Consider the following 72,089-nt stretch of genomic DNA (forward strand, 5'->3'; position numbering starts at 1 on the left):
TCTACAAATTCTTTGTAAACAACAATGATATTACACTCATTGGTGCCAAAAAGAAACAACTGCTAAGTTAAATTAGCAATTAACTTCATTACTGTCTGCTTTCAATTTCTTTAGAAATGATTAAGAAAGAGTAATGTGCAATTGATGTAGCATACAATAAATGAATGAATAGGAAAAAGATAATACTGAAAAAATAATCGGAAAAAGTCATCTGGGTATAGAATTTAATGTTAAATAACGAATGATATAAAGAAGATGTATTTAATTTATTATTTATTTATGCAAATTTTTTGGATATCAAATAAGGGGAAAGAATTCAAAAAAATGAGAAAAAAGATAAATAGAAATGGATGCCAAAGAGAGGTCCCACATCACCTTGTCTATGCCTAGCTTTATAATATATATAGATTTAAAGTTTATGAATTTCTATAATAAGAAGTTAATATACAACAAATATTTATATATATTGTTTGAACTTTTTGATACTGATACATGATCTGAGCAAAATTTACTAGGTTCATGTTAACCCATATATAACATTATAGATTCCCTCAGGTCACCATACATATGCTCGAGTTTCAAACATAATGAAAAGTTCAGAATGAAAAATTCATTGAATATATACATATTATTTATTTAGAACCTAATAAAATAACTTAAAAGGATAAAAATTCAGCAGTAACCATTGGCTTTAGATTTTGGCTCTGTCTCCAATTTAGGAGACAAGGGGTAAGGGTGTAGGGTAAGATGTTGGGGGTAAGGAAGAGACAATCTATGTGGAATACATCACTTAAGGAACTTGTTTTTCCTGCTCTCACATGAAAAAATTGAAATTATTTTTCTCCATACCAAGTGATAGAAACTTACACGCACCCTATGTGTATATACCAAACCAATGTATTTTCCATGATTAAGTAATAAATGTGGTGAAAACGTATACATTGAGTAAATATAGTTAGGTGATAAAAGAGTATGGAGAACATGTAATGTTATCATTTGTTTGATATAAACAGCTAAATATGTATGGAAAACTCCACCAACAATATGATATCACTTCCATTCGTTTGATAGTTCTGTTTTTTTTAGGTAGACTTATTTTTTGTGAGAACTCAAGCAAAGAAGTTGGAGTAAGGTGAGAGACTCAGTATATAATTGATGATTTGCCAATCAACTTCTGTTTCACTTAATTAGTCAAGTCAAGGCATTTGAATGGATAAGTGCTTGAGGGTTGACGACACGTGACATGACTCATTTAGGTTGTCATGAAACTTAATTATTTGTCAAAGCTAATTCGAAAATTTTGACTATCATTAACAAATATAAACCAATATCAATTATTTGTCCTAACTACGTACCTAATTAAAACTCTAATTCCATATTAACTAAAAATAAATAAGAAAAAGGCAAACTCTATTCAAATTATATCAATATCCCTATCAGAGTAATCGTGAGAAACATCCGGAAACAGAAAAGTCAGCCACTATATCTTCTTTTTTGTAACTTGATAAGTCATGCTACCATGTGTTTTGGTGTTTAAGATGACTTGACAAACCTACTTGAGGAACCAGTTACGATGATAGAAAGATCTGGTCTCCTGAAGTGTCATGCAATCAACTCTACAGCTGTAAAGCTGCTGCCACTATAGGAGTACAATAGAGCAGCATATAGCAGCAAAGTTGCTTTATGGGCTGTCATCTTCACTCTTTCTCTACATAATCAAACATCATGCTAAAGCGAAGATTTGATTCTTGCAAAATCCAGAAATTGTTCAGATCTAAAAAGTGCAAGTCTCTACACATCAAGGTGTGTTAAAAAACAAAGCTTCAACAAATCTAAGGACCTGTTCTTCTACAACTGAAGCTGTGTTAAGTCCTAGGAGTATTAAGTTTCTGTTCTTTTGTTCTTAAACTTGTAACCTACTCTTCTCAAAGGAAGCTGTTGTAGGTACTATGAATTCTCAGAAGTTTTGCATAGGTAGTTTACCTTCATTCTATTGAGTGGTACTAGAGTTAGTCAAGGTGTATTAGTGTGTTTGGCTGGAGGTAGTCAAACAACATTGAACTCTCAAAGGCTGCTTGTAGGAAGTGAATCTTCACAAGTGTTTGAGTGGTACACTAGGCTAGAGTTAGTCTAGGTGTATTAGGGGTTTGGCGAGAGGTAGTCAAGAGTTCCTTGCAGTAGGGGTACTGTAAGTGATACGAATCGAATTGGGGAAAGAACCCATTTCAATCCAAAACGCGAAAATTAAGGTAACGAGAAATTGGGATGAGAATAGAAGAAAAGGGATGAGAAATAGAGGATAAAAGCAAGACCCAATTAAGGTGAATTTATGGGCAACCTTGGATATATTAAATCCAACACCTCCCAATCTAATTCAATCCTAAAAGAACCTATACTATTTGAAATCAAGGCAAGAGTAATTCAAATAAATCCACAAATGAACAACTCTTCATGAAATCAATGGAATTAAAGGTTCAAAGACCAACAATGGAATCCACCATTATAATAACTAACCCTAAAGCTACTAAGCTAAACAATCTATCTCCAAAAGAGTTTTCTCAACTCATCATTCAACATAATCTAATTAAATGAAATATCTAAGTCTAGTATTTATACTTCTAGACTAAAGAAGACAAAGTTATTACAAAAATGTCATTAATGAGGCAAGGGTCTTGTTTGGCTAGTTGGATGTTAGCTTGAAACTTGAAAAGACTCTGTCTTGCACATATAGCCATCATCCAATCCTCAAAGCTTTCAATTGTGACCATTTGCATCTATGCCCCCTCTTTTGCCCGTCTAGGCACATTTGCATTTTTATCCCTTTGCACTTCTAGCCAATTTTGACTTCTAGGCCTCCTTTCTAGTAGCCCAAGCTACCTTCTACACATCGTAATCCATCTTGTGTGGCTCATAGAAGCCTCCAAAGGCCTTCCACGCCATCCTTGTCATCCACGCCGCTTGTAGAGTGTGAAGTATCATGCCTTGGCCTTGGGTGGATGTCTTGAAGTGAAGTGTGCCAAGTAGGATCATATCAGTAAGGGTGGAGAGATTATGTGAGTTAATTCCTAGATTGCAAGAATTACAATCTGAAGTTGCTCGGTTTGGTGGAGTTGAAATCCTACGTGGTAGGTCGTGGTTTTTAATCCCTTGAGCAAGGAGTTTTCCACGGTAATATCCTGTGTTATTTACTTACTGCACTGCATCAGGGAACTGGTACATAACCAGGTCCCTCATATATTGTTTGGTGGACGCACAACCTTTGTCAATTTGTATCAGAGCAGGTTCTTTTGTCAATTGGTATCAGAGCATGCTCTTTCTAACAAGTTAACACCTAGAATGGATCGTTCACATGGCTGCCCTACTAAACGAAGAAGAGAAGAGAAAAAATTTGAATGCTGAGGGAAGAAGTGAGTCAAGTGATGATGACGAACTAGAATTCATCAAGAAACTAGTAAGAATTCATCAAAATAGAGACATGGGTAATCAAAATATGATACATTGGAAGAAAAACTATCTTCTTGGTAAAGGTCTTTATGGAAGAAACATACACTTGGCTTCACCCGGAGGTTTTTTTTTTCTTTTCTTCTCCCACATTTGTTGTGGTGAAATCTGCTGAAGATCGACATTCTGATTCCCTAAGGAAGGAAGGGAATATCTTGAAAGAGATGAGGGGATGTCCTTACATTGTCCATTGTTATGGTGAAGATGAGAGTATAGAAAAGGGCAAAAAGGAATAAAATATATTATTGGAGTATACACATGGGGGAACCCTTAGAGATTTGATGTCAAAAATGGGTAACAAGATTTGTCAACAAGATGTTTCTTTCTATGTTGTCTATGGGGATGACATCCGATTTTTAAAAGTCACTATGTTACTTGGCGATCACGTATACTTGCATGTGAAATGGGAGAAACATCTATCTTCATGCATCTATTCAAAGGCGCATATAGAATATAGATCTTAGTATTGAACTCATTCATATATATATATATATATATATATATATATATATACACGAATATGTCCCGGAGAAGAATATGAATATGTCCAAATTTTGATGTCTATTCTTTACGTTCACTGTAAAGGTATCCGCTTAATTTCGGAAGAATAAGATATATAGACTTCACGTTGTTTTTTTGTAAGGGGTGTTTGGCTTATTGTTACAATTTAAGTTATATACGAATTTCAATATGGCGATAGGGTTCGTAGGCTTTACTTCCTAACCCAAACTATTATGTATTTTAAATGCATATAGTATTAAAAAAAAATTAAATACATATAATTCTCTTTAACATTCTTCCTATCAAAGCATTATTGGCGCTCCAAATTGTCCAAGATCCACCCTCCACTAGGTTTTAACCATGTGTTAAGAATACAATCCGTACGATGTTGTTGTGTAAAATTTTATTTGCTAATATGAAAATGTGAGTACTTTGATTAAAAATTCTAAAAAAAACTCTTATAAAAGTGGTTTTTTTTTTGGTTTAATAAAATTTTTTTACTCTTTAATTTTTCTACATACTACAATATTCTCTAAGCAAAAATAAATTATAAAAATCACTACTAACTAAAATTTGTTTGGGGCCTCAGATTTTTGGAGGCCTAAAGCAAAGGCTTCACTAGCCTCCTCTTGAGCCACCCCAATTGTGTCACATGGAGAGAGCGGCAGAAATGGAAACATTTTGCGTACCAAGAGGGAATCATGATTATAAGTTCTATTGGAAATGTTTTTGATCTTGTTAAAGAATGGGAAATCGAGATATGTAGAATTTGGAGGTTGAGTTCATTGACAATGATGTTGATGATCATAGAGAACAAGTCCATGAGGCACAGGCTGAACATACCAAATGACTTAAGTTTGAAGAGTCCATTCTTAGAGGGAAAAAAAAAAAAACTAACATCAGATGGCTGGACAAAGGAGATGCTAACACCAAATATTTTCATGCCATCATCATTGAGAAGAGGAGGAGACTCAACACTCAGAGAATTCAAAACTCTAGGGGGCAATGAATTAGTGGTGATGAAGAGATTTCTGAGGAACCTGTTAAACACTTTAGAATAAAAGTCATTTATTCTAGAAAGAGAATAAGCCTGATCTTCAATATATTGATTGTTTTAACTAGATCATGTTATGTTCTATTCTAGAAGAAGCTGAAATCAAGGAGATTGTCTTTGCACATAGTCCGAATAGTGCTCCTGGCTCGGAGGACTTTGGGGATCTTTTTACCACAACGTTGGGATATAATAAAAGAGGATCTCATAAAAATACGTGTTAAAATGGCTTTAGGTGTCGTGTTACTAATTTGGATGTTGTATTATTTTTCTTAAGAGTTTGCAGCATCATATATGCTAGGTGTACAGTTTGTTACAAAATTCAAGCAATAAAATGAGTTCTATGTGTTCAAGCGCCTACGGACTCTTAAGGTGCGATATTATTCGTTCTGAACTAAGCTCTCACGATTTTTCTTAAAAAAAAATTTATATTGTTAAGAGCATCTTAACAACTAGATTCTCCTTTAGACACAGTCAATTTTGCCTTTCTTTTTCTGGGTTCGGGATCCCCTCCAATAGGAAATGCAGTACTAGATACCTCAACATCCTTCCTAATAAAGCATTAGTGGCGCTCCAAATTGTCCACGTATCCACCCACCACTAGGTATCTCTATCTTCCTGCATCTATTCAGAGGCATATATAGGACGTTCTTAGTATTGGACTCAAAATATTTTTAAGATTATATATGGGCTCATATTTATTATTTGTTATATATTTAATGAATTTTTATACATAAATTTATGTTCGACATTAATAGTATTAGGCTTAGATGATCCCAAAAATTTAAAGCTGCATCCGCCTCTCATCTATTGACTTGGTGTAAATATCGGAAGGGGTAAGTTTGTACTATGCATGGAACAATTCATGTGTCTAACTATATTGGAACTCCTGTAAAAGCCAAATAGTACGTTCTAATCATCAGTCTTATATGTACAAGAAAGTGAACATTTAGAAAACACATAGGAACAAGTTGATCTAGAAGATCCAATTTTTAGACAATGTTGGAAAGCTCCACTTTTGAATTTATGTTTAATTTTTGTAAATAATATAAAGGCAAGTTGACGCAATGTATAGCAAATACCCTTGTATCTAAAGCTAAACTTTCCCATCAATCAATAATAATTGCTCAGCCTACGGATTCATGCATGCATTTGCTCATTTGATTTCATTTCATCAGCCTATGCCTATGGCCCTATACTGACAAAATCAACTTTGAACTTTTATTTGAAACTAAGATTTCTGTCTACAACGTGGGGGCTATTCAAGTTTTTGTTTTGTTTCTTGTTTTATTTTCTCTCGCTATTTTTTGGCCCATCATAGATAAATTCAGAATTTGAATTTTATAATTTCTTAAAAAAGTAAAATAAAATAAAATAATAATAAAAAAAGTTTATGGGTTGTTACAACAAGAAGTTAATATACAATAAATATTTAGAAATATTTATTGAATTGTTTTATATTTATACATGATTTGAACAAAAATTAATGGATTAATATGAACCCATATATTACACTATAGAATCGCCCAAGGTCACCAGATGCTCGAGTTTCTAACATATAATGAAAAGGTTGAGAAAGAAAAATTCATTCAATATATACCTATTAATTTAGAACCTAATAACATAAAAATATTAGAATCCAGCACCAAAATATTAGAATCCAACACCAATAAGTCTCTGATTCAGAGAGGGAGGAGCATGGGTTTAGGGTAAGGTGTTCGGTGTAGGAAGTAGACTATCTATGTGGAATGTCACATTCAAGGAGCTTGTTTTTTCTACTCTCACCAAGAAAGTCATTTTCTTGACTTTTATTTAAGAATTTATTTTTTCCTTCAACAAATATTTATCAAAATATTTTGACCAATCAAACCTGAGAAAATTAAACATTATTTTTCTTCATACCGAGTGTTAAAAACTTACACGCTTCCGGAGTTTACATACCAAACCAATGTACTTTCCATGGTTAAATAATAATTGGGGTGAAAATGTATACATTAGTTAAACATAGTTATACAGTGTATACAAGAGTTTCGGCGAACGATTCCGTTACACGCATCTTAATAATACTTTTGGTATTTTTTTCTTCTCACAAGGTTACTTGAATTTTTTCCGGTCCCACAAGGTTACTTCATATTTGTGAAAAGATCTCTATCACATATTATAATTTGACAATCTACTTATTTATTTGGCAAACCAATGTATACGAAAACCATAATTTAGTACTCTTTAGAAGAGCCGGTTTATGGCACTTTCGTCGTCCGTTTTTTTATATTAAATTGTAGGCCCCACTCATGTTTAATTCCCCACTCATATATATTAAACAAAACAACTATTATTAAACAAAATAACTAATATAAAAAAAAATGTGGGCCACATAATTTTAAGGTGTATATATATCCGTTCAAATTTGTTTTTCAAAAAAAGTTATGAGCCCCACATGTATTAAACAATAATTAATATTAAAAAAATAGTACAAATTAATAATATTAAAAAAAAAAATTGCCTCCAAATTAAAAAATCAAACAATATTTATGTAATTTTCAAAGTATCTCATTAAGTCAATAATGATAGATTCATTGCCACGTGCGTTTTCGTAGCAAACAATAATATACGGAGCATAAACTACAATGTTATATTAATCGTATTTTGAATATAGTATCCCATGTGTGTATATATATATATATATATATATATTATATGCATAAAAATAATGCAAACTAATAATGTTCAAAAGGGTGGGCTCTATACTAAACAACACCAAGCAATATAAAAAAGGAAAAACTACGTATATATACATGTTAAGGAGAAATATTTACGAAACGTAACGATAGTTTTCCTTATTTACAAAACATAACGATATATTACGAAACATGACATATATATTTTTTAATTTTTTTTTTCTCAAAGGCTTAATAAATTACCTCAAATTTCTGTGTATGAAAGTTGTATGAGAAATGTATGAAATATGTATGTGTGGGCGAAATTTTTAATATAATTTTCATATATAAAATTTTGAGCGAAAACTTTAAGCCTTGAATATTGTATGAAAATTGTTACAATGTTATTGTAGTTATATTAATTTTTCAGAAACCTAATATGAACTTTTATATACAAAAAATGTGAATGAAATTCTAAGTCTTGAGGGAGATATACACATTTCATACTATTGTCATGCATAAAATTTTGAGCGTAATGTTTAAGCCTTGATCAAGATATACACATTTCATACGTTCTTCATACATAAAATTTGAGCGAACTTTTTAAGCCTTGAGCAAGATATACACATTTCATACATAAAAATTTGAGCAATTATTTTAAGTCTTGAATATTGTATCAAAGTTGTATACAATGTTATTGTAGTCGTATTAATTTTACAAAAATCTAACATGAATTTTATATATGGTAATGTGAGCGAAATTTTAAGACATGAGCAAGATACAAATTTCATATTGCTTTTATACACACAATTTTGAGCGAATTTTTTAAGCCTTGAACGAGATATACACATTTCATACCGTTTTTATACACTAAATTTTTAGCAAACTTTTTAAGTCTTGAGCGAGATATACACATTTCATACAACTTTCATACATAAGTTTGTGAGCGAAAAAAAATATTAATTTAAAAAAAAAAAAAAAAATTAAAAAAATTAAAGCATGTTTTGTATAGGATTTGTAATGTTATGTTTTGTAAATATAAAACTATCTTCACGTTTCGTAAATATTTCTCCTTAAGATGTATATATATGTCAAAGACCTATAAAAAATAAAATTAAAAAAAAATTATATAAAGCATGGGTTTAGACCCATGCTTCGTCGTTCGTTGTCCTTAAAAAAAAGGAGTGGGCTCCATACTAAATAACACCGAGTAATAAAAAAAAAGGAAGAAAAAAGTGGAACTCACCATCTCCAAACTCATGGGGAAAAAAAAGTGGACCCTATATTATCAAAATCAAGCAATATAAAAAAAAAGTGAACCCCATATTAAAAAAATATAATGTTAAAAAAAAGTGTTGGCTTTGTATTCATAGCAAACACTAATATAATAAAGTTTTAGATACGGAGCACAAACTACAATGTTATATTAATCGTATTTTGAACATAATATATGTATATATATTATATGCATAAAATAGTACAAACTAATAATGTCCCAAAAAAAAGTGCATCCCATAAAGGTTGGAACTCATACTAAACAACATCAAACAATATAAAAAAAAAAATTGGGACCCACCATCTCCAAACTCACTGTAAAAAAAAGGTGGACGCCATATTAATAAAAGCAAACAATATCAAAAAAAAAAAAAGTGAACACCATATTAAAAAAAAATAATGTGAAAAAAAAGTGCAAACTTTGTATTCGTAGTTAACACTAATATACTAAAGTTTTAGATACGGAGTACAAACTACAATATTATATTAATCGTGTTTTGAACATAGTGTGTGTGTGTATATATATATATATATATGCATAAAATAGTGCAAATCAATAATGTCAAAAAAAAAGCGCACTCCATATTAAAAAATCAAACAATATTCATGTAATTTCCAAAGCATCTCATTAAGTCAATAATGACGGATTCATTGTCACGTGCGTATCAATCCATTAGTGGGAGCAAATAAAATTATTTTTCTTCAAAAAGTTAAGTAGTCAAACCATACAGTTTTTATTTTATTTTTTATATTAGCCTGAGATCTAATCTAGATATTAAACTGTTATATTTGTTATTCCGCTATGTCATTTATTTGTTATGTTCGGTAAAATAAATATACTTAAAATATTTATACTTTAAAATAACATAGAATTTAATTACTTTTTTATTTTTATTCCTACTCTAATAAATGTGAAAAGAGATTAATGTCGTAAAAAAATATATCAAATGGAGATCAAATAATGACTAAGGTAAATTACTCAAATTATAATTCTAATCGACGTTTTCTTAAAAATCATGCAAAAGACAACATGACAAATAAAATGAGATAAAAAATAATAAGTATTTTACACCTTTAAATTAATCGAATTAAAATTGAAAGTATCAACTGATGCTTAAATATTGCTATTGTTTTATCTCAAAGAGAGAAAAATAGTTTCCTTTTAAACAAGTCTTCTCTTTTAAAAAATATTAATAAATTTGCCGATTTTGTATTCATAACAAACATTAATATAATAAATTTTTAGATACGGTGCATAAACTACAATTATATATATATATATATATATATATATATATATTAAAAAACAACTACATACACATAAATGCATTATAATGTAAAGTGTTGGGCCCGTGCGCAGCACGGGCATAGACCGTCTAGTATTATAGAGATGGCAAAAATCTTTGAACGAAGCTTTAGGGCTCCTAATATTCCTATGTACCAAATATTCAATCTACTAATTAATTGGTCCTTTTGACCACGCGATCCACAGTTGCTTATGGTCAATTTGGCATGACACCAGTAGATCAAATAAATTCATTATTAGGCATATATAAATGAGGATTTAATTTTAAATACTTTTTTACACTATTGATGAATTATGGTATATGATAGAGGGTAATTACAATTTTACTAAATTATTAATTAATATATTTATCATATAGATAAACTTGTGATTACTTTATCAGGTGATCTCTAATAGTATAAATATCTTTATTGTCAGCGTATAAGACCTAAATTCAATAGTAAATAATTTTTTTAATCCCTCCGTTGGGAGATTCCCTTTTGCTTCCTTAGTGACTTGAACTCACAACTTTCTGATAGCAGATGGAGGATGCTTACCGTCTGATCTCTTGTCCAATAGTAAATAAATGTTATAGAAACTTGTTGAAGAATGAAAAAAGTCCCTCATCGGTGGTTAATGAGATGGGTGGTCTCCTTATATAGACTTGGGCAATCCTCCCCTCATAAGCTAGTTTTTGGGGTTGAGTTAGGTCCATGATTCATTTCTTTACATGGTATCAGAGCAGAACCCATCTCACCCGATGTGAACCCCCAAATTAAATTGCCCATGCACCAGATGTCCAGTCTTGGGCGACTTGGGCAATCCTCCCCTCTTAAGCTAGCTAAATTAACATGTAGAGGGACTTACCTAGCTCGAGTTAATCCAAGTCAACATATAGCCTCACGTGTGATAGTTGCTATAATATAGCCCCATTAATGTATTTATAATGGGTACAACCTGTCTTTGTTAAATATATTTTCCTCTAGTCTTAGAAGCCTTTATAAAGGAAAAAGGACAGCTACTTTTATCATGCCTAAACATAGATTTTATTACTTTTATAGAGCCAAAAACGAATTAAATGGCTTTAGAAACTGTTGTTTTCCAACAAGACCCTTTTGGTTATAATAACAAAGATCTCTTCAACTTTGGAATATTTGATGATTATGGCTTAGGCATTGAGAAAATAACTATTGAACAAAGTTGCAACATAGGATATTGGGATTCTCAATATTCCTCACCTGAACTTTGCTCCGGCAATGGATTCTTGCCGCAGGAATACACTCCAGTGACCACGACACGCCAATCAAAGAGAATGAAACGCAACACATGCTCTAAGAATAAGGAAGAAATAGAGAATCAAAGGATGACTCACATTGACGTTGAAAGAAATCGTCGCCGGCAAATGAAGGATTACCTCGCCGTACTCCGGTCATTGATGCCACCTTCTTATGCTCAAAGGGTACTGTCTCTTCTCTCTCAATTTATTTCATGCAAGTAACCAGAGACGGATCTAGAATTTGAAGGTGGCGGGTGTCATAATTTTCTTCAATATACATTTTGTTAGAAACGTATAGGGCCGGGTCCATCTCTTTTTAGTTTATTCGGGTCAATTTAATAGATTTTTTTTTATTTACAAATATGAAAATTACATCTCAAAAATCAGTAAACGAACATAATTAACATCTTAAACAAGTAATTACACTCATTAACACCCATTAACAACAGAAGTAAAATCAACATTTTCACCAAGGGACTTGCATCTCTTATATATATTAAAAAAATGAATTTGCACAAGTACAATAACATCTTCAATTAGAGAATTACACCAATCAAATAAGAAAAATAATAGAAAAATTCTTCAATAGGTAAATACTCCCCATAAGTAAATGTAGAATTAGATAAACTACAAAGTTCTCAAAAATAAATCATAAATTTCATGTTTTTTCTAAGCAGTGCTTACGAAATTTCCATCACAATTTAAGTAGTAAAGTGATTTAAATTGAATTTAACAATTATCGAATAGCAAAAAAAATATAATACACTCCCTCCGTCCATTTTTATTTGTCCATTATACTAAAAATATATGTTCACTTTTACTTGTAAGTTATATAGTTTGGAAAACCAAGACATAATTTACCATTTTATACCTATTTTACCCTTATTATTAAGTACTCCAGTTCATTTCTCATTTTATTTATTGCTTATTAAGAGTGTCTCAGGTCAAATATAGACAAGTAAACATGGACCGAGGACGTAATAAACAAAAGAAATTATAAAAACAAAAAAATGAATTTTGATCTCAATCCAAAATTTTCATTGAGAAGCAAATTTTTCGATTTAAATACTCACAAATTTGAGATTAAGAGAAATATTTAATTTAAGGGATTTTGAAGATTCTATTTGTGTGTTCTCGCTAGAGATCACAGATAAAATAATAGAAAAGAGAAAAATCAATATAAATAATAAAAAGATAAATAGAAAATTTGGAGGGAAAAGGCAATTACCGGTACAAAGGAAGTAAAAAGCGCAAAGGAAAACGGGAGTCGGAAAATGTTCAAGATAAATTCAAACTTGTGTCTGTCAGCCGTGTCACCTTTGTCTAATTTACGACCGGGGATGGCAGAATCAAATATTTAACCTAATTTAAGTATATTACAACATAAGCATATAAAACAATTATTAATTGAGGGGGTGCCATGGTGAAGAGTGGATCCGCCCCTGCAAGTAACGACATGCATGTAGTAGAAGATATTATTAACGAGTTTAAATTCATTATGTCAATTACGGTGTTAAAGTATTTATATAATCAGGTCACTTATAAAATAATTATAAATACTGGATCTTTTTACAAGTAAAATTTGCTAACCTCATAAAAATGATAAGTAACTTGATAATGTTAATATATCCTTGCATTGTCACATGTGACTTAAATCCACTTACATAATTAGATCACTTTATAAGTAATTACATGTAAATCTCTTAATAATCATTTATTAGTGATCTTGTAAAAATGATAATTAACCTGTAATTCGAGCATTTCTCTTTTAATTTTTTGATTAACGGATCTTCCGTGTATTATAAAGGTCGAAAGACAGATATTTTATGTAATTGACTCTCAAGATTTTTTATGCATCGACAATGTAAGAAATTTATATATATATATATATTACTTAGTAGATAATTAAAGATTTTTCATAAGAAGTATTATTTGATAATCCGCTAAAATCATAATGGTGAAAATGATAAACTTGCTATTACATGGTGAAATTTACTGATTATATAACATTTTTTTTACACGGCCAGGATATATAACTTAAATCCTTAATTAGTTGTGTATATATATTACTTAGTAGATAATTAAAGATTTTTCACAAGAAGTATTATTTGATAATCCGCTAAAATCATAATGGTGAAAATGATAAACTTGCTATTACATGGTGAAATTTACTGATTATATAACAATTTTTTTACACGGCCAGAATATATAACTTAAATCCTTAATTAATTGTACTTTACATGACTTGTGAATAATTCAAATTTATTAATTTTTTGGATATATAATTTGAACAGGGAGACAAAGCATCAATTGTTGGAGGTGCAATTAACTTTGTGAAAGAACTTGAACAACTCCTCCAATTTTTGGAAGCTCATACTAATAAGCAAGTGAAACACCAACCACCAAATTCATGTCATCCATTATTCTCTAGCTTCTTTACCTTTCCTCAATATTCAACCGGACACCACCACAGCCACGGCCACCCGAAGGCTGCCCCAAACGGGGCAGCAGATGGCGGGTCGGGTGTGGCGGATATTGAGGTGACAATGGCAGAAAGTCATGCAAATATAAAGGTGTTATCAAGAAAACAGCCAAAACAACTATTGAAGATTGTTACTTGGCTTCATGCTATGTTTCTTACTGTGCTTCACCTTAATGTCACCGCAGTGGATCATATGGTACTATACTCTTTCAGTGTCAAGGTTAGTTATATGTTCGTATTTTTTCCTGTACATGCACTATAAGTTCGAATGATCAATTCTGCAATCAATTATTAGAATCAACAAGTCTAAATCGTTCATTTAAAAAAAATTGAAACCCTTCTTATTGGATGATTATGATACTTCCCGAAAATCAAAATTCTTAATCAAAGAAGGAAGTGAAATTCGCTGACAATATATAAAACGCATTTTTCACATGCACTATATATTCTCCCGGTGCAATATGATAACTGATCGAGTTTGAGTGAAACTTTGATAGTGAATAAAAAGGGACTTCTGAATTTTATTTTTCGAGCAATGTATATCCTCATCTCATTTCTTTTGTTTGTTCTGATTTTCTATTTTAGGTCAGCCATTATGTTTCAATCCCATGTACCAAACAAGTTAGGATTGATTATATATTTATATATGGATCTTTGTTGACCATGGTTTTTCATTTGTACTCATTATAGGCAAATATTATACAAAATAAATATAAGAAAAAATCGAAGTTATCGATATTTTCTAATTGCACTAATATGGCTAAAAGACTCCTAAAAGCATAAGACATAAAATAAATGTATTAACATGACTAAAACATATTTCCAAATAATTGGTATCGTCTATGTATATAGATCTTTTTATTCCATTATATCGTATCTTTCGCTAAGTCTGAATCGTCAATGCGTAGAATTTAGACTTCTAATTTGTATTCCTTGAGACAGGTTGAAGATAATTGTGAGCTGAATACTGCTGATGACATAGCAGCTGCTATATATATGCATGAAATGGTGGCCATGATACAGGAGGAGGCCATATATGTCTAATTGAGAAGACTTCTCTCTTCTTGCACACACCCCCACCACCCCACCCCCCAACCCCAAAAAAAAACAAAACAAAAGGAGAGAGAAAGGAAACCACTCGTAGGCCCCCTACACCACCCTTAAACAAAAAAGAAAAAGTCATTCTCAAGATTGTATAATCTCTTGTCATTGCCAAATAATAATTGGCTACTTTGTTTAATTGAAATCATTATTATTTTGTTTGCGTTCCAGCCACGGAATATAACTAGCTTAGTGCTTGGAAATTAGTTCAAGAATTTTAGTTATATTATTATTATTATTTTCTTAACTAACATAGTACCATGGTGAGATGTAAAAATAATTTTATGATTTTACTGTTATAACGAATAAAGTTCAATAACCATGCATCAAATTACAACCTACTATTATTAGTGATTGTTCCTGGAAATTGTCAGTATTGGAGTTTAGATTCCATGAATGATTTAATTTATTCAAATTAATAAATTAAGCTATATCAATTGAAAACGAACTACGTGATACATCTTGATATAGTTTGCTTGTCAAAGATTTGAAGTCAAATAAAATTGAATAATATTAAGAATCTGCAAGCTCTATATAAAGTATTAAAACACGCCATTTCTTTCATTAAATAAAAACAAGATAGCTTTGCAAGACATCACAAATTCAATAAAATAAGAAATTTTAAATTTCAAATTTGTATTAATATGAGAGAGATGGCTTATTTTTATGCAATGTTAATCTCCTGAAGACAGATAATATATGCTTTAGTTGCATCAACAACAATATTCAACTACTCAAAGGCGGATCTTGAATTTGAGGTATATGAGTTCCTACAACAACTTTAAGTGAATATACAATAAATAATTAGGTTCACAGACAAATATTTATAATATTCAGTGTTCTTAGTGCATATATAGAATTTGAGCAAAAGTTACTGAATTTCGGTGAATCCACATGCAACATGCTGGATACGCCCCTCACCTATATACATGTAGTGAATTTACAGAAAAGCTGATATTTAGTTATCCTTTTACCTAGTAGGGAGCATTAGGGACATGTAAATTTGATAACAAATTGGGTCCCTTCTAATTTGTTACCTCATTCATTGTGGCGGTTCATTCTGATTCTGTCCTCAAATCACCTTTCTTATAGGAAAAAGATAAACTTTGGATTCTTAACTTATTTGAGCGCTTTTCTAATAATCTCATCCACAATTTTAGTCTTCCGATTCGTCTATTAGCCCTTGGATTTTGATAATCTTTGTGTTGTGTATCCTCAACTGACTACTAAATTACACCTCCAATCTTTATAAATGCGGCCAACTTACTGAACATGATGCACAGAGTTGTTTCAGGGGAATGGTGGGGGAGGTGAATAAGGAGAAAAATCCTGACAGAAATCGCCCGAATAGATACATTATTTCTTGTTATAGTGAACTTTAGGCAATTGATCATACATGGTCACACTACTTGATCCACCTTTGGTTTTTTCATATACAGTTAGACCTCTTTATAACAATCAACTTCCATAACAATATTTTACTATAACGGCCAAGTTTCCTGTTGTTTATATTACGTGTTCTCTATGACATCATTTCGCTGTAGCAGCCAAAAGATATTCAAACAATGCTGTTATAGAGATGTTTGACTCCAAACAATGTTGTTATAGAGAGGTTTGACTGTAGCGGTGTAGTGAACTCACTGCCCAAAGAAAAAACCATCTTCATGTTCACACAAAAGTTAGGACTAAGAGATGGCAGAAATTTTTCCAGTTTTCTAGGTTGTTTGCTAGAAAATCAATAAGCACTTTATTCTTTATGTGATTGTGGTTGTTCTACTTCAGAACACGTTTGTGAGAGTTGCTAATGTTGCAGAAAACAGTCAATATCTACTGTGTGATCAACATTTATTCCATGCTGGAAACAGTAAACATAGCCTAATAGAACAACTAATTTAGAGCATTGCTTATGCCACATGCATAATATGCTAATTGTTCTTCTGTGGGTATTCAAAAGCATGGCAAGTTCAAGGCTTAACATGTCGCAGCTACAGCTGGCAAAAGATGGTCAGTTGAACATCCTTCGACGAAAAATTATACTGTATGTATAAGTCAAATCTTACCTTTTTATACATATACATATCAAATATTGAACGCCCTTAACAATATTCCTGGCTTCATTATATGGTATGCTTGAAAGGACAACATTTTAACCTTTTTTCCACCCTTAAAGAAAGGTGAAAATCCGGATCGTGCTTCAGTTTCCCAACTCTCAACTGGTTATCTCAAAACATGAATTTGTTATCAGTGAGACAAATTACCATCTTCAACATGCTTTACAGTTTTTCCAAGATTTTCAGGCGCCTTCATCAACACAAATAGTATAGTCAGACCTCTCTATAATGACATCGTTGGGTCCAAAATTTTACACATGATGAAAAACTTACATATCGTTAAGAAGAATTCTTTTTAAGGACACTTAAAAAAATACTGCTTTCATCAACACAAATTGTAGAGTAGTAAAATCAAATTCATAGTAGCTTGCCGCTAAATACATCACAACACTGACAAAAAGAAACTTATACTCCCTCTGTTTCAATTTATGTGAATCCTTTACTATTTGGGAGTCTACGAGCAGTGGCGGAGCCAGTATTTTCGCCTAGGGGGTTCAAAATATAAAAAAGTAAACATACGAAGAAGCCTAAGGGGGTTCAACATCTACTATATATACATAAAAAATAATTTTAACCTTGTAAAAATAGTATTTTTTTCCACCGAGGGGGTTCGGATGAACACCCTTGGCATAGTGTGGCTCCGCCACTGTCTACGAGGTGGTTCTTTGATCACATTTTCCTTACATTTTTTTCCAAATTATTTGAATTATAAATTATCATGACTTATAGTATTTTTAATGTAGTTTCTAAATATATAAATTTTATTTTTACAAACTTGAAAAATCTATGTCAAAATTTAAGGTCAAACTTATAAACTTTGACCCTCGTACTCCGAAAAGGTTCACATAAATTGAAACAGAGGGAGTACTATTTATAATTCTCCTTTTCCGGTGTTGTTCATTTGAGAGTTTCTAATGCATAGCAAATACCATCTTTCAATGAAATTTCCTTTGAAGATTCTGAATCATCTAAATTCAGCTGTTCATAAGTTCTTATTACGTTGACACTAATTGACACCATCTTTTTTGATAGGGTTCCGAATGGAAAAACTCGAACCGGCACTCTTTGCAAAGAACGACCGAAGGAAGAACTCTTCATCGTTTCATATAAGCTCGAGTGGGACCAATTGTGTACTTTTTCCTGACCCAGTCTCGCCAATTAAGACAGTCACCTACGAGATACACCCATCCAGATTACAAAAGTATTAGTCTTTGAGGCTGTGTGTTTGGTTTGAATATGTTAGGTGCCAGTACATTATTTCAGTTAATAAAGAGTCTTGATACATGTCCTAATCTGCCCATCTAAATAAGTGTTAGCATTTCGAGTCAAAATAAGTAAATACAGGTGTCGTGGAACAATTGAATCTTCACCGAAATCCTTAAAGTGGGTCTATTATATGTCTAAAATGCATTAAGTTTTGATGATAGCATGTCCATTTTACATGTTGAGTTTCATTAGATACGATTAAGTATGACTTTAACTTATGGAGTAGAAAACTTTTTTTCCTTCACTAATGACTGGTTTAAAAACTCTAAAATGGGAATCAGATCATGTTCCCCCTTTATGTTAAAACTTCCGAGAAGTGTGGATCCAGTTCCTGTTAATTTAAAGTCAACGATAGAAAATCTTAAAAGGGACTATTTAGCTCAAGTTGAGCAGTCTTCATTGGGTTCTCTTGGTTCGAGTTTCTCATGTTCTCTCCTAAATAGTGTTTTAGGGGCTACTTATTTCACTACAAGAAAAAATATATCTGGCAACAATTTTTTTTTGTTGTCATAGATTGATTATTGTTGTAAAAAGTACTTTTGACAACAATTTTTTTTTTTGTTGCATGAACTTTTCCCAACGGCTGTTATTGCAACAACGTGCAATAACTTTTTTTTTTTTTTGCCAAAAGTACTTTTTGCAACAATAATCAATACTATGACAACAAAATAAAATTCTTTGGCAACAAAAAAAATCATTTTCCAACAATAAAACTAAGTTGTTGCCAAATATAAAAAAAATTGTTGCGATTTCTATACTTTCTTGTAGTGTTTGTTTTTGTCCAAATTCTCATATTGAGACTCTTAATCATATTGTAGATCTCTAATTCTTTTGCTCCTCTTTTCTATGCATGAACCTCGACAAGTCCAATGGACTTCTCTTCCGCATTAGGTGTTGGGCTAGGCCCAACATAATATTTTTATCGAGTTAGCCCGTTCGTAAAAGCTCGAGTCCAATTGCCAACCGCCTAGAGGAATGGCAGCGGAAATGGGCTAAGCCCACTTTGCTAGATTGCTTTTCTTCACTTTATTTCCTCTTTGTATATTTGCTGAATTGTATTAAATGACTAACTTTTTAGCTTGTTTTATTTTTCTTAACCCAGTTGGATCTCCGGACAGAAATGTGTTAACATAGTCTCCAAAACGAATAAATGATGTCTTATCACAATTTTGTTATTTTTAAAAAAAGTCGCAAAACTGTTTATAAACAAAGCAAAAAAAAAATTCTGGAAAATAGTGTTGAACACTAAAAGGATACATTGTTTGAGTTATGTGATTTCAGAAATTGGCTTGAGTTCAAGACGTGCTTTCAGAATTAAAATGGGAAATACTCCCTTTTTTCATGAGAAATAACGACATTTAAATGGGTCATCAAAGTCCAAATACTTTTTCCAAAGTTCAACAGATTTTCAAAAAAATTAGTTAAGGTCCAAAACGATCTTCAAACATCTTAGAAGCGAATTTGTTTTTATATAATAAAGCCGAGCACTTGTCAAATAACTTAGGAAGTTCTCTTTTTGGTTATAAACAAGAAAATCCATTAACGGAATAAGAAGTTGAGTTATATCTATAGTTCAAGGTCTTAATAAACCGTACACATTTTGAAGTGATTCATTCCTTCATAATTAGCTCAATTACAGAAGTAATTCATTAATTGAATTGAAGATATAATTAAAGTGCTAAAAATGATTTTCAAAAGTAAAACATCTCTAAAGCTCATTTTCAAATAAAATATACTTTCTTTCTAAAGTAATTTGTCATGAATATGCCTCTTTCAAAAGCCCTTAAACACATTTTACAAACAGGTTATACAATTTTTTGCCATAAAATGTTAGATCCGTAGATAAACCGCATTGGGCGGATCCTTAACACCGAGGTGCTTAAAACCTTCCTTGGGGATCACCAGAACTCTTACCCGTTCTCTGGATATTTTTAAAGGTTTTCAAAAATTAACCTTTAAATTGGTTTTCTAATTCTCATTCAATAAATAGGGTGGCGACTCTGTTTGTTCACGACAAATAGCCAAAGTTATGAGAACCTTTTATGCGCGAGCGTGAAAGCGGACCGTAACAATTATAATGTTTAAATAGTGGCATGTCCTTTTATTTATGGCTTTTTTAGATAAATATTGGCCTTTTAAGTATCATTACTTGGCCCTTTAAGAATCATTACTTGTCCTAAACCTCTTTTGATCATGTATTCAATGGATGGAGACTCTCATATGATTTATTGAAGTGTCATTATAATTTTAAATAGTGGTATGTCCTTTTTTTTAAAATTTATTTATGGCTCTTTTTAGACAAATATTGGCCTTTTAAGTACCATTACTTGTCCTAAAACTCTTTTGATCATGTGTTTAATGGATGAGAACTCTCATATGATGTATTAAAGTGTTATTATAATGTTTAAATAGTGTTATGTCCCTTTTTTAATTTATTTATGGCTATTTAGACAAATATTGGCCTTTTAAGTACCATTATTTGTCCTAAAACTCTTTTGATCATGTGTTCAATGGATGAGGACTCTTATATTGTGTATTAAAGTATTATTATAATATTTAAAAAGTGGAGTGTCCTTTTATTTATTTTATTTTATTTACTTATGGATTTTTTAAAAAATATTGTCCTTGGTCTATACATAACATGTGGAAATTTTTTTATCATGCGTGAAGTCGATCCTAAATGTTAACTATTAGCTATTGACGATGGTCGGTTTATGGTATACTTATCCACGATCCTTTATATTTGTGCAATTTGAGGTTTGGGGTTTGTGGTTTTATTTTTTTATTTTTTTATCCGTACACTCTTCGTCATCACTATCAGGATCATCCTGTCACCTACCTCATAGAAATCCAATTCCAACATTTTGAGGTCTACTGCCATTCACTCATGTAATCACCACCTATTATAATATATTCTGCAATTGACGGCATAATAAATCTACAGTGGACTATGGCTATGGTCTATGACTGTAATCGACGCCATAATAAATCTATAATAGACTATGGCTATGGGTATGACTGCAATCGTTGCCATACTAAGTCGCTGGGGATTGATTTTTTGATGAAAAGCCCGAACTTTTGCGAGAAACGGGATATGAAAAGTGAATAAATCGGGAGTTTTTGGAGAGAAATATGTTTATTTTTTATTTTTTAAGGTAATTAAAATGTTAGGGGTGGGAGGTCAAAGTGTAGTTTTCAAAACTTTGAGACTAGAATTTAACACAAACTATCTGACATGCTGACGTCATAAATGGTGGTTGTTCCACCAATTTTTTGAAACTTGTGACCTTTTGGCCAACTATCTCCACTAACATAATAAGATATAAAGCACTTTAATATTATAATCTTAAAATTAAGACGCACACATAACTCGAACACCTTCCATAATTTCTATCAAGATCTTTAGTTGTATCATCATCTACAAATCCATGGCCTCCAATTCATCCACCCGAACACAATAGTTATGAGGCCATATCAATTAATGTGAAGGGCCAATTGAACGTTATGCCCAAATACTCCAACGATCCTGTTACTCTCGTGTGGGGCTCGCACTTAACCCCTATACTAATAAAATTATTCTTTTGTGCTTGTTTTTAGTCCTATACTAATGCTTTTTTTTTTTTTTTTAACGTAGTCCTAGAATTTTGTTTAGGAGGAAATTATTCTTTCAATAATTTTTATACTTTCTTATTAGTATTATCATATGTAGGTGAATTGACCAAACTCATATCATCTAATATAATAAAGTTTTTGTTATAGTTTTTCTTTGTTGTCTGATTTATCGTCATTTAAGATTTGTAATTATTTGCTTCTGCATGACGTTGCGTTTTTTTTATCCCAACAGCTTGGTCATCGATTTAGTGTCGGTTCTGACTCGGATTTAGCACATTCCAAGCTCCCCCAGTTGGACTAGGTAAATTTAGTAGTAGTACTTCTAGAATTTTTCAAAAGTCCCCTTGAAATGATTACTTATTCTATTAGTCAATCTTGCTACACTATGGTCAATATTCCTGTGTAACTTCGCACTAAATCAGTAAGTTTCCTTGAAATTTCTTTAAAATTTGGGTCAAACTTCTACAGTCAAATCTAAGTACTAATAGGTACTATCTTTATGAAATGTCAAAGAAGCTCATTGTTTTATGTACGAAGAGGAGAATTAAAAACCCTTTTGTTATTCCTCTTTTGCTTAACGCACCTAACATTTGGTTGTCTCAATAGAGTGAGTATCAATCTTGCTACACTATGGTCTTTTTTAAATCCATTTGTCTCTTTTCTTAACGTGTGCTTGTCTCAATAGAGGGACGCTATTAATTTATCATGGTATTGGAAATTACTTAATTAAACGGTGTTATATTTGTTGAGGGATTAAAATTTCACATACCCCCAGGCTGGCAGCCCGAATTATTTATTATCCTTCCATTATAAAAAGGGGTTATATCATCTCATTTGCACTATTATGTCACACTGACCAATGCTTTTTACTTCTCTTGTCTCAAATTATCTGTCATTTTTTCTTCTTACGCTCCTTTTAAGAACAATGCTTTTTACTTCCCCGTCTCAAATTATGTGTCATTTTTTTGTCTTACACTCCCTTTAAAAAATATTAATGGAATATTTGACAGTCTAAGTTTGAATCTTCTCAATTACATATTTACTTTACTTATGTGTCATCTTCATTAATGATAAAATTCTATTAAGGGTAAAATAAAATAAAAAATAATTATGCCTTAAACTTCTAAATGACAAATAACTTGAGACAATTATTTATAGTAGGCTCGACGGATAATTTGAGACGAAAAGAGTAATTTATTATTTTTCCTTAGTTGTGAATGGGCTTGCAAGTGATAGTCTTTGTGCCATCTCCTAATGTATACTTGATATCTTGAATTAAATCCTCTTTACTCCTTCAAAAACTCTCTTTCTTCCTCTCCATATGGCGGCTTATCCTGCTGTAGTTTCTCTTCTTCAAACTCTTGAGCAACTTCAGCGGACAAACCCACAGCTCATTCAATGTCATACTGCTAAAACGCTTGATTCTCTTCATGCTACCGCTGAATATTTTCAAGATGTTCTTGAAGAAGCTAGCAAGAGAAGATATGACCCTGAAAAGATCAAATATTTGGAGGAAAAAATAAGAGTTGCTGCTAGTGATGCAGAAGATGTGGTTGAGCTGAAGATTGATCAAACAATCAAAGGCTCAAGCTGGAAGTTTGGAATATCAGGTAAACTTTTATATAGGAATTTGCGAGAAGTTGTTAAAAAAATCAATTCAACAAAGAAAGAAGTGATGAAGATTGTTTCTGATTTTAGCACAAGCATTCGTAATGCTGATGATGATCAAATTCTTGAATTATCTGGGGATTCCTTAATTGGCACTTCTTCGAGAAGTTATGCAGTGCTGCCAAATTTGGAAGATGATATCGTGCAGGGACTTGATGATGACTTGGAGAAAATTGTTGAGAAATTGAGAGGACCACTGTCGGATCTCGACATTGTCACAATAACAGGCATGGGTGGCATCGGCAAAACAACACTTGCTAGAAAAGCTTATGATCATTTCCCAATCAGGTATCATTTTGACATTCGTGTTTGGGTTACAATATCTCAAGATTTTCAAAGTAGGAATGTGTTGTTAGAAGCTTTACATTGCATTTCAAAGCAAACAAATATTGTCATCACAAAAGATTATGATAAGGATGAGAATGAGTTAGCCGATCTGGTGCAGAAAAAACTAAAAGGTCCAAGATACCTTGTAGTTGTTGATGATATTTGGAGTACGAACGTTTGGGATAGCATAAGAGGAATATTTCCTGATTGCAACAATAGGAGTCGAATCTTATTGACTACTAGGGAAATAAAGGTAGCAATGTATGCAAATCCTACTAGCCCTCATGAGATGGACTTCTTGAATTTAGATAAGAGTTGGAAGTTGCTTCGTGATAAGGTGTTTGGACGAAAACATGATCATCCTTTTGAGTTGGAAGAAATTGGAAAAAAAATAGCAGAAAAATGCCAAGGACTACCCTTAATAATTTTAGTGATGGCAGGGCATCTCTCGAAAATGGCAAGGACATTAGAAAGTTGGAAGGATATTGCCCAAACCTTAGGTGAAATCGTTACTAATCATCCAGATAAATGCTTAGGAGTTCTCGGTTTGAGTTACCACCACTTGCCTAATCACCTCAAACCTTGCTTTCTTTCTATGGGTGGTTTCCCTGAGGATTTTCAGGTTGAGACTTGGAGATTGTACCAATTATGGATCGCGGAAGGTTTTGTAAGGACGTCCGGAAGTGGAAAAAGCTTGGAGGAAGTGGCAGAAGATTATTTGGAGGATCTTATCAGCGGGAACTTGATAATGGTTAGAAAAAGGAGATTCAATGGTGAGATAAAAGCATGTGCTATGCATGATCTACTGCGTGAATTCTGTTTGACTGAAGTTGAAATGACAAAGTTTATGCATGTTGCAAGAACTGGCCTAGTCCCTACTCTTCCAGCACAAAAGCATAATGTCCGTCGCATCAGTTTCCAAACTAGCAGTTATTCAGTTGATAATTGTTGCAAGAAATTACCCGTAGTTTCCAGATCTATCTACTTATTTTCTGAAAGACGGCCTTCTGTAAAACTTGAAGTTTTCTCGCATTTCAAACTTCTCAGGGTACTGGCCATCTTCCATGAATATGATAGTTTCAATTCATTTCCACTTGTGATTACGAAGTTATTTCATTTGAGATATCTCCATGTTCGATCTTATGGCAATCTTCCTACATCAATCTCAAAGCTTCAGAATTTGCAAACTCTAATTCATGAGGGAAATTATAATGTTACAACTTTACCAAGGGAGATATGGATGATGAAGAACTTGAGGCATATACATCTGAGGGGAGCCTGTTATTTACCCAGTCCTGGAAGAGAGAGTATTCTAAATAAGCATCTTTCGCTAGGGATGCCGAATTTAGAGGAAATTTCTAATATCTGTTTCACCAGTTGTACAAATGAAATCTTTTCTAGCATTCCCAATCTAAAGAGATTGATCGTCCATCATACACCTTTATCAGAGGGTTGGGGCCTTGATATGTCCATGTTGACTAAACTCGAAGCATTGAAGTGTTTCTGCGATCTTCCTTGGACACCAATCTCCATCAAAATGTTTGGTTTGCCAACATCACTTAAGAGGTTGACTTTAACTGGCTGGTTTCGTTTTCATTGGGAAGACATATCAACTCTTGTCATGTTGCCAAATCTTGAAGAGCTCAAACTTAAAGATGAGGCAGCCTGGGGTAAAGTATGGAGATTGAATGACGAAGACAAGTTCCAAAGCCTCAAGTTGTTGTTATTTAGCGGGCTATACATTCAGCTGTGGGAAGCTAGCAGAGATAACTTCCCAAGTCTAAAACGTCTTGTTCTGAAGAATTGCATTAAGCTGAAAGAAATTCCAGCAGATTTTGGGGAAATTTGTACTTTGGAGTCGATTGAGTTACATAACTGTGGCACTGATGCTGAGGATTCTGTAACAAACATTGAACAAGAACAAGCAGACATGGGAAATAATGTCCTTAAGGTCTATAGACATAACAATCACTGTAAGTTTTAGATCTCTCTAAAAAGTTCTTTGATTCTTCACATTATTACTCCATCTTCCTTGAAATTAAGATGATGACTGCTACTTTTTATCTTGCATGCAGGGAATTGATGATTATTTGGACAATCTTCCAAATGCTGAAATTTTTAATGCATACTTTGAAAAGTAAAATCTTTCTTTTATGTTCAGATCGTTTCTTCAATTCATGTTTTAGGAATAAGCATTTTAATACATGTCTCGCCCAATTGTGATTTATTATTTTGTAAACGAGAACTATTAATGTACTGTAATATCTAATTTGTTTTATGTGATAGTTAGAAATGAATAATGTTTCTATTATGCATTGTTTATGGGGTACAATTAAGAGTCGAAGGTTTAACTCTTGTCTGTTCCCCTTTGTTCAAGTACTAGTTTCTGATCGCCTTGCACGTGTATCTAATATTAATCGGTACAATTTTTGCTTATTTAAAGTAGTTGATAAGCATCAGTGCTGAAAATGTCTGATTTTATAAGTAAGTAATTACGTATTTAGATAAAAGTGTTGAAATTGATAATAAACAGATAGCATGTTTGGTAAAAAGATGTTGATAAGCGCTTTTGAGCATACTTACTACGTCAAGATTTCATTGGTTAGTCGGTCGTCTCGGTCGTCGTTTAGGTTTACTAGTTTGTTTAAATATTAAATATAATAGGAAAATTCAATTAAGATATTCAAGGCATTTGTTTGAGATCATTAATTCTATCTAGATATCAATAAACACAAAGTATACATTGTGTTTGGTCTATTCTATGCCTAATATCTTGAGAGGGTCAACATTTGAATCACATTTATGAGTATTAAGTATTTTAAGGATAGCCGGATATACAATAGCTATACTCACCTACTCTTTTGATTAAGAAGCCTTTTAAAAAAAATCAAAGTACCAAGCACAAAGATTTTACGGGTGCATATGGTGATGCAGCATTTCCAATGACTGTACTGTAGTCAATTACTTACATTTAAGCATACCAGACATATACAAGAAGCATCAAGCAAAACAATAGAAGGTAACTTTTGAATTGTTTTGAAAATATTGTTACTGATCAAAGCTGTTTCAGACTTTCAGCTAATGAATTGTGTCGGAATGTTCACACAGACCAAGTCATTTCACTTGCATCAGTTTCTTGAAATCGCTCATCGCTTTGAACATGTGACGAAGTGATGAATACAGAAATGTGTAAAGAGCTAAAAAACTCGTTTGGTGCGAACAATATACACATTTTCCAGATGTCAAGGACATGGATAGCTGAACTAAATCGCACTTACTTTGGCAGCACTCCTTATCATTCAGATTCTCTTTAAGAACACCTAAAAACTTGTGTCTTTCATCAACACAAATTATAGAATGGTAAAATCAAATTCATATAAACTTACTATTTATAATTCTCCTTTTCCGGTGTTGCTCTTTTTTTTTTTGGGCAGGCGGGGGCCCGGGGGGGTGGGTGGGGGTTGGGGTTGTTTGTAGTCTAATACATAGCAAAACACCATCTTTCACTGACATATCCTTGGAAGATTGTGAATCAGCTTAATTCAGCTGTTCATCAGTTCTTATTATACAGACACTATTTGTCAATATGTTTATGATTGGCTTCCGAATGCAAAAACTCGAACCCCTACTAAAATTCAAGAAAGCAAAAGTCTTTAAGCTTCACTTACATTGATTGTCTTGGTTCTTAACCTCTTTCTCTTTATCATTTGTGGATATCGAACAACACTTCCCACTAGTAGAAGAAAAGGACCTTTTCATACAAATAGGCACTTTTTGCAGAGAACGACCGAAGGAAGAACTCTTCATCGCTTCATATAAGCTCGAGTTTCTATTCCCTTGTTTCGCAGCTGTATCTGAATTTTCAAACTTCCCTTCAACTGGTTGATCACCCGAATTCGAACACCCTTCGCCATTTCCAGGATTAAATTGAGTCAGCGAAACAACAAATGAATCCATTGAAACTGACCTCCGATCGGGCTGCATTTTATTGTTTACTTTCACACGGTGCTCAGCTAAATCACTAAATACTCGCAACCCTTTTCCCCTTTCATCAACAGCACGATTCATTTTCTCCAAAATTCCTGCAATTTTTCCTTCTTCATTTGGCTTCTTCACCTCTTTGTCACTTGTCGATATCGAACACTTCCCACTAGTAGAAGAAAAGGACCTCTTCACACAAATCGGCACTTTTTGCAAAGAACGTCCAAACGAAGAACTCTTCATCGCTTCATATAAGCTCGAGTTTCTTCTCTTCGCACCTGTATCAGAACTTTCCGTCTTCCCTTCAACCGGTTGATCACCCGAATTCGAACACCCTTCGCCATTTCCCAAATTCAGTTGAGTCACCGAAACAACAAACGAATCCATTGAAACTGACCCCCAATCGGGCTGCATTTTATCATTTACTTTCACCCGGTGCTCAGCTAAATCACTGAATACTCGCAACCCTTTTCCCCTTTCATCAACAACACAAATCATTTTCTCCAAAATTCCCACATTTTTTCCTTCTTCATTCGACAAGGCATCGCGATTTCCCCCCTCATCCGATTCTTGATTTTCCAAGCCATCACGAGTACTTCCGTTCTCCACTGGATTATTGACCTCAATTGATATGGAGTCATTTACAATATTGTTCAATCCTAGTGCAGCATTTAAGTCCGAAACAATAGGAGCACGACACAACGGACAATTCGTATGTGAACTCAACCAAGTATCAATACAGGTAACATGAAAAGCATGGCTACATTTAGGCAATAGCCTAAGCTTCTCATCTTCTTCAAATTCAGTTAAACAAACAGAACAATCAATCCCTTCAACCAAATTTTCAACCTTATTATACTTAAACTCAGGTATCAAATCAATAACAGATTTAGGCAGTCCAATTGTATGTATATACCAAATAGGATTATCCACAACTGATCCATTATTCTCATCAACAAAATCTTCACTATTTCTATCCAAATTGTCATTACTTCTTGGTGTATTCATTTTGTACTTCTTAAGAGTAATCATATAACAAATGAACACAAATATTGCTCCAAGAACACAAAGCAAGATTATAAAATAATAAGGCATATGATTGCTTTCACTTCTAACAGGATTAGAAGGTGGTGACAAAACAGGAACCATCACCCCACATTCATCAGGACATTTTTCTGTTAAACAATTCACACAAATAGCCATTTTTTTTGTAGTTATAACTAACATCTTCCTATTATATAAAGCCATCAAGAAACCAAAAACAGAAGAAAAAAACAGAGTAGAGGGAAACTTAGTACCTTAATTTTTCAAGAAAATATTGTAACACCTTTTAGGAACTTTTTTTTTTTTTTTTGGATTAAGCTACATCTAGCTAGTTTAAAGTATGAGAAAATTTTGGGTCTGTGTTTGTTAAGGTTTTTAGTTTATTTTTGCTATTTTGGTGGAGATGAAGAGAAGAATTTGTAAGAGATTATTAGATACGTGGTAGATTTGTGAGAGTCAAGAAATGTTTTTGCCGTACTATGCTGCGTTAAAAAATGATGATGTGGAAGCTTACATCACGTAATTAAAGGTATTGGGAGACTAATTATTTATTGTGGATAATAGGACAAAAACTGATTAGGCTTTTTTGTTTATATCTGTTTAGTTAAAGTAAGAGTTAAAACTGCTACGAGAAATGAATTAAGAGTCTGTTTGGATGGACATTAAAAAAGCAGCTTACAAAAAAAAAATTGAGGTAGTCCGACTTATTTTTTTAAGCTTATAAGCTTCTTTTTTTAAGCTAAGTCAAATGGGTCAAATTATTTTTTTGAACTTATTTTAAGCACAAAATAGATTATAAATTGGCCAACTAAACACTCAAAAATGCTGAAAACAACTTATAAGCTATTTTTAGCAACTTATAATCTAAGCCAAATGAGTTCTAAGTAATACTCCTTATTAAGGTATTGTAACACGTTAGGCAAGTTAGTTAGTAGAACTAAATCAGTGAAATCTTAGGTATTAATGGGGAGGGGCGGATCTACACCACAAGTTTTCGATATTGTAGTTTTAGATCAAATTTTATATCTGTATTAAGAGACTCACTTAATATATCTAGATAATCTCTTCCGAACCCAATTGTTATCCTATCCTTAAACACATAATCCATAATACCTTTCTTTTTGTTTGTTGATTAAGGCAATCCTATGATTTATAAGTTTGTTATTTTGGTTTATTGTTTGTATAGAGAGGAGCTTCTTGCGCCTTCATATGTTTGAAAATAATTTAATTTTTTAAATGTACATTAAATAACATGTTTTTATAACTATACAAACGTCATAAGTCATTAAAATGTTAACATCACAAACTTTGAAAATATTTCTCTTTTTTTTTCTTAACTTTATATTAAGTCAAATTCGGACATATGAATTGAAATGAGTGCATGTAAGAGCCTACGGACCACCAATGGTTGAACTTGAAAGGGATTTATAATGAAGTTCTCCCTAGGCAAACACTGGAATGAGAGGGAAAGGTAGAAGTTATATAAGAGCGAATTCAAGATTCAATTGTTGAAGTGCTTTTTTGATTAAAGTTTCAAAGGTACAAAACAGTGAAATCGGACCAATAACGAATAATACGTTGACAGTTGAGAATCGTGACAGATGGAATCACTCCACAAGCATGACCAACATGACTATTCAATCAAAACTTAGAAAATATGCCATTCACGTTGGTATATTCCTATGTTTACACTTACACTTGGCCTTTGCTCCATCACAAACAATACCTAAAAAGTAGGTCAACTAAGTGCAGAAACTAGTGTTTTAGTGGTGAAATGAGCTTCTACAGACACACCCTCCAACAATTGATAAAATTAAATGTCACTTTGCCCGTGCTAAATTCGAATCCAATACTAACTGCAAAATTAAATTTATAATCATTAGTTTTTTCAGGTTCTTTGTGACATGAAGTCTTGAAGATGTAGTTCGGACATTTCTGAGAACTCCTAAAAACTAAATTATAATATAAAAGTATTTGAAAGTTAAAGAAGAATTTCTTTTTATTTTGGAATAAATTCATGATATAAGAGCTCTTCTCTTTTTTATTTCATTGAATACTTTTGAGAATATAGTGCCTAGTAATTTATATTGAACTTTATCATATGTTGAATTAATTTCACTCATTTTTTTTAATTAAATCAATATTCACTAACCAACTATTACAAACAAATATTTGAGTGTTCAAGAAATGCTGGCACGGTTTTCAACCTCATAATGAATAAAGAAATTATGATTTATTAATGGTGAATAAGTAACATTATAACTAATGGGAAATGAAATTATGCATTACAAAGCAACAGTCTTTTCACGAAGCTAATCATTTGTTTGCAATTTTTTTTTTTTATTTTACTTTATCGCATTGAATATTTCGATATTTATCGTTGAAATTCAACATCAAATAGGCCGGTGCATTTTTTCTGCAAAACATTCCAAGAAGAAGACGATCATTGCTCAAACTAATAAACAACACAAAACTATATTCATTGATTTTATTAGCTATCCTAAAGACACTACTTTTAATAGCAAGGTCATCATATAAGAACTCAACAAATTATTCATAATAATTTTAAATTCTAAAATCTTTAGAGGAGTGTCACAAACAATATTGTAAGTGAAATCTAACTCTTTTGGTCGAGTGAGTCACGTGTGTTCAAGTTAAAGCTAAAGAAGAGATAGTAACTCGACCTTTGGCAGAGGTTTTCAAGCCATATATAGTTTTTGAGCTTAAGATAGAAGAAAAAGATCTATAAGTAGACTTGTAAAATCTATGTGAGTGATATCCATCTCAGAAGACGGAATCATTAAGAAATGAATATGCACAATGTCTAACGTGTCTTAGTAGATATAACATAGTGCAATATGTTTCTTGATTTCATTTTTTTGTTAAGGAAAAAAAGTGTTCTTTCCGTTTCATTTTATTTGAAGGTATTACTATATTTTTCTAAATATTTTGAATTACTAATTATGTGGACTTATAGTAATTTTGAATGATTAAAATAAATTTATAAATTTAAACACTATGCAAAATATATGAATTATTAGTGATTTTATTTCTTGAATAGTTGCACTCCTACGTGAATCATTATATTTTTTAAGATTATTTTTTGTTGACAAAAGCTTATAAATAAAATAAATGCAAGCAACACATATTTATTTATATCGTAGAAAATTAGTGACTAAACATCAGTGCATGCAATGCAAAAGAGTGGGGTGGGGAGATTGAATTAGCTAGGGTCTTAAAAAATATCTCAAAAGTGCTTTTTCTTATTTACCAAATCATGTAATGGCAACTAAAGTAATATTAAACTAAATTAGGGATAACATAAAAGAGGAATGAGACAAAATCATAAAGATGAATACATGTCACTTCTAAAAGAAATTCTAGCAAATTAAAAAAAAAATCCTGTGAAGACTACGAAAAATCCTCGTTCTTGCTCATATATATATATATATATATATATATATATATATATATATATATATATATACACATACGAAAAACACTATCTTTTAATAGTTTGGCCATTATGGGAAGGGTGGCAGTAGGCGGTGTGGCGTGGAGTGTTGACTGTGCACTGGTAGGGCCATTATTCAATCTTTAATGAAATTAAAGCTTTATTTATTGGTTTGTACGCACACATTGAAATCTATTTCTTCTATATTGGTGTGTACACACAGAGAGATTGAAATCTACAGATTTGTTTTTTTTTTTTTTTTTAAATTATTGTGATTGCATGAACCGCTATTTTTGTTTGCCGCTATTTTTGTTTGTTCTTGTACGTAGAAATTAAAGAGTGACATCTCAATTTCAACGACAAGTTATACAGGATATTCATTTATGTTATGCATTTATTACCTTTAAATTTATGCTAGACAAGAACGAATTGTTTCACTATTGTGATTTTATCATAGGGTATTCGTTTCTTTTTCAAGAAACACAATTGTTTTTATGAATATGAGTAATGGAAGACCGGAAGGCAATTCCAATTTGAAGTATTCCTAATTAAAGGCGAATTTCAAGATTTAAACTTTATTGATTCATCCTTTAATGGTTTTAGTATTGAATCTATTGTATCTTCAAAATAATGATCCGTAAATGTATACTTGACATCGAAATTACTAGATTCAGATAAACCCGATATTAGAAGGTTGCATCCGCCTCTACCCTATTTCCTAATAGACTTAACAATACAACAATTATTAATGCACCAGTCCTAAATAAGTTAGTCAGTTATATGAATCCCCTCAGATTATTCTTCTTTATTTAAATTCATCTGATCAAACCAGCATCACACAAAATAAAAATAAAAAATGGACGAGAAGTTCACAACCACAAATATTGCCAACATAATCATTCAAGCCAAGTTTTGTTGTTTATTTTCAAAACTTATAAATGTCTCTTCACATTGGTATTCCTCTATGACTTGGCCTTTGGTCCATCACAAATAACACGCCAAAAGGGTAGGTCAACTATAAGTGAAGGACTAGTGTTTTAAGTGGTGAAATGGGCTTCTGCAACACACATTCTTCAATAATTGTTTTAAAAGTATATATTCTAGTAGAATTTTATTTTAATTTTGACCTTAATTCATTGAATGGTGATCACAGTAGTCGGTGCAGGTAGGGCCAATATTCTATTTATATACTAGTAGTTTATTTTTATTTTTCTTTTGACTGGAAAGTCATCTTAGTCTGTTATAGAAAATTGATGTATGGGTCTCATAGCTTCTCTAGAGTCATCTTCGCCACACAAAAGAATCAAGTATGACGTTGATACAATGACTTTAAAATGTTAATTGGAACTCTATGTCACATTCCTTCTTAGGGAGTTTAGATATTGCTTTCCTTCTTTCTCTTTCTTCTTTTTGTTCGATATTTCAAGAGAAGCTGACATAAAATACGATGATATAGGTAAAAAATAACAAAACTGCAAAAACTACATCTCTAGTTATGAGTTCCCTTAAAATTCTTCTTTTTCATAGTTCTTGTCAAAGCAACATACAAAGTTTGTTAAAATAACAAACCAAACTTATTCCCCTTTAGCAAACTTAAATGACCAAAACTACTCAAAGTATATTTAAGGGACTACTTTGAACCTATTCTTAAATATAAGTGACCATCTTAATCGTTTCTTCTTTCTTTTCCTATAATAACTTTCTTTTGCTTTACAAATTAAATGATTTATTTAGTAGTACTTAAATAATAATTGTGATTAATTTTAAAAAGCATTTAAGGAGAGTAATGAAAACCTTGTTGTCATAATGCCTATTCCAAAAAGTTGTAGGCCAAGTAAAAATTTGGTGTCTTTTCCTCTGAAAGAATGGGGAACTCATTGTATTTAGAGCAAAAAATAAAATTGAAGATGTAGCTAAGAAAAACATTGGAATCAATATGAACTTCACTAAAAGTAGGACACAATTGAAAAAACAAATATATATATATATATATATATATAGAGAGAGAGAGAGGCGATATCTACTAATTGAAATATGTTGTAAACCTGTTAGAAAATTTCCAATATTATGAGCCCGTTTGGATTGGCTTATAAGTTGTTTTCAGTTTTTTTAAGTATTTGGCTGGCCAGCTTAAAGTCATTTTGTGCATAAAATAAGCTCAAAAAGATAATTGGACCCGTTTGGCTTAGCTTATCTAAAGCAGCTTATAAACTGAAAACAGTTTATAAGCCAAAAAAAAATAAGTTAGCCTACCCCAACTTATTTTTTTAGCTTATAAGCTGTTTTCAACTTAGAGCCCGTTTGGATTGGCTTATAAGTTGGCTTATAAGCTGTTTTCAGCTTTTTTGAGTGTTTGGTTGGCCAGCTTAAAGTCATTTTATGCTTAAAATAAGCTCAAAAAAATAATTGAACTCATTTGACTTAGTTTATCTAAAGCAGCTTATAAGCTGAAAACAGCTTATAAGCCAAAAAAAATAAGTTGGACTACCCCAACTTATTTTTTTCAGCTTATAAGCTGCAAACAGCTTTAAGCTGTAAGCCAATCCAAACGGGCTCTTAAACAACTTATAAGCTGCTTATTTTAAGCCCATCCAAACAGGCTCTATTGTTTTAGGAATTGTTACTCATTGTAGCTTCTTTTAAGACTTAATTATTAATATTAACTATCCTTTTATTTAATTATATTTAGTAGCTAATTAACTTTTCTAAATTACAAATGCTAGCTATATCAAAAAATACATACCCAAACACATATATCTTTCTTTTTTCTCAATCACTACCCATTTCAAATTTTTCATTTCTCAAAACCCTAAAAAATCTCTCTCCCCTTCTCTCAACCACCACCACCATAGCAACACCGCCCCCTCTCTCTTCTCCCTCTCCCTCTGTGCTCACCCCTCTCTCTCTCCGCCGCCCCTCTCTCTCTTCTCCGTCTCCCTCTGTGCTCACCCCTCTCTCTCTCTTTTCACTCTGCAGATCTGGCCGTGTGCATTGTTGGTGGCGGCGGTGATGGACTGTTTTTGAGATGGCAGCGGAGAAGATGACGTAGAGGTGGAGAGATTAGGGTTTTGTTGGTGATGGAAAGATTAGGGTTTTTTGGTGGTGGTGGTGTCTCAGATTTGGATTTTTGATGGTGGTGGTGTCTCAGATTAGGATTTTGGTGGTGTTGGAGAGATTAGGGTTTTTTGGTGGTGACAGTGTCTCAGATTTGGCCATGTGTATTTGTTAAAAGCCAAATACAAATACATTAAAAAATCTACATCTCACAAATACACTGTTTTTTAATGTACTTGTCTTTGTATTTTTGAGTGCATTTTTTAGTGTATTTTTATAATAGCCAAACACATTATTTTTTTGAATGTATTTGTCGTGTAGTTGAATTTTTTGGTCTTGTATCTGAATGCATATGTTGAAATCCATTCAAATACACGAAAATTTGAATATATTTGGCTTCATAGTAGTTGGAATGTACACGATGTATTTGAAATACATCAAAAAAACCCACTGAAATACATCAAAAAAACCCACTGAAATACATCAAAAAAAACAATCAGTAAAATACATAAAAAAAAATCACTGAAATACATAAAAAAAAAAAAAAAAAAGACACGGAATACATTATGACAAAAAAAAAATCACTAAAATACATCAAAAAAATATATATTAATATCTAATTTAATAGCTCCACCATTAAAGGCTAAAATCAAGGATTATGTTTTTTTTTTTTTTTACCTTGTTCTCATGTATTTGTTAGCAACAAATACATACGAAAACATACATTATTTTGCCAAAATGTAGCTATAAATGATAATATTTAAAAGAATAGTTACAAATGGTAAGAAGCTACAATAAGGTAGTCATTTGAGTAAGTTTGCCGTATTTATATCCATTCACTTTTGACTTCTTGAAATAAGCTTAAATGAATCTCCTACCCAACTATATTCGATTTGCACGATACTTATTCTTTCTCTGTGTAAAAACTGTCCAACTTACGCCTGAACTTACAATGTGCAGCATGTGCATTTGTAGCTCTCAGTTTCTCCTCTGCAACAACTTTGATTAGTTAAAACTCTCTAAACTTCACATTTTCCAGCTTTTGGGAAAGTTGCCATTGCAACTGTACCCGCTTTAGTCGTTATACCCGTGAGCTCTAAAAGCATCTATCATATGAAATGGCTCCCCATGGCAATATCAACTATTTTTAGCATCTCTTGAACATCAAAAACAGAAGCAAAATCAAGAAAAAAAGTACATTCTTTGTGGCAACTAGCTTATAAAGGACACCCATTAACTTTACATAGAGAATTAGTTCTGAACACACAATTACTGAAGTCTATAAACATACTTACAGGGGAATATATTGATACCTTACTATTGTGCTTAGTGCTTACTACATTCATTGACTTACTTACGTTAGTTTATATACATACGAAAGCAAATATATATATAATTATAGTTCCCCTTGTACCTCATATAATGGCCTGGTGAATGGACCTCAAATGGTTATAGCAATCATCACTGCTGCTGAAGAATACCAAACAAACCCAGCAAACATGTTTTCCACACCTACACTCAATATGGTTGCAACCATCCACCTTCTCTATCGTGAACCCGCAAACAGGACATTTCTTCACATTCTCTTTCCCCTTTGACCATTCGTTTAGAGAGAAATCAGGGTCATCCTTGAACTCCTTGTACTTCTCACACGAGATGTAAGGGTGGTACTCGAGGTGGCAACTCCTACACGTCTCCACATAACACGCACCACAAGCAAAGGCTGTACCAACTTCTCCTGATTCGGCAACATGATAAACTGATGGGCAGTCGGGTGAGGGGCAAAACCGGTAACGACCCCCGCTTGCTGCTACAAACGCCCCCAAAGAAGCCCTGAAAAGTTCCTCCAACTTCTCACTTGACAACAAAGACCTCAAATCAGAAACCAGAATATGGGCCCCACAACCTTTATGCATGCAGCACAGTGGGAAACCTTCCCGGCTTCTGATTGCAGACTCGCACTGCTCCAGCAAGCACGATCGACAGAAGAAGTGATTACAACCTTCTAGTCTATAAGCATCTTCCAGTTCACACAAGCAAATAGGGCAGTCAGCCTCATCATCCATCCTCCGATCACTTGTTTGAGCAATTTCAGAAATTATCTCCTCGACTTTTTGCTTCATCTCTTTAGTACCTTTGATAGAGATGCAATGACGCTTGGTGCTCAGAGAGAATTCTGCATCGGGCACCTTTAGTTTGAGACCACTAAGATCTGGTCCAAACTTTTGAACAACTCTTTTCATCAGGTCAAGAGGCAAAAGTGCTCCACGAAGATGCACTTCGAGTTGCTTGCTTTCATGTAGTGCCAGAAGGGAGTTGACAAACCTCCGCTCAGCCATATCGATTTTGTCTGAGGAACCAAAGATTCTCACAGAAAGGCTATGTTTGTCAAAAAGAATATAGGCTCCTGTCTCCTGCTGAATCATCTTCATGATATTAGTTCCTTCTCTAGAAAATAGAAGTTGAATAACAGTTGGAGAAATTCCCACATGATCTACAATCTTGCCTTTCATCAATTGTTCCAATGGCCTTCTCAATTCTGCCACAATCTTTGTAGCAATGGCAGATATTTTAACCCTATAAGAACCATTCTCATTTCTTTCCAGATTGCACTCCACACCTGCAAAACAATCCCAAAGTCTTCTCAGCAGCCAAGTACCACCTAATCAACTTGCCTCTGAAAATTTTGTTTTGTTGAAGTTTATTAAAAAATTGTTTTCCCAAACCCCTTTCTCATTATATCCTATAGTTTTCTGCATCTCCAGAATGGAACAGGACAGAAAAGGGGAGAGGCTAATCCGTAGCATGCAGGAATACTTTTTCCAATTACCATTTAGAATTTGACCAGACAAGTGAAATTTGTGTTGAAAGGATAATTTCCACGTACAAGGCAAGTAATCATCAGATTAACATCGAATCAGGGAGCCAATAATAAGGGTTTATGATGGGGCTCAGGTACTTTTCTTTTATCAGAAGCCAACTGTTTAACTCGAACAGCATGATTTTAGACAATTTCTGACATTATGGGACAAATAGTTTCAACTTGTAGCATTTATTTAATTTCTCCTTTACTTTCAAATGGAGAATTTGTCCAAGTCCAATTTCATTCTGTTCTAGGAAATAAGGAAACGAGAAAGTGACAGCAGTAATTTGGATCAGTGGAGGTAATGAGGTACACTAACTCTGTCCCCTAGAAAGTGACAGCAGTAATTTGGATCAGTGGAGGTAATGAGGTACACTAACTCTGTCCCCTAAATTAGATAACATTTAAGCCACTGCTCAATAGTTTAGTTCCCACTTTGCCATGCCTTTTTTAAGAAGAAATTCAGCAAAGATGATCATTATACAACAACAACATCCCAGTGAAATCCCACATCGTAGGGTCTGGGGAGGGTAGAGTGTACGCAGACCTGACTCCTACCAAGGTAGGACGGCTGTTTCCGAATTTTCAAAAAATAAAATCAGAAAGAAGAAATACAATTTGGAGCAGTACAAGATACCTTCTCTTCGCTGGAGGCGTGCGAGTAAAGAATCCAGCTGGTTCTTGATAACACGGTAAACTGGTGCGGGACAGGAAACGGAGCTTTGAAAAAGTTGCTGACATCTTATCTTCTGCCAGGGAAGACATCCAGACAAAACTTTGCCATCAACATGCTCCAAAGCCTGAGCTGCTTCAAGATGAAGACTTCCATCAAACATGATAGCCGCTCGCATGTAAGTGTCCTTTGGTTCGGGTTGGAAGACCTGAACACGAATAGACTGGACAAAAGGCGTTTTTTTAGGCATGAAGGGGGACATTTCTCTCCTAAGTGCTTCTTCACAAGCAGCCACGGGAGGATTTTCCACAGCATTTCCTCTCACCAAGAAGAAATCCAGAATTTTCCTTTCTGTTGCTGCACTCAAAACCTCAAATATCTCTGGCTCAGAAAGATCGGTATTAAGTCCTGAAATTACTACGCTGTCAAAGAACTTATTGCTTGGCTTTGAACGGATAAAGAATCCACCTATCACCACACCAGAGAAATCATTTACCATAAAAGCAACATCATTTGGCTCACATTTTACAATACCTACACCGTTACTGCATCTACGAGGCCAATTTACTCTAGCTCTGAGGACAGAGGAGAACTGCTTTTGATCATTAGAAAATACACTCCTTGAAGGAACAACTTTTAGAAAGCCACCACTACATTCTACCTGATTCAACAACGTAGCTTGTTTAGCAGCATCAGGGGAAAGATATGTCACCCTGCCCCATCTATTCTCCTCATGGTCGTGGCCCATACCTGAGGACTTTTGCACTGCACAAATATCACCTGATGTGTTTCTCTCCAAAAACATCAGCAGTTCCTTATCGTCAACTGCTTTTGTATTTGAATGAAATATGTCAACAGCCAAGAATCTCTTCTTAAGCTCCAAATGTTTAACAATTGCACCAGCTCCAAAAAGGGCAACTGAGGCCGATGCAGCCGATCCCCCACTGAATAGGCATTTCTCCAAGCATTCATTCTGCAACAACTTGCCTTCATGCTCGAGTGCATCAGTCACTTGGCCCGAAACACTCTCCATGTCACTGGATGAAGCATATAACAAAACCTCATTCTTATCAACATTAACTTGAATGCCAATCCTTTCATCCATACATTTAGTTCTAATGCGTGAAACAAGGTTATTGACACAACTGTTAGATTTTCCACAGAATCTTTTCAACGACATAGTACCAAAACCTGTCAAAACCTTCTTTTCCAGCTTTTGGGCATCCATCTCCAGAAAATTAAACAACGGGGAAGGACTAAGAGTAGAAAGAGAACTAAACTCAAATGCAGTAACGCAGACCAGATACTCATTAGCTGCAGCAAGGATTTCACCAAAAACTACCCAGGTCGGTCGTCGATCAAAATTTAACAGCGAACAGGATGGATGTAGTTGGATGTACCTCCCACTGAGTGGAACCTTATAACCTAGTTGGTCATATCCAGAATACATAGCAACATTCTCTGCCAGTGAAGAAAGTATTATACTTTTTAAAGATTCATCATACTTGGTATGCATCTGCGGATCCCAACACCAGTAGCTTGCAATAATGATATTAAGTTCAGTCTGGAGGCAAGCTTCGAGCTCTTGCACAGTCTCCTGACATCTTCTCATGGATTTGGCATTGATGCTATTATCCCAACACCAAGCATTCTTCCTTCCCTTAGGCACAGCCTCCCATTCCCTGTAAACAGAAAGTAAAGTGAAGAGATCACCATTTGGATGGCAAAATTGCACCTTCAAGCAATCAGATTTTAGCTTGTCTCCTTCAGAACCAACCCGACAAAAAATGCAGCTGGAATTAGCCATAACAGCAGCAAGAACAACACCTTCTCTACCCAAACGTTGATCAAAACAACTGAGGATCAATTTGCCTAACCGAGGTTCAATACCCAACTTGATGATTTTGTGTCCGTCTGTAGTTAATTCATAAGCATCATCTTTCTGCCTTACAGCTCCTAACTGAACAAGATTTCTGGTGGCCATCTCAATAGCTTTAGGGCTAGGTGCGTCAACAAAATCAAAATCTTGCACATTCTTGATGCCCAGAGCAAGAATCCTCAGCACTGCAACACCAAGATGAACCTTGCGAATTTCAGGTTCCTGATGACGAGCCATACCTTCAAAATCACTTTCTGAGTACAGTCTATAACATGTTCCTGGCTCAGTTCTCCCAGCACGGCCAGCCCGTTGCTTAGCTGAGCTCTGACTGACATTGCGTATCTTGAGAATACTCATGCAAGTGCCAGGTTCAAACCTGCTTTCTTTGACCATACCAGAATCAACAACATATTTAACCCCTGGAATTGTCAATGATGTCTCAGCAACATTTGTAGTGAATATTACCTTTCTCTTGCTCGGATAGCTGAGAAAAACTCTATGCTGTTCTTCATAGGATAGTTTGCCATGTAAAGGTAAAACAACAGCTGACGGTGCTTGAAACTTCTCACAAGCCCACTCAACTTCAATCTGAGAAGTCAAGAAAGCTAGAATTGTTCCCTCTCCCTCTGTTTCATGGATTTCAATCACCATCTTGACAACATCATAGACATAGGAGGAGATAGGGCCAACACCAAAACATCCAGTGGATTCACAGGGAACATACTTAATATCAACAGGAAAAGTTCTACCAGCCACATGGAACGTTCCGCAGCCAAAGAAGTAATCCGCAAGCTGGTCAGCATCAGCTGTGGCAGACATAATAACAAGCCTCAGATCAAGCCTCCGAAGGAGCAGATTCTTTATCAATGCTAAAAGTAGATCAGTGTTTAGGCTTCTTTCATGTGCCTCATCAATAATGATACATGAAATCTTGGACAAAGTCTTATCGACCATATAGTGCTGCAGAAGGCAATTATCCGTCATAAATACTACCTTAGAATCAAACTTCTGACTAGACGAATATGACGGATAGCAGATGGTTGAGCTATTTTCATAACACCCTTCACTTTCCTGTTCAACCCTTTGTGCCAAAGAATTGGCAGCAAGTTTCCGGGGCTGAGTGCAAACTATAGACCCATTACCAGTTACCCCACAATCAGCAAGGAATTGAACCAATTGAGTACTTTTTCCTGACCCAGTCTCGCCAATTAAGACAGTCACCTAAAATATACAACCATCCAGGTTATAAAAGCAAACATATAAGAAAAACAAAGAATCAAGCTCAAACAACTTAACACGGATGACTGGCAATAACTAATAGCATTACACAAGTACACTAGGAGCAATTGAAAGGTCTCCGGAAATGGAGAATTCAACAATCTCAAATATCCCTTTTTGCGAAGTCCAATATGAAGTAAGTATTCCTGCTCCTGCTATTCAGCACGGTAACCACGAGAAGGATTTAAGTTATATGCATATTCACCAGGGCAATAATGGATCTAAGTGACATATACCGACGTTGTAGAAATCTCTATACACCACCAGTGATTTTAAACTACAAGTAAGTTATCATTTTTTAAGAGGTTACCAATTAATGCTTATGAGGAAATTTACATGTAATCACCAACAAGTGACCTGATTGTCTAAATCATTTTTACGCAAAGTGTAGAAACTTAACTCTAAACGAGATTAAGAAGATGATAGATTAGGCACCTATTGATAATATATTTACCAAAGTATTTGCTGCCGAAAAGCGAAAATCGGCAAGCCATCATCAAGCCTACTCACTCCCTCATCATCAAGCAATGAATTTTATTCCAATCAAAATCAATGCCAATCTTAATCACACTTAAAACCCTCCTCGTCCTCAAAACCCTCCCTTTCCTCCGAATGTTGAATAATACATTCAATTCCTCTTTTAAACTCCTCTATCCTCTTCGTCATCAAATTCCTTTCCTTTTCAAGACCCTCCATTTTCTTCAAAATCTCATTACACACCCTCAAATTATTTCTATTCTTGAGTAATTTCGCCAATTCAGTAATTTTATCACTCACCAATTCCACTTTCTGCTCCAACAATTCACCTTCTACTAACAACCCCTTTCCAAAAATACCATTTTTACCCTACCCTTCAGTTCATCCTCATCAGAAGGATTTAAGATATATCCATTGAAAGTGTAAAGATCATGCTATACAATCAGTCAAGTTTAAACTACAAGTTAGTTACCATTTTACGAGGTTACATCTTAATGCTTATAAAGACATTTACATGTAATAAGTGACCAGATTGTGTAAATAATTTCAACAGTCAGCGCACATAACTTAAACCCTGACGATAATAAGAAAACATGAATAGATTAGGCACCTGTTCATAATGTATTTGTCTAAGTATCTGCTCCCGGAAAGCAAAAATCGGCAAGCAATCATCAAGCCTATGATACTCCCTCATCATCAAACAATGAATTTTATTCCAATCGAACTCTCTCCCAATCTTTATCACACTTAAACTCTCATTATCCTCCTCAAAACCCTTTTCCTCCAATTCTTGAATAATACATTCAATTCCTCTTTTAAACTCATCAAATCCCTTTCTCTCTCAAGACCCTCCCTTTTCTTTAAAATTTCATTACACTCCCTGAAATTATTCCTATTCTTGAGTAATTTGGACAATTCAGTAATCTCATCACTCACCAATTCCAATTTCTTCTTCCACTTTTTAAACAAGTCACCCGTTACTAACAACCCCTTTCAATTCCTTGCAAAAATACCATTTTACCCTACCCTTCAGTTCTTCCTCATCAGATGGTACCTCAAAATTGGTAACTTTTACAATAGTTGAGGGCATTTTAGTAAACTTACAAGTTACAATACAGTATGATGCAGTCAAACAAAACAATAAAATTGTTATTAAAATATAGTCTATCCAAATATTGTATCTACAATACAATATAAATACAGTACATTATGAAACGATGTGTGACAATGACTCAACCAAAGTGTAAACTCTAATCATACTATTCTAAAAGTGGGAACATCCAAAGTGCAAAGTCGAATTACCAAAATGTCCATCAAATATTGACCGACCATTTTACCCTTTAGTTAACTCTTATTTCTACCATATTTTTGTACCTAAAAGTAAATCTACCTTCCAATAAGATGAGGTTATAAATGAATGAGGTAAATAATAAACATTGACGTGGTGTTTCAGCCTAGCATTTAATGCAATCAATGTATTCAACGTCATGGAAGTGCTTCAACCTTCCAATATATGTTGCAAAAATATGGAGAATTTGAGTAGTCACTTTGAATAATTTAGTATAGACAAAATTCATTTGATCAAGTTAACACAAAATTATATTCTTCTATTAAATGCTATTATTATTTGTATATACATAATATAGAATGATAAATTCATTATATTTAGGTCACATATGAATTATTATATGTTTGCAGCTAATAACAAAATGTAATTCATTATACATTTTACCTATCTAACAAAATTTAGTTGTTCAATTTTGCACTCAATGTAAAAATATAAATATACATTCAACAAAAACAATAAAAAGGAAGTAAAAAATAGTAAAAATTGGAAGAAGATAAATGTGGAAGACATTATCACCATTAATGTGAAATGAATTATTATATGTTTGCAGCTAATAACATAATGTAATTCATTATACATTTTACCTATCTAACAAAATTTAGTTGTTCAATTTTGCACTCAATGTAAAAATATAAATATACATTCAACAAAAACAATAAAAAGGAAGTAAAAAATAGTAAAAATTGGAAGAAGATAAATGTGGAAACATTATCACCATAAATGTGAAACGGTTTTGGGACTATTTGTTTGCTTTATTAAATAAAGATTTGGTGATTGGATTATAAGAAACTCAATTGTCTCAATGTATTTAGTGCTCCAACTTTTCCTATTCCTTTCATGCTTACTTCTTAAATTACATTATTATAGGAGGACTGATGGCAGATTCAAGTCGGAACACCGTGGTCGTGCTTTAGTGCAGAAGATGCTTTTTCTACTTTCAGTTAAGCTTCTACTCTAACTTAGATAGTTGAGTGGTGCATCTTTTTTTGGTTTTTTATTGTTATAGTTGATTGGTGATTTTTATTGTTGTCATTCTTACTAATTACCGTGTAAGCTTCAAACTGATGAAGACAATGAAGTAATTTTATGATGACAAGGGAAGATCTTTCTATGATTTTCTTCCTTGTTTTCTCCCTTTTACAATTGTCGTATTATATTCCGTATGATTACATTTACACTATTTAAGTAAAGTTCTGTTAAATTCACATATATGAACAAAATCAAAGAGAAGGCACTTATATATGCGTGCAATTTTGATTTATATACATCAATTTAAATCTAACGATTACAATCACTATGAAGTATCTATTACAATATCTCAATTAACTACTATTACTTTGCCGGCGTGCTTCATAAAATTGATGATGATCTACAAGCAATCCTAAAGAGGACATATTTAACCGAATTTTGGTACGATAATTCTACAAAATACTACTTCCATTACTTCTTGATATGTATGCGGTTGTAAAAATGAGGAGGCCACAACTTCTTAAGCACAAACACAACTTTACGATTTGAAGCATTTGAAATCATAGCTGATGTTGCTTATATTCACATATAAACTATGTCTTGTTGTAATATATAAAAAACAACGAAAATAACAAGCTGAATATTCGATATATTAGACGAATTACATAAGAAAAAGTCATACCACTTCAGTTAAATGCATACAATTACAAACTTCAAATTGTGACTGAAGTGGAAAATAATACTCCCTCCAGATCAAGAAAAGAGTCCACTTAGCCATTTGCACACCCCTTAAGAAAATACTAACTCCTAGATAAAAATAGGTAATTTGACTAAACTACCCTAATGAAATAGACATTGCGATTTGATCATACAACACTTAATAGGGGCAAATATGAAAAATCAATGTTAATTCTTTCTTGATTTACTAAGTAGACTCTTTTTTTGATCAAAAAAAAAAAGGCTAAGTGGACTTTTTTTTTTATCCGGACGGAGTAGTGCTAAGGAAAAGTTTCTTTCTTCCCTAAAAATGGAGGATGTCCTTTTAACTTCATTCCATCTCAATTTCCGATAAGATTGTGCTTTGTAATAACAATAATTATTGATTCCATAGACTCACTTTTTCAGTAGCTTGGCTTGCATTTTTCTTTCAAATTTTGTGCTACTCGTCATAAGATATAAATACTTATTAGCATGGAATACACATGCAACGCACGTGTCCTAGACTAGTGAGATTAAACGCATGAATAGATTAGGCACCTGTTGATAATGTATTTGCCTAAGTATCTACTGCCGGTAAGCAAATATCGGCAACCCATCGTCAAGCCTACGACATTCCCTCATTATCAAACAATGAACTCTCTCCCAATCTTAAATCACCCTTAAATCTTCATCGTAACCGTCCTTTTTGATTAAGCACCGGGTGTCCGAGGCTCTTTGAGCCCCGACTAATCCCGGGGGTGCACACGCCCTCGGCAAGGAGTTTCCCGCAAGTGCACCACGGGTAATTCAGGGTTTAACCCAGTCCGATGGCCCTCAGAAATTGTTTGCACCCAGTGGGTTTCAAACTTGAGACCTTGAAAGGGAGCACCCCAAGGCTCAAGCCAATTACCACCAGGCCAACCCCTGGGGGTTATCGTAACCGTCCTTCTCCTACAATTCTTTAATAATACATTTAATTCCTCTTTAAACTCATCTATCCTCTTCTTTATCAATTCCCTTTCTTTTTCAAGTCCCTCCCTTTTCTTCAAAATATCATTACACACTCTCAAATTATTCTTACCCTTCAATAACTTCGATAATTCACTAATTTCATAACTAACCAACTCCAATTTCTTCTCCCATTTCTCTAACAACTCACATTTCACCAACAACCCCTTCAATTCCTCTAAAAATACAATCTTTACCCTAGACTTCAACTAATCCCCAACGGATGGAACCCCAACGTTGGTAACATTTACAACAATTTAGGGCATTTTAGTAAACTTACAAGTTAAAATACAGTACGATACATTCAAACCAAACAACAAATTTGTTATTAAATATAGTCTATCCAAACATTGTATCTACAAAAAGTAGTACAATACAATACAGTACATCATGAAATGATGGGTAACAATGATCCAAACAGAGTGTAAATTCTAATGAGATTAAAAACATGAATAGATTAGGCACCCGTTGATAATGTATTTGCCTTAGTATCTGCTCCCGATAAGCGAAAATCGGCAACCCATAGTCAAGCCTACGACACTCCCTCATCATTAAACAATGAATTCTCTCCAAATCTTAATCGCTCTTAAACCCTCATCATAACCGTCATTCTCCTCCAATTCTTTAATAATACATTCAATTCTTCTTTTAAACTCATCAACCCTCATCTTTATCAAATCCCTTTCTTTTTCAAGTCCCTTCCTTTTCTTCAAAATATCATTACACACCCTCAAATTATTCCTACCCTTAAGTAACTTCGACAATTCACTAATTTCATCACTCACCAACTCCAATTTCTTCTCCCACTTTCCTAACAACTCACCCTTCACCAACAACCCCTTCAATTCCTCTAAAAATACAATCTTTAGCCTAAACTTCAACTCAACCTCATCAGATGGAAGCTCAAAGTTGGTAACGTTTACCACAGTTTAGGGCATTTTAGTAAGCTTACAAGTTACAATACAGTACAATACAGTCAAACCAAACAATAAAATTGTTACAATACAGTACACTAATGAGTAAACACTAATGAGATTAAAAGCATGAATAGATTAGGCACCTGGTGATAATGTATTTGCCTAAGTATCTGCTCCCGATAAGCGAAAATCGGCAACCCATCGTCAAGCCTACGACACTCCCTCGTCATCAAACAATAAACTCTCTCCCAATCAAACTCTCTCCCAATCTTAATCACTCTTAAATCTTCCTTGTAACCGTCCTTCTCCTCCAATTCTTTAATAATACATTCAATTCCTCTTTTAAACTCATCAACCCTCTTCTTTATCAAATCCCTTTCTTTTTCAAGTCCCTCCCTTTTCTTCAAAACCTCACTACACACCCTCAAATTATTCCTCCCCTTTAACACTTTCGACAATTCACTAATTTCGACGTTCACCAACTCCAATTTCTTCTCCCATTTTTCCAAAACATCACCTTTTCCCAACAAACCCTTCAATTTCTCTAAAAATACATTCTTTACCCTAAACTTTAACTCAACTTCATCAGATGGAACCTCAACATTCCTTTTAACCCATGGAACAAACGAACAATCACCCGAAACCTTCATTCTCCATAATTCAACAATAACTTCAAGTGTTTCACTCCATTGATCATAATATAAAGTACCCAAAATAAACCCTTTAGTAAAAACAAACCAATTCCGAGGGCAAAACGGTAATTTCTCGATTAAACAACTTAATTCGTAACGGTTTATTCTTCGATTACTTGAATTAAGTGAATTATGAAGCTGTATTACGAAATTTGGGGGTTTTTTGTGTAAATTTGTTGGCGGCTCGAATTTCGAGGAGTTATAAACTGGACGGTAAGTTTGCCGGTGAGAATATATCACCGGCGCCGGAAAACGGCGGTTGTAGGAGGAAGAATCAGGTGTATGCATGTGTACTGTAAGAAGGTTATACTGTAAAACCCTAGAGAGAAGAAGAAAAAAATTACATAGAGAAGTTTGTGATTAGCGAAAAGAAGTTTACTACTTCTCCGTTCCAATTTACATGACAGAGTGTTTCCTTTTCAGTTAAGTTTAAAAAAGAATAACACGTTTTTCACATTTAGTAGGTGTTTGGCTACAAAATTCAATATTTTTTATTTTATTTGAAATTTTTTGAAGTTGGAGTTGAAGATGGAATTGTATTTGGTTATAATTTTTGTAAAAGAATATTTGGTTATTTGAATGTATTAAAAGTGAAAATAAGGTTTTAGGTGTTTTTAAAATTTTCATGGTTAAACGTTGATTTTCAAATAAAGCAAAATAATTTTTCGAGAAAAAATGAAAATTCCTACAGCCAAATGGGTCCTAATTGTCTTACTTTCTTATTTTGTCTGTCCTAAGAAAAAAGTGTTTCTATTTATCAAGTTGATCATTCAGACATGCTACATGGCAAGTTTATAACCACAATATTCAAAAGACATTTTAGTATATTATACATATTTTAATTTAAAAGCACAAAATTTAAAAGTCTCTTTTTATTTTTTAAATTATTTGTCTAATCAAACTAAGACACATAAATTGAAATTGAGGGAGTAGATTCTATTTGTCCATTTAGCAATCAAGATTTTTTTTTTTTCTTATAATAATAATACTACTTCTATCATTAAATAACTACATAAAGATAAGAGTCCAATTTAGATATCCAAAGTAGATTTAACAAGGTTTGTTCAAGGGCCTGTTTGGAGGACAAGTGAGAATTTGAATTGAGTGTCATCATATAATTTTGCCTGTTCAGGTGACAGTGACTTGGTTACTTGGTAATTACACGCTCTCCCAATCATGTGGTAACTTTTTAATTTCTTCCCTTTTTATTTTTATTAAAGAGTTTTTACTGTAGAACAAAACCCTAGAGAGAAGAAAGGGGTTTAACTGTTATTAACAATGATGAAAAGTTGTGACAGTGTACAGTCGGTGAAAGAAGCTTCTAGGTGTAATATAGTTTAGGAGCAGTTTGGAAGCAAATTTTTTTTTTTTTTTCTCTTTTTTCAAAAATAGTTATATCAATTTATGTGGCACACTTTCTTTTCAGTCTGTACCAAAAGAATATCTTCTTTCTATATTTACTAACAATTTAACTTTATGAGATGATTTACAACTACAAATATCTAAAGCTTGCTTTGGACCACAAATTTCAAATATTTTCATTTTTTCTTAACCTTCATGCCAAGTCAAATGATGCCTCATAAATTGGACGGAGGGAGTAGTTTTGTCGAGTTCATGGTAAAAATATAGTGGTGGATGTAGCATGATAGGTGGAGGTTCAATTTGAACCCCAAACGTTCAATGGGGAGCATACATTTATATGTAAAAGCTTATTAAAATTGCAATAAATAATAGACATGAACCCTTAACTTTTAGAATGGGACAACTATGTATATATACATCTTAAAGAAAAATATTTACGAAACGTGAAGATAGTTTTATATTTACAAAATATAACATTACAAACTATATACAAAACATGCTTTAAAAAAAAATTAAAAATTATTTTTTATATATTTTTTTCGCTCAAAATTTTATATATGAAAGTTGTATGAAATGTATATCTCTCTCTCAAGGCTTAAAAAGTTCGCTCAAAATTTAGTGTATGAAAACGGTATGAAAAATGTATGAAATTGTGTGTATGAAAACAATATTAAATTTATATCTCGCTCAAGTCTTAAAATTTCGCTCACATTTTTGTGTATAAAGTTCATGTTAGATTTCTGTAAAAATTAATACAACTACAACAATATTGTATACAACTTTGATACAACATTCAAAACTTAAAATAATCGCTCAAATTTTTGTGTATGAAATATGTATATCTTATTCAAAGCTTAAAAAGTTCGCTCAAATTTTATATATGAAGTGTGTATATCTCAATTAAGGCTTAAACATTACACTCAAAATTTTATGCATGAGAATGGTATGAAATATGTATATCTCGCTCGAGACTTAGAATTTCATTCACATTTTTCGTATATAATGTTCATATTAGGTTTCTGGAAAATTAATACAACTACAACAACATTGTAACAACTTTCATACAATATTCAAGGCTTAAAGTTTTCGCTCACAATTTTGTGTATGAAAATTATATTAAAAATTTTGCTCATACATACACATTTCATACATTTTTCATACAGCTTTCATACACAAAAATTTGAGGTAATTTTTTAAGCATTTGACAAAAAAAAAATTAAAAAAAATTATTTTAAATATATATATATATATATATATATAAATTATTTTTTAATTAAATAAACTTTTTAAATATTTTTTAAAAATATATATATATTTTTTGGAAAAAAAATAAAAAAACGAAAAATATATAAAAATCCATCATGTTTCGTAATATATCGTTATGTTTTGTAAATAAAGAAAATTATCGTCACGTTTCGTAAATATTTCTCCTTAACATGTGTGTGTGTGTGTGTATATATATATATATATATATATATATGTAGTTTTCCCTTTTAGAATACAACAGGTTCTAACTAAGAATCTTAAAAGGTTAAGCCTATAGGGGTCGTTTGGCAGCTGGTTAGGATTATGCGTGTATTAATAGTGTAGGTATTAGCATTGCAGGTATTAGTTATGCATGTATTAGTAATGCAGGTATTAGTTATGCAGGTATGCAGGGTTTAGTTTTATATTAAAAGTTAATAAATAGTCCCTCTGTTTCAATTTATGTGAACCCTTTATTATTTGGGGAGTCTACGAGGTGAGTTTTTGACTACGTTTTCCTTACATTTTTTCTAAATTATTGTAATAATAAATTACCATAACTTATGGTACTTTTAATGTAGTTTTTAAATATATAGATTTTATTTTTACAAAGTTGAAAAATCTATGTCAAAATTTAAGGTCGAAGTTATAAAGTTTGACCCTCGTATTCCGAAAAAGTTCACATAAATTGAAACAGAAGGAATATTATATACTTTTAAAATTAAAATATTTTTTTACGAATTATTAAAATATTACAGTAAAATATATTTTAAAAAATTGCTTAGAAAAGGAAAGTATTCAAGTGGAAAGTGATGAGGGTAATATTGTCATTTCAACTTTTTATTCATGTATTAGTTATTTCATCTTCTACCCCGCCTAAAATAATACATAGATTCCCTCATAACTTATATATGTATTAGTTATGTGGGTTCCTAAATTGCAAACCAAGCATCGTACTAATTTTATACATGAATAACTTACTTCCTAACTAGCTACCAAACATCGTATAAGCATGCAAAAATTAATACATGAATAAGGTGTCTCTTTACTAGCTACCAAATGTGGTGTAAGTTAATGCAAAAATTAATACATGAATATATAACTTGCTTCTTATCCAACTACCAAACCACCCCATAGAGTTTAAATCTTGAATTCGCCTTTGGTAAAAAACACACCCGAATTATGTTTTTTCATGAGTCTTCTATCTGAACTATCAGGTGTGCGAGTCAACTATCATCAACTATTTATCAAAACATACCCCAAATATTAATTTTTCTCTTTTCCTACCTGAATAGTTGAGGTACAAAAAGGGAATAGTTGAAGTGTGCTTTGACAAATAGTTGGTGATAATTCAAGTAGGAAATTAGTTCATGTGTGTTTTTTACCATTATCTATTTCTTTCCCCTTAAAAAACTTCAATTTTCGTTCGACTGAAATGCATGGTCAATCATAACTTTAACTTATACTTGCTGGGTCCTCCCCTCACATTTTGCTTCATTTCACTGACCTCCCCTCACGTTTACAATATTACGGCTACCTCCCTTATTTTAACTTTTTATGCAACAACTCTTTTATTCTATTTATTATTAATGAAAAACTAACATATGTGGACTGATTTGTCCTCCCTAAGATCATGTTTTTTGATTAATTATTATTTTATCAATTCTCCTTTAAAAGGTTATTTCCTAGGAATTGTTATCATGGGATGTTCACCTATACGTTCCCAATGTTTGAGCTTTTTGTTTCTTCATGTTTTAACTTTTTAGAGAAAGTATCTTGACAACCACTCTGTGATTGATTAAAAAATATAGAAAAATTCTTAAACTAAATTTTATATATTAAAAATATACTTGATAAATTTTTGATAAAAAGACCTCTTTAAATGATGAGGCAGTATAGAGGTCTTTACCTCTTAAACCCAATTCGTCAAATCCAATCCATTATAGTACTACTTAATTCCTAGAAGCAAAAACACGAGGAGCACTTGACATAATTACTTACAAAAAAAAAAAATTATAAGTAAATTACCTTTATTTGTTGAAGACATACTCAGTAAAAAATAATTATTTTTTTTTGCAGAAAATATAATAAGGACACTGAGAAGACTGAAGAACAAGTGGCATATTTTATTTTCTGTTTATTAGGAAATGAGATATTAATAAAATAATAATTAATCCAAAGAGCATGATTTTAGGGGGGGGGGGGGGGGGGGGGGCAAATCAGTCCATCAATGTTATTTTTCATTAGGAATAAATAGAATAAAAGAGTTGTTACAAAAAAAGTTAAAATAAGGGAGGTAGCTGTAATATTACAAACGTGAGGGGAGGTCAGTGAAACAAGGCAAAACGTGAAGGGAGGTCTCTGAAATTTTCACTTTATCTTATGTCTTTTAAATATTATAAATTATCAATTATTAGGAATTAGTAGTACATTTTATATAGTCTCTAAGCTAGCATTTGGCTATAGATTTTATTTCAGATTTTCAAAATTTATCTTAAAATATTTGTTTGATCATGAAATTTCAAATTTTTTCCAAGTAAAATGCATGTCCAAATGCAACTTCAAGTTTCAAAAATGACAATTTAAAAAACTCGAATTTTCAAGTTTCAACTTCAAAATCTATGGCTAAATGGGAGCTAAATATGTAAATTTTATCCTAAAAAATTTAAACGAATTCGCGGTCAAAATAACAAAGTTTAACTCTCAAAATTCGAACAATACCACATAAATTGAGACCAAAGGTGTTGTTTTCAACAATTTCAGGAAAAAAATTCTTCATGTTTCAACCAAATCTATACTCAAACGCCTACTTAAATTCTGTCAAACCCCCTTAACTTTATAAGATGTCGTTTGGTTGGAGGAATTAAGTGGGTTACCTCCATATAATATATGGGATTAAATCTATCTTGCATTTGGTTAAAGGTTATCTAAAACCATGAATAAGATTTTATATCACAATCATGGGATTATCTATCCCATACAAAATATGGAATAAATTAAGATAATCCTGATTATAATTTTGGTTATAATCCTAAGATTATAAACCCGGTTATAATTTCGGATTTTAAACCAAACAACCCCTAATAGTTGAGAAGTAATACCCCATCCAACTTTTGAACGAGTCAACCAACCCCTTGGACAATATTTTCCAGTGAGGTATAGCTCAATTTCAATACAAGTAACACGTAAATTGCTAGTCTTTTCTTTTGGTCAATACTCAAATACTAACGTGTTACTTTGATTTGACACTACACTCAACACGAAGATAATAAGCACCAGGTTAAAGTAAATTGTGTAGGATAATACACAAGTAGCGGCCCAATTATAATGATTTGCATTAACAACATTTAGGGACACCTATTAACTAATGAACGTTCTCGTTTTCAATTTTTCAAAATACTTCAATTGATACATGCAAGAAATAGGCTAATTCAAAAGCCTTTTGTTTAATGTTTTGTGGAATCAAATTCTCATCAGTGAGAATCAAGGGAATGGACCCCTGCCTCAGATATCCAGAACTCGAATGTTCTGGAAAAAAAGAGCACAAAAGTTTCTTGTATAGCAGTCGATGTGCCATGACTCATGTTCTATATAACATAATGTATTTCTTTCCTTTAAGACAAAATATAGGACAATTTTAGATTCTTCAAGATAGGACATACAGGACAGAATGGATCATCTAAGGACCTTATTGTCTGGATGGAGAGAAATTTTCATGCAGTTTTTACTTTTTTTGACTTCCCAAATATAATATTTGGAAGTTGGTAAAGACCCGCCCCTTGTTTCAGTCAGAATAAATTCGCAAGACCCCGAGACATTAGATGTTGCCAAGAGTGATGAACTATTAAGGATCACATCACGTGCAAAGCATTGAAGGGTCCGAATCCATTCGATTGAACAAATTAGTGCAGGGAGAAGCAATAAGATAACAGTAAATTAACATTTACACTAAAAGAGGAAAGTAGAAAAATGTAAATATGAAAGTCATCTTCATCTAACATAAGACACAAATGATAAGCTGAATAAAATAGCTTACTACTTATTACAACAAAAAATTATAATCACGTAGCAAAAATCTGCACATTTCAAGAAATCCCATTACGCTCTCATCATTTAGACCTTTTACCTTTTTTGGGTGAGAGTTATTTTTTCAATTAATTTTAGAGTTTGAGTTAATGGTCTCACTCAAAGTGAAGGGGGTATTATTAACCAATCATTAGATTATGTTATAATTGATTTTATTGTATTGATACTTTTTATATGGTCAATATATAGAACTAAACTCAAAAGAGAAAAGAAAAATACATATTGCACCTCTAAAATTGTCTTGAAAAACCTCTTACATACGTAGTAGCTTTCCTTACCCATGGTCTTGTTCGAATTGAGTCTAATAAATCCTTTAAAAATACATAATCAATTTTAATTTATGGCGGCTGATATTTCACACATTTTGCTACATTAGATATCACGTCAGAGTTATGTCAAATGTCACATGGTGAAATGTAAATGTGATTACCTGGGATCTTTTAGCATGAGCAGAATCCTTGACAATGGCAAAAATCTCGAGTGTATGTTATTCTTAAAATTCGCGTATTTTGCTTATGGTCGAACCGACCATAAGCTTCTTTTCTGGTGTAGGTTTCTGTAGACTTGTAACAAAGTCCTCATGTGAGCTTATATAAGCCAGCAAACAGTAAAATGTGAAATTGACAGATGGTTGACCCAAAATTATGTTTGATATTATCTTGCTATTGTGTTAATTATCCGCCTCCGATACGTTACATGCATGCATATAACATATCATGCTTGGTAGGGGTGTATATGGACCGGGTTGGTTCGGATTTTTTAAACACCAAACCAAACCAATTGCGTCGGGTTTTAAAATTTATACACCAAACCAAACCAATAAAATTCGAGTTTTTCAACCTCGGGTTTTCTCGGGTTGTTCGGTTTTCTCGGATTTTTTTCGGAATAGTTTTGATACAAAACATATAACTTTTACTTCAAATATTTCTTTAGCCCTACGTACTAAGATACAATTATATAATTAAGGTGTTTCTTAAGAAAATAACACAAAATGTGAGAAGAGTGATGATATTGTATTAAAATATTCAACAAAAGCTAATATAATCGGTTAAAATAAATATCGCTAATTAACAAGTCATAAAAGAAAATGAGCATAATCTGAAAATACTAAGTCATGCTCAAATAAGTATTAATTATATGACAAAGAAAAAAAATTAAGTTATGTATTTTTACTCTCTAAATCAATTATGCAAAACTAAAGAATAGATATCCAACATTATTGTCATTTCTAGTGGTAAATTGAATTTCTTTTGTTAGGATTAGTGTTAAGTTGGTTTTTGTTTGGACTATATTTGAGTTACTAACATCCATAGGATATAAAACTTATTGACATTCAAAATTCTAAGTTCAAGCTTGAATAATATGATAATAGATAAAAACTTACGAAAAAATTTAAGAAATATTTATAAATTACTTTACAGATAAATATTTTTATGTATAAAATATTTTAAAAATTGAATACATGTAATGTCGGGTTGGTTTGGTTTGGTTTGACTTTTTTTAGCTAAAACCAAACTAAACCAATTATGATCGGGTTTTTTTCCCAATACCAAACCAAGTCAAACCAAATCACTAGTCGGGTTTTTTTCTCGGTTTGACTCGATTTACCGGTGGTGCGGTTTTTTGGGTTTACTTTGTATTGCTTGGTTTTACTCGATGATGTAGTATAAAAATTCTCGAATCCGCACTTTTTGAGTTGCAATCTTGAATTGTTCTGTGAACTCTAGATTAATTTTATGATTTCGAATCAAGTGTGGAAGTTCCATTGCCAGAAAATAGATCTCATTGTTTTTATGAACATCCCATTACCGGAAAGGAAGCTTGACAAGAGGTATTTTCGTTTTTCTTAAATTTTAACTATGTTTTTCTGATAAGCTGAAACAATGTCTTAGACTTTGTTCCAGAAGTGTGTTCCAAACTTGTTTAACAGTGAAACAATACATGAGATTTATATGCGGAAAGAACTCCAGACTCGAATGGACGTAAAAATCACGTCCTACATTCTATAGGATTTAGTACTACTAAATTATTGCTAAATCCCTTTTGCATTATCCTTGATTATTTCTTGAAAACTTTGAATGAAACACTTATGCACACAATTTTAGAACAAGCATATTTTATTTATTTGTCACCATCAAAAGCATACTCAAAAGGTATACTGGAAAAACAGAAAACAGATACATACAACTATTAGCACACAAATTAGCAATAACAGAGAACATGGCGCAACTGCTCCAATCCTTCAAACCACTTGATGTCCAGTGGCAATGGTTTTTGGAACCTCAGAAGATTATCTGTTGGGAAAGAGTGACAGACAGGTGATGTTCCTGGTAATATACCGAGCTCTCGGAAAGAAACATGAGATGGACTCCATTTAGAGGTATCCAAATGACAAACGACAATTGCTTCACTCTATCACCATTTTCTTGATCCCCTAATGAAACCTTGAACAACTTGGTTTTGCTACCTGTGGAATGACAGTAGAAAACCGTGTAAGCGAAAGGAAAGGGGTGACATGCCACCATCTTAGAAACTGCAACTTCTTGTGGAGCATCCAAGATAGTATAGTTTTGAAGAAGCAGGGGAGTTGAGTCGTCTGATAACTGAGTTGTGGTGGACAGAGCTTTGATTTCGATTTTTTCACCCATGATTCCTTGCACAAAATCAAGCATCCCCTCTACGGATGTGGCACAATACTTTTTCTCTCCCTTTATAGGTGAAGCTTCACATGCTCTCAATGCATATTCCACGTCTTTTGCTTGTGGAGAGTTTTTAGAGAATGAGAAATGTTGAAGGAGGTTTGGGAGTTCCTTCAGTGAAAATGGAATGGAATTGGCAAGAATTGCAGAGAAGAAGAAAGATCCCTTCTTGGTAAGGCGATAGTTATTGCTTTCCCTAACTTTAGATCATCCATAAGGAAGGAAACTCTTAGAGAAGGATCTATATGATCCATATGGGATGATGAATGGATATGTTCATTCTCCTTTTTCGCATGCTGATGATTGTTTTCAGCTCCCTTCTTATAAGTATAAAATACAAAATTTTGATTCTCTTTCAGCGCTTGCTGATGATTGTTTTTCAACTCCCTCCTTATAAGTATAAAATAAAAAAATTTGATCTCTTTCAGTGCTTGTGGATGATTGTTTTCAGCTCCCACCTTATACTCATAAAATGGAAAATTATGATTCTCTTTTAGTGCTTGTTGATAATGGTTTTCAGCTCCCTTGTTATAAGTATAAAATACAAAATTTTAATTCTTTTTTAGTGTTTGCTGATGATTGTTTTTAGCTCCCTCCTTATAAGTATAAAATATAAAAAAATTATTCTCTTTTAGTGCTTGCTTTTCGGCTCTCTCCATCTACAATTTATTTATAGTGTAAGATATTTGTCCCTTGAATTATCAATCATGAATATGAAATATAGTGTGTGTATATATATATATAAACTAAATAAAATATGAGGAGGTTGAAGAAGAGAAATCAACTAAACATCAGCTTAATTTCGCCGTTGGCACGCTCATATATTTGAGATTTGAGAAAAAGGCTTATGTGAATATAGGAAATCTTATTAGTGAATAGCACCTTGACGCAACGCAAGCACTGACCAATACCCAGATCCCCTAGCTTTATTCGAAAAGGAAAACGATATGTTCGGACAATTCAGATTCCATTGAATTAGAAATCCATCCCGTTTTCCCTGTATTTGACTAGTAAGACAAATTAACGATACATTAATTTGAGGGAAAAAGTTTAAATATGCCATCGAACTATTAGAAAAGGTTCATTCATGCCATTCGTTAATAATTTGGCGAAACAATATCCGTCATTACCATTTTGGATCATATATGCCATTACTCACTAATAGAACTCTACTACTATTAGATTTTACCACATGACATTATCTAAACCTTTCATTTTATGAGTGACATGTAAGAGTCATTTCATAGTTCAGTGACATATTTGAGTCTTTTCCCAATTCCTATATAAATCTCCATCTTTTTTAGTTTTATGTAACAAATTTATAAGGACAAGTCTATCCCTAATACTAATAACATTATTATTTTACATGAAAAAATTATGCTCTCTTATTTAATTGGATTATGAATCTAATCTTATTCTACATCATTCACAAGTTTTACGTACTTTATGGCTCTTTAAAATATTTAAAAAACACATAAAATTTATTTAAGAAAAAAAGAGACAAATTTAAAAGAGAGTATAGTAATGAGGTGTAGATGGGTATGGAAAGTTACATATGAGTGAAATTTGGGGTGTTAATAGTGGTCGGGAGAAGGCTTATCACACTCATACTCATAATAATCTTGGAATGTCACTTATCAAACTTATTTTCCCTACTTTCATTAGGGAAGTCATTTTTCTCGTTTTTAAGGAACTTGTTTTCATAGAGAAAATGTTTTTCAAAACATTTTGACCAACCAAACATGAGAAATTTGGAAAAAGTTTTTCGGAAAATGTTTTTTTTCCATACCAACACACCTTAAGTGTTAAGTGACCAAATTTCAATACCTATTTAAGTAGAGGTAGTTTAGTCAAATTACCTATCTTTGCCTAGGTATTAATATTTTCTTAAGGGGTGTGCAAATTGTTGGATTTTTTGGATTTTCCCTTCCTATGTGGAATTTGATTAATAAAACCCAATTCAATTTGGACCAGACCACTTTTGCCTTAAAATTCTCTATATATTGGATCAACTTAGGTCTTATTTTTATAACACAAGAGTGAATTCATAGCAGCCATATAGAGAGAAGAGGTGATTTTCAGACCAGTGAAAATCAGCCACAACAGTCCACTTAAAATTGAGTTTCCCAATTCGTTAATCGTTGGATCGTGCTTAAATTTTAACTGGCGGTTCTCAACATCTGGTTCTTGAATTTTAACGGTAGAGATCGGATTTTGTGTCTGTATCTCCAGTTTTCGAGTACGAACAATAGCTTATTTTTTAGGGTGATTTCTCTCATTTCTTCACTAGTTTTGGTGCTATCTTTTATGTATTGTTGCTCTGTGTTTGGTTTTGATGTTATAGCCATTTGGAGAACATTGTTGTAACACTTGTTGATTTTAGTGGAGCTTTTGTGGACCGGAGGTCTCGTGGATGTTTCCTCTTCATCTTAAAGGGGTTTTACTACGTAAATTTGGTGTCTCTCGTATTAATTTACTTTTGCTTGCTTTGCTATTTTGTTGTTGACATATTTGCTGTCCGGATTTCCATTTGCGATAGTGTTTATTGTCTTCTCTTAGTTCAAACAGTGTGGGAAGTTATGACTTGGATATTTCTTCCACTGTTACCTCGTCGTGCAATTTGGTTGTTGCCTATTTCTTCCCAACAAAGTGGTATCAGAGCTTCTGGTTGTATTTGGTTATGTTGATCATCTATTTGAATGATAGAGGCAAATATGAGCAAGATGATTTGCTTAAATGACAGTAATTACCATATTTGGAAAAGCAAGATGAAAGATCTTCTATCTGTCAAGAAATTGCATTTACCTGTATTTGCTTCTAAGAAACCTGAATCTATTGAAGATGAGGATTGGGAATTTGAGAACTTACAGGTTTGTGGCTATATTAAGCAATGGGTTGAAGATAATGTTCGAAATCATATTGTGAATGAGTCAAATGTTAAAAGCTTGTGGGAAAAGCTAGAGACACTTTATGCTTCGAAGACTACCAATAATAAGTTGTTCCTACTGAAACAATTGATTAATATTAGATACAAAGAGGGCAGCCCTATTTCTGATCATATCAATGATTTTCAGAGTGTCCTTGATCAGCTGTTTGGAATGGGTGTAAAGTTTGATGAATAAATACAAGGACTTTGGCTTCTTACTACTCTGTCAGACTCTTGGGAACCTCTTCAAATTTCTTGACTAATTCTGCTCCCAGCGATGGTGTAACTATGGAATATGCTCAAAGTGATGTTTTGAATGAAGATATGAGAAGAAGATCTCAAGCTTCGTCTTCTTCAACTTCATACTCCATTGTTTTGGTTACTGAAGACAGGGGGAGAAGTAACTTCAGAGGTCAGAATGACAGAGGCAAAAGTAGAAGCAATTCAAGATCCTCTAGGTATAAGAATCTTACATGTGACTATTGTTACTTTAAAGGGCACATCAAGAAACATTGCTACAAGTTTAAGAGAGACCAGAAAAAGCAAAAGAAAGAAGGCGATAATCAAAATCGTGTTGCTGAAAATGATCTTCTTGTTGCTTGTGGTAAACATGATATCAATCTTCTTTGTGATGAGTCTACCTAGTTTGTGGATTCAGGTGCCACTTCTCATGTCACACCAAAGAAGGAATTATTTTCTTTTTATACTCCTAGTAATTTTGGAATGTTACGAATGAACAATAATAGTGAGGTTGAAGTATTTGGCATTGGCACAGTTTGCTTGAAAAGTAAGAACGGTTCAAGGTTGGTTCTTAACAATGTCAAGCATGCTCCAGATGTTCGTCTGAATTTAATTTCTATAGGAAAGCTTGATGATGAGAGTTATGATCAAACCGTTGCTGGTGGACAGTGGAAGCTTCTTAGAGGTTCAATAATTGTGGCTCGAGGTAACAAGATATCTGACTTGTACTTATTTCAGGGCTTTATTTGTGGTGACTCAGTAAATTTGGTGGAGAATGATACTTCATCAGAGTTATGGCATAGAAGGCCGAGTCATATGAGCGAGAAGGGGATTGATAGCTTGGCTAAGAAGAATTTGCTTTCTGGAGTGAAATAAGCAAATTTAAAGAGATGTGTTCATTGCTTAGCCGAGAAACATAAAAGAGTTTTGTTCATTGCTTAGCCGAGAAACATAAAAGAGTTTTCTTTCAGATTCATTCGCATTCAAGAAAGCTTGATTTGCTGGAATTGGTACATTCTGATTTGTGTGGTCCTTTTAAAGTAAGCTCTCGTGATAGAGCACTTTACTTTGTGACTTTTATTGATGATCATTCTCGCAAACTCTGGTATTCCCTTTAAAGTACAAGGATCAAGTACTTGATGTTCTTAAAACTTTTCAGGCCTTGGTTGAGAGACAGACATGGAAGATACTAAAATGCATCTGCTCAGACAATGGTGGTGAATACATTGGTACTTTTGATAATTATTGTAGACAATAAAGTATTCGGCATCAGAAAACTCCTCCAAAGACTCCTCAGTTAAATGGTTTAGCAGAGAGGATGAGCAGAACTCTAGTTGAGAGGGTTAGATGTTTGCTTTCAGATGCTAAGTTGCCAAATTCATTTTGGGCAGAAGTACTTAATACACTTCTTATGTTGTCAATTTATCTCCTACTGTTGCTTTGGATGGTGATGTCCTTGACAGAGTTTGGTTTGGTAAGGATGTCTCTTATGCTCATCTGAGAGTCTTCGGGTGTAAGGCCTCTATGCATGTTCCTAAAGATGAGAGGTCAAAACCGGAAGTTAAAACTAGATAGTGTATCTTCATTGGTTATGGTCAAGACAAATTTAGTTATCATTTCTATGATCCAGTTGAGAAGAAACTTGTTAGAAAATGTGATGTTGTGTTCTTTGAAGATCAGAAAATTGAAGATTTTAACAAAGCTGAGAAGGTTGATTCTCAGAGTAGTGAGAACTTAGTTGATGTTGATCCAGTTCCAGTGACTATAGAACCTGAAGAAAATCTTCAAAATAATGAAGCTCAAGTTGATAGTGAAGATAATGATCATGTTTAGAATGACCTGCATGATGTTGTTGATGCTCTAGTAGAAGATGATGTTGTTGGCCAGCAACTAGCTGCTATTTATGCTCCAGAGTTTTCTCTCAGAAGATCTATTAGAGAGAAAGTACCTTCATTTCGTTATTCTCCCAATGAGTTCGTATTCTTGACTGACAGGGCAGAACCTAAATTTTTTGATGAAGCCATGGATAGTGAAGAAAAAGAAAGGTGGTTTGATGTTATGTAAGATGAGATTAAATCATTGCATGATAATCATACATTTGATCTGGTTAAGCTTCTTAGAGACAGAAAAGCTTTGAAAAACAGGTGGGTTTTTAGGGTGAAACATGAAGATGGTAACCCAATTCCATGGTACAAGTCTAGATTGGTTATCCAGGGCTTTAATCAGAGAAAGGGAGTTGATTTTGATGAAATATTTTCTCCAGTTGTGAAGATATCATCCATTCAAGTTGTTCTGGGCTTGGCTACAAGTATAGATTTAGAGTGTTGCTTGATCACCGAGATGACAGGTTCCTCCACATAGTCGGGAGGGGGAGAATTATTGGATTTTCCATTCCTATGTGGAATTGGATTAATAAAACCCAATCCAATTTGGACCATGCCACTTTTGTCCTAAAATCCTCTATATATAGGATCAACTTAGGTCTTATTTTTATAACACAAGAGTGAATTCATAGCAGCTATATAGAGAGAACAATTGATAGAGAAGAGGTGATTTTCGAACCAGTGAAAATCAGCCACAACAGTCCATTTAAAATTGTGTTTCCTGATTCGTTAACCGTTGGATCGTGCTGAAATTTGAATGGGGGGTTGTCAAATCTGGTTCTTGGATTTCAATGGTGGATATCGGATTTTGTGGCTTGTAGGTCCAGTTTTTGAGTACGAATAGTAGCTCATTTTTGGGGGTGATTTCTCTCATTTTATCACTAGTTTTAGTGCTATATTTTATGTATTGTTGCTCCATGTTTGGTTCTGATGTTGTAGCCATTTGGAGAACATTGTTGTAACTCTTGTTGATTTTAGTGGAGCCTTTGTGGGCCGGAGGTCCCGTGGATGTTTCCTCTTCACCTTAAAGGGGTTTTACCACGTAAATTTGGTGTCTCTCGTATTGATTTACTTTTGCTTGCTTTGCTATTTTGTTGTTGGTATAGTTGATGTCCGGATTTCCATTTGTGCTAGTGTTTATTGTCTTCTCTTGGTTCAAACAGTGTGGGAAGTTTTGACTTGGGTATTTCTTCCGTTGTTACCTCGTCGTGCAATTTGGTTGTTGCCTGTTTCTTCCCAACACAAATGGCTAAGTGAACACTTTTTTTAACTAGAAGGAGTAATGATTAAAAAAATACACCTGAATTATGATTTTTTTTGTGATTTTTCTACCTGAACTATTAGGTGTGCTAGTTTACAACACGAACTATCACCAACTATTTGTCAAAACACACCACAACTACCGGTTGTTCCCTTTTCCTACCTCAATCGAGTTAATGGTAAAAAACACACCTGAATTATATTTTTGCGTAAGCTTTCTGCCTAAACTATCAGGTGTCCGACCTTCCTACCTGAACTATCACCAATTATTTATCAAAACACACGTCAACCATTAGTTGTTCCATTTTCCTACCTGAATAGTTGAGGTAGGAAAATCGAACAACTGATAGTTGAAGCGTGTTTTTCAAATAATTAGTGATAGTTCAGGTAGGAACTCGCACACCTTCATAGTTCAGATAGGGAACTCACCAAAAGTGATAGTTCAGGTGTGTTTTTGACCATTATCTCTTTTGTCCCCCTCACAAAACTTCAATTTTCTTTCAACTAAAATGCATGTTTAATCACAACTCTAACTTATACATACTATTTCCCAATTTATGTGTAATTGTGCAGATTTCGAGAGTCAGACGAGTTTTTCTTTTACTCGACTTTTTCATATGTCATTTAAATATTTTAAATTGTCAATTATTATGAACTAAAGTTGTTTTTATATAGTCTCTAAATAAATAAATTTTATTTAAAAAAATTAAACGAATTAGCAGTCAAAATGACAAAGTTTTTGACTATCAAAATTCAAAAAATGACACTTAAATTGAGACCAAAGGAGTTCTTTTTCAACAATTTCAGAAACCTCTTTTTCCAAGTATCAACCAAATATATGCTCAAATGCCTATTAAATTCTGTTAAACCCCTTTAACTTTTAAGGCGTCGCTCGATTGGAGGAATTAAGTGGGTTATCCCAGTATAAAATATGAGACTAAATTTCTCTTGTGTTTGGTTAAAGGTTATTTAAAACCGTGAATAAGATTTTATATCACAATCATGGAATTATTTATCATATACAAAAGATGGAATAAAATAGATAATCTCGATTATAATTTTGGTAATAAGCCCAAGATTATTGGTTACCCCGTATTCGGATAATCAATTAAATTTATAGGTGGGTATAGGATATGTGCTTTGTTTTTGATGTGTATTAGATAAAGAAAATAAAGATTTGAGAGCTCTTTAGTAAAATGACTAATAATGATAGTTTGCTAGGGATATAAACGTTTACGAACAATATATGATACTTGATGGAGGGAATGCAATAATAATAAAAGGGGGTGGCCTTAGCCGAACCGAATAATGAGAGAGATTGTATATATGTGATTCTTCTACTACATGTGTTCTTGGAAAATAAAAGAAGTCAACCCCCTTAAAGGAGGAGGATATGCCCTATTTATAGTGTCACCTCCATGGGTTCTCATACAATGGAAACTAATAAAATAATAGAAACCAGGACAGTCCTGCACGGATTTGGTGGGATTGGACTGACGGTGCCGTCTGACACACGCAAGGCAGGTAGTTGACTATGACAGGACGCTACTGGCGCGTGGCCCGCATACAACGGTCACACGGACCAACGACTACTCGGACTAACGGCCACGGATGCTCGGGTCATCGGGCTGGGATGTTCTAACGACGTCGAAGGCAGGCCTGCTGGTGTTCATGCCCGGCTCCGGCCTAAGCATTACCCCGGTCAAGGTCGAACGGTATCTGTTACACTCCATAATAATCCGTGCTACTTGTATTAAAACAAGAAAGAATGAGTTAAGAAGGTTCAAGGAAAGTTAATCGAGTTAGTAAGAATATAGTTATATATATATGGTTTCCTTAAGTATCCCAAGGTGACACGGTTACCTAAAGGATTTGAAATCGCGCTATGAGTATGTATATGAGGTAATGCGAGTGACCTTTTAAAGTATTTGAGATTATTAGTAATGATATAGAAGATGGACAAAAGATATGAATATACTTTTGCAATTGGAGTTTCGTCAAAGCTTTGTGAGTTCTCTAGTTATGTTTAAGGTTATTGTGATTCTCTGGACCCTTCGAGATGTGTATATGGATTTTTATTGATGTATATAAGTGTGTATATGTATGTATAAGAGGTTACATGAGGTTCGAAGAGGATTAGAAGTTAAACGAAATGAATCGGAACAACTTTAGTAAAATCTCGGACCCGATTTTAGTCTATATTGTAGGAGGAATATCTCCTAGTATATGAGGAGTTTTAAGGTGTTTCAAAATTCTAAAATGAATTTCATCGAGTCTAGTTTGTAATGCAACAAACCACTCGTCAAAATGATATCGGGATAAGGAGATATGGACGATGCAAGTTGGGATGAGCGGGGATTAAGACTTAAATGTTCACAAATATTGCACTAGTGGCCGTGTGGGGTCCACTAGCACATAACAAAATCAGATTTTGCCCATGCTTTAGTGGGGGAAACGTGCAAGATCATCTTGGGCAGAAAAATGTCCAACTTTGTTGACCAAAGTTGCATGCCACAACTCATTTCCCAATCCCACAAATTGAACAAGAGAGAGAAGCTCTCATCTTCACCAAATAGAGAGAGAGAGCCACGGCTTCCATGGCTGTTCCACCACCAAAAAAACGACCAGCTCTTCCATTTCTTTCTCACCATTAAACCCCTAAAGTGTTCTACACATTCACCATTAAGTTCAAGTGAAGGAGAAACCATAAACATGCCATACAAGCTCCTATAGCTCACGGCCAGATTTGAGTTCTCCATTTTTGATGCAAAAAAATTATTTTTCAAGGTGTTTCAACCCTTGAGAAGGTGCATAGCAACGTGGAGTATCCATTGGAGCAACAAGAACAAGTATTAGTTCATTTCACAAAATTCTAGCAAAGTTAAGAAGCCAACTTGTTAAGGTAAGAGTTGATCATTTTCTATGTGTTTGATGATGAGGTTGAACCGTGTGGACTGTTTTAGGATGAATTTTGAGGTGTTGTGAATATGTAAATGTACATTGCATGTATGAAATTATGAATGTTGGTGTTGAAATATGGTTATAGCCGAAGGGGCTGTTTTAGAGGTGATTTGGATATGTTGTGCATGTGTAAATGTGAATTGCATGTATGAAATTGTGTGTGTGTTGATGTTGAGGCCTTGTAGAAGCCGTAGGGGACTGTTTGGTGTGGGATAATGGACTGATTTTATTTAGTAATTATGGTTGTGGCTATCCTAGATTGCATGGCAAAAAGAATGAAAAGAATTGGAAGGTTAAAGGTGAAGTTGTGTTGATATGAACATGTTGTTGTTTTGTTGAAGTATGGCCGTGTAGTGGACTGTTTTTGTGGAAAATAGTGAACTGATTTTACTTGGTATTTTGATGGTTGTTGTCATGAATTTTATGATGGGAATGAAGGTATTTAATGGTTAGAGTTGGAACTAAAATTGTTTATAAGTTGTTGTAAGGTTATAGTGTCGACAATGTAGCTATTTGCGTACGAATTTGGTGATATATTTAGCGTGTGACTGCTGATCGTATTTTACTGAAATTATATGAAACGAAGACATGAAATAATGTGTAAGAATCATATGTGGTTTGCTTGGTATGTTCGTAAACGTTTGCAAGAATTCCGGGCACCTTTATGTTGTTGGTTAGGGACTGTTTTAGGGGGATTGTGGACTGTTTTGTGCCAAGTTTTGATTGTTGTTGTTATGGACATTGTGGTGTATTGTATGCATGTTGAATATGTGAATTGAGGTGTTAAAGAAACGAATCATGTTGAAGTATACAAGCAGTCCAAAATCGTGGACTGTTTTAAGGTTAGAAGTGAATTAGTGTATGCTGAATGTTGAATGTTGTTATGAACATATAGTGAAAGTGAAGTGCAATGATTCAAGTTGAAATTTAAATGATTTGGGGGCTGTTGTAAGAATAAAAATGATGCTAAAACAGTTCCAAGAATCGTGAAAGTAATGTTATTAAACGTGTTGTCGTCGTTGTAAGTTAAAACTGGAAAATTGCTAAGTGAAAATGGTATTGTGGTATGTGCTATTTGGCCGTGAGTTTGGGACTGATTTGAATGATGTTCAAGCTGTCCAAAGTCCCCTAAGTCATGTTAAACAAGTTTGGATTGATATATGAAAGAATGATTAGCAATGTTAGCTTGTAGCACTAGTTGGTTTGAATGCGAACGAAACGTCGTTTAAATGTTAGAAAGGGATTGTGAGCGTCAAAATACGTATTAAATTCCTTTGTAGACTAATTGTAACTCTTGATATGTTGATATAGGATAAGTGTTTTTGGGCAGCAAGTACAAGTTATAATACGACTAAACGCTAAAGGTATGTAAAGCGCAACTCTTCTTTCTTTTGGCATGCCTTAGTTTTCAATAGGCTATATCACGAGCCTCGAGGAAATTCCAAATTCGAAATCCGAGCACGTTATGATCCTTATATATATATATATATTTCTTGGCATTCTTATGTATGTTGTGATGAAGTATGAACCATTATGTCTTCGAAAGCATTGATTTCCAAACTTTGTACAAAATGTTGTTTTAAAGAATTCCGTAACTACGAAATGCCATATCTTTTGCATAAAGGCTCGGATTGCTCCAATATTTTCATAGGAGTTTGCATGATGTATAATGAGTATGTTTTCCATAGGCGGGCCCGACTCGGGTCAATACCCGTCCGTGGGTCCCGCGACTTTCCTTTATGTAATTCGGACGACTTTTGAAAGAATTTGGTATGATTATCATTTCGAATTTCAAGTATAGTCATTTACTTATATTTGAGTCTACGATAATGATTTTATGCATATGGTTACTCACGACTCTACTCGTGCGTTCTGTTATATCTTTCGCCGGTTCCCGGGCCGGTTCTGTTATCGTGCGCACTTTGATATACTCCGGTGTTATGCTGTGTTTATGGTTCACCGAGCTACTCGATAAGAGGGTCGGGTTCCACTTATATTTGGTGTTATGCTGTGTATGGCGTTATGCTGTGTTGTGATATGTGACGGGGATATGGAGATTTGAAACCTTCTGGTGTTATGCTGTGTTATGGCGCCATCGACGGGCGGGCGACCATATTCTTCTGTACCTTATGCATGACTTATATTTTGAAAGTAAACATTTTGATATGTTGGATTTATACTTATGTTCTGTACTACTATTTCGTTTATGCCTCAGATTTGTTCCTGTACTTTCTGCTTTGCATACTAAGTACATATTTCGTACTGACCCCCTTTCTTCGGGGGGCTGCGTTTCATGCCCGCAGGTACAGACGCACAATTTGGTGATTCACCAGTTTAGGACACCCTCTTCTGCTGTTTGGAGTGCTCCTCTTATTTCGGAGCCTACATTTTGGTATATATACTTGTTCGATGCATATGTATATATTTGTTCAGGGGTACGACGGGGCCCTGTCCCGCCATATGATTCGTTTGGTCTGTTCAGATGTGTTTGTATGATCCTATTCGCTATGGCAGCCTTATCGGCGTACATTCGTATTTGTTTTGGGGCCGTTGTGCCATTTGATAGCCTTGTCGGCTTTTGATATATGTATATGCATATGGTTGCGTTTGAAATATGTCTAAGACTGTTTGATATAGTTTGAGGCGGCGTATAATGATTATGGCCGTATATGCTATCTGTATGCATTCGATTTGGATAAGTGTGTTACGATTTGATATGTTTGTCTGTCTGGGTGTCCAAGTAGGGAACCAGTCGCGGCCCACAGGGTTGGGTCGTGACAGTATCGTCACCCCATTCCCATTCCTTCCTCCGGCTTCATTCCTCCGGTTTGTCTCTTATCCGGTATTTACCATATACAGATAGCCCCCACACTCCCCGGATCTCTGATCTATCGGAGTAACGGGGAGTGGATAAGTTCCTAAACCGGTGGCTCCCTCATCCCGCCCTTATCGTCGCATTTTGGCAGGAACGAGCGCTTAACGCATGCCCTTTTGTCGGCCACGTGTCTCAACCCTGTTGGTCCACTTCTGTCAACCGCCTTTTTGACGGTATTTCAAGTCGCTTCACATTAATGATGGGGCATGTGGCGCCATCTGATTGGTCGTCCTCGGTAACCGTTTCTCTCCCATGCCTATATAAGGTCTTCTACCCCTACACTTTACCATTTTCACGTTTTTGCATCCTCTTCTACCCTACTTCAATTCTGCGTTTTTTCCACTTGCTCCACACACAACCAACTTCATATTTGGTCTCCCTATTGATTTGTTGCTTCATATTGTGTGCACAAGAGTCAACCTTCACCACTGCTGTCGAGTATCCTTTGTTCGAGCGTTGCTGTTTCAACTTTGCCTTTTATCGAGCCGTCAGTCCCTTCGTTCTTCTCAAATTTCTCTCTTCGGCCTTCTTTCTTTCATATTTTCAAGATGTCCGAATCAACTTCCTATGATGCCCTACCGGTATCGTCCTCGGGAGCCGAGCCTGCGTCCCCGGTTAAATTCGAGCCCACGACATCGGATATCATACCGGCCAAATTTAATTTCAACAAAGACCTTGAGGTCGAAAAGCCTTCCTCCATTTCAGACAGAGGATTTGACGTGTGGCGGTATCCCTTATCCATCACCGAGGAGAGGCTCGACATAGTCCGGGCCGATTGCGGGTGGGACACTCGTCCTGTTCGGGTCTTCGCCCCCGGTCCTAATGAATCCGTTACCGACTATCGCGAAGGGTTTTTGTACGTTTACACATACCCCTTCACTCTCAAACTTGACCCTCCGGTGGATCCGGTCATTCTCGATATGTGTCGTATCTACGGCGTTACGCTGGCCCAGATTGGCCCAAATGTTTGGAGGGTCGTAGCGTGTCTCCGGTCATTGGCCAACAACGCCGAGAAGGAGTTAACACTAGCCCATCTGATACGCCTATACTCCCCGAGGCTGTTCCGAGGTGGCGTAATAAAACTAGCCAAGCGCAGCCGGAATCCGTTCTTTGCGAAAATGGACGAAGACAGAGACCGGGGATAGTTGGAGCGCTTTGTCCGGGTGAAGATCGAGGACATAATCCCAGCCGAGCATATGCCTTTCCCGGAGAAGTGGAATAACAAACGTAAGCCCCAAGCCTCGAATAATTGCTTTGGTATTGCTTTGCCAAATTTTGACTCTTCCTTCTCACTGTTCCTTTTTTGCTTCTGCCAGCCAATGGGTACGTTCCTCCGGTCATCCGGAATCTGAATGACTGGGTCACAGTGCTTCTCGCCCAGCATCCCTATGACGACCGGACATGGGCCCACTTGTCTCGTGGCCGATGGATCGCCCAAAATTACGGTAGCCCTCTATTCTTATTCTGCCGCATTCTCCTTTACTCATTTCGTCCTTTGATCTCTGCTAACATCTTGTCTTTTCAGGTTTTCCTAAGGGCTCGGTAGCCCCCAGGTCAGACTCGGGGACCGCCTCTCCAGCATCTGCACCGAAATTTGACACAGCGGGTTCTTCCCGTGTCCTCTCCGATGCGGCAAAAAGAAAACGGCCCTCTGAAAAGGGGCAGACGCCAAAAAGGAAGAAGGCGAGGAGTGTTGTTCGCCCTTCGAGGGAAGAGACAGAGCCCGACATCATTGTTCGGAGAGTCGGTTCCGCCCCCACCGTGGCTTCAATACTGGAGGAGACGGTCTCCGTTCCGCCCCTTCCCTCCATCGGCGACGGTCTCTTGGTTCCTGCTTCACGTTCAGGTGCGGAAGAAATACTTTCACCAGCTCCTCTTCGGTCAATTGACTTTGTTGACATTTCAGGTGAAACTTCCTCGGAAGATGCTCCCCTGCAAAGAAAGAGGTCCGGGGAAGCGGTCGCTGTTGAAGCCGATAAAAGGACCACCCCGGTGCCGGAGAGTGAAGCCCCCATAGACGCTCGTCCTTCACCCGAGCCCGAGCCTGCTACAATTGTAGAGCCCTCGGCCTTTGCCGAAAATATTGACGCTGCTCCAAGTTCA

At 34.0% G+C, this 72,089-nt stretch overlaps 4 protein-coding genes across 4 annotated transcripts; 2 read left to right on the forward strand and 2 right to left on the reverse strand.

The window, feature by feature from the left end:
* The first annotated feature begins 11,279 nt into the window (after positions 1–11,279).
* LOC132614800 (transcription factor bHLH94-like) lies at positions 11,280–15,294 on the forward strand. Its single transcript, XM_060329347.1, has 3 exons — positions 11,280–11,729; positions 13,841–14,248; positions 14,971–15,294. Exons 1-3 carry the CDS (start codon positions 11,349–11,351, stop codon positions 15,070–15,072), a joined length of 891 nt encoding a protein of 296 aa, XP_060185330.1. The 5' UTR covers positions 11,280–11,348; the 3' UTR covers positions 15,073–15,294.
* A 7,430-nt stretch (positions 15,295–22,724) lies between these two features.
* LOC132614808 (putative late blight resistance protein homolog R1B-14) lies at positions 22,725–26,419 on the forward strand. The gene is made up of 2 exons (XM_060329353.1): positions 22,725–26,086; positions 26,189–26,419. The coding sequence occupies exons 1-2, from the start codon at positions 23,440–23,442 to the stop codon at positions 26,194–26,196; spliced, it is 2,655 nt and encodes an 884-aa protein (XP_060185336.1). The 5' UTR covers positions 22,725–23,439; the 3' UTR covers positions 26,197–26,419.
* A 691-nt stretch (positions 26,420–27,110) lies between these two features.
* Positions 27,111–29,637, reverse strand: LOC132614968 (RING-H2 finger protein ATL54-like). Its single transcript, XM_060329525.1, has one exon. The coding sequence runs from the start codon at positions 29,340–29,342 to the stop codon at positions 27,774–27,776; it is 1,569 nt and encodes a 522-aa protein (XP_060185508.1). The 5' UTR covers positions 29,343–29,637; the 3' UTR covers positions 27,111–27,773.
* Positions 29,638–36,828: 7,191 nt separating this feature from the next.
* Positions 36,829–48,859, reverse strand: LOC132613750 (ATP-dependent RNA helicase DEAH11, chloroplastic-like). The gene is made up of 3 exons (XM_060327956.1): positions 47,901–48,859; positions 39,147–42,282; positions 36,829–38,266 (listed from the first exon to the last, which is right to left on the reverse strand). The coding sequence occupies exons 1-3, from the start codon at positions 48,735–48,737 to the stop codon at positions 37,062–37,064; spliced, it is 5,178 nt and encodes a 1,725-aa protein (XP_060183939.1). The 5' UTR covers positions 48,738–48,859; the 3' UTR covers positions 36,829–37,061.
* Positions 48,860–72,089: the final 23,230 nt, after the last annotated feature.

The sequence above is a fragment of the Lycium barbarum genome, chromosome 10, assembly GCF_019175385.1.
Source record: "Lycium barbarum isolate Lr01 chromosome 10, ASM1917538v2, whole genome shotgun sequence".
NCBI lineage: Eukaryota > Viridiplantae > Streptophyta > Magnoliopsida > Solanales > Solanaceae > Lycium > Lycium barbarum.

Bases quoted from the DNA above. Each gene is read 5' to 3' on its own strand.
- LOC132614968 (XM_060329525.1), bottom strand. From the start codon at position 29,342: ATGGCTTTATATAATAGGAAGATGTTAGTTATAACTACAAAAAAAATG.
- LOC132613750 (XM_060327956.1), bottom strand. From the start codon at position 48,737: ATGCATACACCTGATTCTTCCTCCTACAACCGCCGTTTTCCGGCGCCG. The intron at 42,283-47,900 runs GTGCCTAATCTA...TGTATATTTTAG, and splicing joins GGCAAATACATTATCACCAG to GTGACTGTCTTAATTGGCGA. The intron at 38,267-39,146 runs GTATCTTGTACT...ATTGTTTTGCAG, and splicing joins ACGCCTCCAGCGAAGAGAAG to GTGTGGAGTGCAATCTGGAA.
- LOC132614808 (XM_060329353.1), top strand. From the start codon at position 23,440: ATGGCGGCTTATCCTGCTGTAGTTTCTCTTCTTCAAACTCTTGAGCAA.
- LOC132614800 (XM_060329347.1), top strand. From the start codon at position 11,349: ATGGCTTTAGAAACTGTTGTTTTCCAACAAGACCCTTTTGGTTATAAT. The intron at 11,730-13,840 runs GTACTGTCTCTT...TAATTTGAACAG, and splicing joins CACCTTCTTATGCTCAAAGG to GGAGACAAAGCATCAATTGT. The intron at 14,249-14,970 runs GTTAGTTATATG...TCCTTGAGACAG, and splicing joins TATACTCTTTCAGTGTCAAG to GTTGAAGATAATTGTGAGCT.